This window comes from Passer domesticus, chromosome Z (genome assembly GCF_036417665.1).
Source record: "Passer domesticus isolate bPasDom1 chromosome Z, bPasDom1.hap1, whole genome shotgun sequence".
Lineage (NCBI taxonomy): Eukaryota > Metazoa > Chordata > Aves > Passeriformes > Passeridae > Passer > Passer domesticus.
The window spans coordinates 82618443-82689254 of NC_087512.1; the positions used below are offsets into that span (position 1 = coordinate 82618443).

Here is a 70812-nt window from a genome sequence, read left to right on the forward strand (position 1 = left end):
AACACCTACTTTATGTGTGAGGTAGAGAGTTCTATCTTACAGACTGCCTTAAAATAAGAGATACTGGAACCCCACCAGATCAGATCAATCAAAGCACTCCTAATCTGTTAGTAAGAATTAACAAAGTCTGAACTTATATTTTCTGTCTCAAGACTTTGTATGTACATCCATCCACACAATACCACTGTGATTAACTACACTGACACACAGGTTTGCATAAAGATTATTTTCCCAAATACATTGGAGTATGGTAGAGCAAAAGAAAACCTTGACTGCAGTGTCTAAAGACATTGCATCTGGTTAAATATTCCCTTTCTGTTCACAGCTTTAAATTAAAATTTACACCTTTATAACTAAAGGTACTATAAATAAAGGCACTAGAGGTTCCCATGAACTCCACAGATCTTCCAGAGGTGTTTGAAGGCTAGGTCTGTAGACACAAAAGTGCTTCATCAGCAGGTTTTAAGTTGCAGAGTTTTCTGACTATTTGCCACCTGTCACTTCTGTTTACAGTGTATATAAAATAATTTTCATGCTGAAAATCATTAACAACAACCTTCCATATTTATTCATGGTTAAGCACTCATGCCAGCTCCTATTGAAGTCAAGAGCAGGTTTCTGAAAATAGCACAAATAGGATTAAACCTAAAAGGTCTGCCACTGCTATCACTGAAATATTAATTTGCATGTTTTCTTAATTTTCAACCAAAATATGACCATGGCTTTTAATGTTGGGTTTTTGCAGCGAGTATGCAGATGTAATAATCACAGAACTGAGGTCATTTGATATTACAGAAAGGTTAAAAACTAGGCATGGGATGGTCATAATGAAAATTTTTAACTGACAAAAACTGGTTTGTCCTGAAGCCTTGAACTCATGTCCTTATACCCTTCCCAAAAGAAAACCTAATCACTGAAGATGCATCATCATCCCAAAAACATGTTGAAATTAGGCTCATGATTCCCTCAGAAAGCTAGGAGGTAATATTTTGCTGCAGCCAAAAGGTTATTAGAAAAAAGAATGAAAGTTTTTGGTGCTAGGTGGTGTTAGTTCTGGTTTGCATTTGTTCCAGTTAATTTCTTGGGTGTTGCTGTGAGCTGGAAAAGGGGCAGGGTTGAACACCAGAACAAAAGAGAAGTAGGAGAAGAGGAGAGGGGACAGAAAAGTAGGCTGTCAGGAGAGAATAGAAGTTGCCTAGCACCCAGCCAAAGGGGAAGGGGACAGGGATCACCCAAGGCTGTGAAAAGCAATCAAAAACAGCATTGTGTTGGTGTGTGTGTATGTTCAGCTCTCAGGAGACAGAGATACACAGCCGGCTCAGTTGAATCCTTACTAAGAAGAAGATTCTTGTTTGCTTTAATGACTTTGTCTCCACTTAATGGTAACTAAGAGTTTGTTTATTTCTAACACCTCTCTCCCAGCAGCTCAGAGCAGCATTGCACAGCGCTTGCTGTGCTCCAGAGAGCACAAAGCAGGCTGGCCTGGTGGCCCTGAATATTTCTGCAAAGCACTCTGCATTTCACACCTTTGCTGTGGCTCAGGGCAGAACTGCAGGCCTGCAGGCGCTTCCTGACAGAGCTGTGGGAGGCACTGGCTCCTGCAGATGGGAGCTGCCAAGCTGTCAGTACCTCAGGCTGGCCTGGGTTGCCCTGGCAGAAGTGCCGTGCCTGAAGGACGCTGCCCTGTGCTCCAGCCTGCCCAGCAGCCCGGCTCCCTGCGCCGCTGCCCAGAGTGCTGCACACACTGCTGCCCTTTGCCAGGAGTCACAGGGCAGCCGGCAGAAGAGTAGGAATCCTCAGCCAGGCCAGCGGCCCTGGGCTGCCCCTGGCCTTCCTCTGCTCCTGGGCAGACTCCAGACGGCCAATGCCTCCAGTCTGGGCTGTGCCCAGCACGGCTACGCTTCCCCTCAGGAGCAGCCAGCTGCCAGCTGGGCTCTGAGAGCGGAGGATTCGCCCGCTGCCAGGAAGAGGCACCCAGGGCCCGGCTGCTGCCTCCTGCAGCTCCAAGGGCCTCCTTCCAGCCTGCCTCTGCCCAGGCTCAGGCTGCTCCGGGCTCTGCCAGGCCTCTGCTGGGGCTGCACCCCGGCCAAGGCCGGGCCCGCTCTCACCTCACAGGCGCTGCCAGCTCTGCACCAGAGGAGACCTTTCAGAGCCCCCTCTCTCATCCTTCTGCTTTCTCACTTGAGCAAGGCTCTCCTTCCGCCAAAGAGATTGCACTTGGGGATACAAATCCAAGTGGCAGGAACTCGAATGCTCCTGAGTCTCAGCAGAGAGCCTGTATCCTCATAGAGTATTTGGGCTGCCCCATTCTTCCACGGTTTTTTCATGCAAATGCCATTGCCCTTTCTACCTCAAATAGAGGTACCACAGAGGACCAAAACCAGACAAGTGGGTCATATTCCAAAAGCAGCATGGTCTGGAGAGGATAAATGAAGATGAGCATCCCCCAATTTGACATCATACCAAAGACACTGTAGGGGTGACTTCCACCTTTAAGAAACAACAGACAATTGACAAGGAAATCATGAGCTTATTCACAGAGTAAGAAGGAAGGAAATTACAAGGAGAGTTTTGGTTTGAAATGTTTTATTAATTTCAAATCCTACTCTGCACACCTATTACAAAATCATACCCTAACCCTAACCCCTTAAGACTACTGTAACCCTAACACTAAACCTAAACCTAAACCTAGTCATAACAGTAACTCTAACCGTAACCGCAGTACTAAACCTAGTCCTAAGCCTAACCCTAAGCCCAAGCCTAAGCCTAAAGCTAAGCCTAAACTTACGCCTAAATCTAAGCGTAAATCTAAGCCTAAACCTAAGCCTAAGCCTAAACCTAAGCCTAAATTAAGCCTAAATCTAAGCCTAAGCCTAAATCTAAGCCTAAGCCTAAGCCTAAGCCTAAACCTAAGCCTAAGCCTAAACCTTACCCTTATCCTAACCTACAATCCTGCTCTAAGGTGGTTGATAACTAAGTAGTGCTGTCTTGTCTCCTTCCTCTTCCTCACTGCAACAAGCAGTGGCACCAGGCTGGATGCAGGCTCAGCAGATGTTATAAATGGATGCTGCCCAAAGGAAAAAAGAAAATCAAGGGAAGTCAAATGAACCATGACTTTCCAAACTCAGTGCTTCACAGGATTCACAGGGCTCCTAGAAAGATCCAGAAAGATGGACCATCTGCACCTCAATCATCATGTGCAAGACCTTGCCATCACAGGCAAACCTGGCCCAGAATCCCATTCATCCTTTTATCAAGGTGTTTTCATCTTGCTGGGATTTTTGCACTGACAGTGCTCTAGAAATGGTGCTTTCAGTCCTTAGAGTTTCTTCTTTTCAGGAAACTCCAAAGCCTCACATTGGTCCCTCTCTTTGAACAACAGGCACTGTGCTGATTCCCACAGGGAGACAGAGCAGTGTCTACCTTTCCATGCCCTGCCCCTCCTGTGCTGGATGGCACCTTCCTTCCCAGCAGGGACAGCCCAGTGGCACTGGCTGCTGCACTTCCCTCTCTGCCACACAACCTGGCAGTAACCCTGGGGCAGTTCCTGTCTGCTTGAGTGTGCCAGGCAGCAGATGGGGTTGGGACAAGTCCCTCTCAGCTCTCCCTGTTTGCGTGCCAGAAGCCTCGAAGGGTGGGGTGGGGACACAAACCAGGACCCCTCAGAGGCTCACAGTGAGCCCCCCACAGCCCCTCCTGCTCACAGCCAAATCTCTGACCACTCAGCCAGCCTGGCTTCCTTGGGTTCCTGCACCACCTTTGCATGTCTCTGTACCCTGCATTGTTCTACTTCAATTCTTTTGCCATTGGATAAAATGGAGCACACCACCAAATTACAAAACAGGGCAGCAGAAACAGTCAGAGGACAGAGTACCTCTCCTCTCAGGAAATGTGGAGACAGGTGGAGTTATTCAGTTGTGTGAAAAACAGACCCCAGAGAGCCACTTATTGCCACTTTCCAAAAGTTCAGATTGGCTTTGAAGAAATTGGGGGAAACCTTTTTGAATGGGACAAGTTACAATAGGATGTGGGTGAAAAATGTTAAACACACAGGGGATCAAGTCAGAGTAGGTCGAAGGAAGAAATTGTTTCCTCATGGCATGGTGCCACCCTGGCATGGGTTGCCCCAAGAGCTTGTAGTTGCCCTGTCCCTGGAACCATTCCAGCTCAGGTGGAAAATGGCTCTGAGCAATCTGATCTCTTTAAAGATGTCCCTGCTCATTGCAGGACACTTGCACCTGATGACCTTTACAGGGCCCTGCCAGCCCAGCCCAGTCTAGGACTCCTCACCATTGTCATTTGAAGAGCAGCAAGAGTGGAGGTGAGGAGGAAGGGGGCTCATCTGATGCCTTGGACTTCCATGGAGGAGGAGCCCATCCCTCACACCCTGTTTCACCTGCAGCCCCTTTGCATTTTACCTGCAGGAGCTCCTTGGCAGACCAGCACTGCTCCTCGTCTGCCTGCAGGCAGCAGCTCAGGAAGTCACGCAGCCAAGCCGAGAGGAGCTTGGGATGCAGCAGCTGTGGGGTCCCTATTGAGGCTATCATGAATTTAGCCTGGAGAAAAAGGAAACACCTGCTGCTTTCACATCTGTAACTGCTCTCCCACATCCCACTGTTTAACCCCTGTTCTTCAGTGGCAGTTGCTGCCCTGGCAGAGACCCAGAGATGACTTTCCTTCACCTACAAAAAACCAAACCCCGATGCAGCCACAGCTTTTCCAACATCCCTCAGATCTTGCCATGGCTGCTGATTTCATTGACCTACTCAGTGGGAACGACATCAACAAAAGCACATCTGCTTCTCTGAGGATTCACACCAGCTTGACAGGCTTTTTGGAAGAGGGACTTTACTATCCTAATTCCAAGGATTAGTACATGAACGGCATCACTGCAGTGCTTGTTGGTCCCTTAAGCACAGCTGCCATAGAACAAAACTCATCAAGCATTTTGTCCTGTTCTTGAAAACAATGGTAATTGGAAGGAAAGAAAGGAAATCCATCAGTTATTCCCCAGGTAAGGCAACTAACACCTACAATCTCATATTCCACACAGACACATTAAGATGCCTGCCCAAATGTGTTGGGATGAAAATGCCTGCTTGGGCACACAGGAAACACCTGTAGCTCTGTCTCTCAACTGTCTGAAAATTTCAGCTTCTCTTATGTGGAAAAGAAAAGTTTTCATGGTCAGAAGAAGGAGAGGTGCCATCCCTATGGTCACTCTCTGCTCCTTTGGCTACTCAAGTCAATGCATTAATGGTAGGCCCATCCCAGAAAGTGCCAGGATACACTGGAAGGTTTTGGCAGGCTCTCCACATCACCAGGTTCTGGCTTGGTGACGTGGAGAACGTGGCTTCAACTGTGAGAGAAACATCATCACTGAATGTTTCAGCAGCACCACACAAGAAGCAGAAGAGACTCTGTGGTCTCTACACCCTCCTGCCCAGATTTCAGGCAAGCTTCCCAGCAAGAAGAAACTGCACAGGGGATGCAGTCCCTCTCTGAAAACCACAGTTTTAGAAACTCTGTTTGGTTTGGGTTTCCTTCCTTCATTTCTGGAAGCATAAGAGTAGTTCTAAGATGCTTGTTTCCTGTTACTGGGGCCATCTACACAGACAAGACAACTGGAACCACTTATAACCCAAAGGCAAGTGTTGCCTGAGAATGGAGTTTGTTTGCATGTGGTAAGGCTTGAATTCTCCCACTGATGCAACCAAAAGTACAGCAGATGCTGGTGTGTTGCAGGGACATTTTCAGGAAGGCACTGTGCTGGAAGTAGTCCTAGCAGATGGCAATGGGATTTTGTCCAATGACACACAGAACATGGGACAGGTGAGAAAGACAGCGGGATCAGTGAGGATTTGCTCCTTACCGAGGCAGGACTCTGGTTCCAGTAAGGAGGTTCTTGTTCCACCATTTCAATTCCCACAATTCCAAAAGACCATATGTCCACTTTGAGGCCATATGATTCACGTGTCACCACTTCAGGTGCCACCCACCAAGCAGTCCCTTCTAACATGCTCCGTGTATTCTTCTAAGGGGTGAGTTCAATAGAGAGGCCAAAATCGGCTGAGGAGAAAGCAAAATAACTGTTTCTATTTTAATTCTGTGCAATAGGAAACCAAGCAAAAGAATTCCCCAGTAGAAGTCTGAGAATGTGCTGTTGAATCTCTTGGACAACTGTCCCTACTCTGTTTTCTCAGGTCTTTAGCCAAGGAAATATGACATTGGTGACTTAAAAAATTCCCACAGTTTTTTACACAGCCTCCAGCAGTGGCTGTTGTTCGTTGGAAGTTTTAGACCTGTAGCTCCCTCCCCGTGGAAGAAACACACACAGAGCAACATCACTCTTGGCTGCTTGTTCCTTGTCATGCCTCTGTGCACATTGCAGCCGTGTCACCAGCTCACAGCAGATGTCCCTGCACTGCCACCAGCACCATTTCTGGGGAGCTGGCAGTCACTCCAAGCAGCCCCACACTCACATCCCTGGAATGTTGCACCTGACCAAGAATACACTGACCCAGCTTGACAGAGCCATCGGTTCTGAGAAGGATGTTGCTGCTCTTCACATCTCGGTGGATCACATGGTTGGAGTGAAGAAAATCCAGTCCTTGCAGGCACTGAGAGAGGAAACAGAAACAGGAATGCAAAACTAAGTGATGTGATTTCATCACATAAGAAAGGACACAAAGAATCAAAAAGATTCCCTCTTCGGGGGAATGGGGAGGAATGGAGAACACAGTGCCACTGAGAGGAAGAGCTTGCTGCTGCAACACTTGCAGAGCAGGACCTTTCTAAGGAAAGGCATGTCAGCCTTTGAAAGAGCAACAGCACCTGCTGTTGTAGACTGTCCCCTGCACACCAGCCAGGATGACTGCTGCTGCAGGGGATGTGCTCAGAAGCAAACAGCGCTTTGGCTGCACTCCTATCCTTTTTAGCTGAAGACTGATAGAAACGAGTCTCTCTCTTTTCCTTTGCTGCTCCTTTCAAATCCTGCCACCAGCACCTTTGCTTTTACAGGCAAGGAATGCAGTGAAGACAGGCAAAAGTTTAGAGAGGCAAGATGGAGAAGAGCAAATACAAGAGGCAGAGTGAGAACACAACAGCAGGAGATAAAGAGTACAAGAACTGAGTTCAGTGAGTGCAGGGGCACTGGCAGGCACTTCACTTGAGATGCTTCTACTTGCCCACAGCATAGCAGCAACACACAAACAAAGCTTGGCACATAAAACCTCTCCTGTTCTGAGCCCCTGTTTCCCAGACAATCCTGCCCAAGCCCTCGGCAGCACAGATGGCATTGCTGACCTCCCGACTGATGGCTGCCATCTCCTCTTCAGACAGGTAGCTCTTGCTGATGACATTGCTCAGGGTGCCTCCATCCATGTACTCCATAACCAGCCAGAGTTCCTCACCCAGAAGGTAGCTGAAAGAAGGAAACAAGGGCGTGGAGATAAACATGCATGGCAACGTTGATATTTTCCTTCCAGGTTTCTTGTTTCCAAGTCCCTTTGTGACTAGGACAAAATCAAAGGAATAGACATTCCCTCTAGGCTGTGCATTGTTTGCAGTCTGTGCAGTCTCAAGGAGTAAGGCACAGCTGTGAAAAAGGACATGGCTTAGATGGCCTGCAAGCAAAAAGTGCACTTTAGTAACAGCCCAGATAAAAAACCTGTCAGGCATGGTGCTTCTGGAAATAAGCACCTAGTCTTCCTGGCATGCATAGCAATGGCAAAGAGAGGAAAGGATCTAAGGGAAATCCACTTTAGGATGGATCAGCATTGAAGAAACTTTAAAAAATCAATCCTGAAAAACTGTGGAGGCAGTGAACTTCAAGGGTATTGACTTAGTAAAATACAGCCGATCCAGTTGATGCAGGTTTTGAGTATTTTTGAATAATTTTCAAACTATGTGTGCCTGGGAAGACTCATGCAAACATGATGCCATCTTTTCTCATCCACTGGAGATGAGTAGAGAAATATTAATAAATAATTAACAGCTCTACTTTCTGACACTGACCAAAGTGAGTTTTTGACCTCTCATGTTTGCCGTGTGTAAATGCACATTCGTGGGATAAGACGATGACCTCCCACATGTCTAAATAATTCACAACACCATCCACACCTTTTCTATCATTTCATCTTTTCAGGGTACATGGGATAGAAGAGGAAAAGAAATGAAATGTGACCATGGCAGTGAGTTAATGGGGGGAGTTCTGGGGCACTGATGTGCAATGAACTCCAGATGAAATCAGCACCTTGGGCAGGAGTCCTCCTCAAGCATGAAATGCATCTCCTGGACTACCTGTGGCCTTAGTTTCCCCAGGAAAAGGACAATATCTTGGTACTCTGAAATTCCAGCTGCTGCCTGTATATTTAGACTGTTACAAATCCAATTCCAAATAAAATGGAATATAACTGCACACTTTAAGAGGCACTTTCTCAAGCAAGGAAAAACACCCCTCCGAATAAAAAGAAAAAGATTTCCTGATGAACAAACATCCATCTTTTTCCATGTGGACTGTAAAGCACCAAAGCATGTCAGTGGACACCCTCCATGTGCACAGGTTTGAAGAGAGATCTCTGCCCCCTGAGGCAGACCCACGTGGTGGTTGCACGCAGCGTCCTTGCCTCACACCAGCCAAGCCTCAAACCAGGAGAAAATAGTTCCAAGTGAAGAAAGAAGTGCTTGGGCTGATGACTCTCAGGGATGACAACAGCCAGAGGCAAGAGGGGATGATGGCACAGCATGGCCCACGTGGTGATGGGTCCTGGGCTCTCCAGAGTCATGACAGGGTTCCTCTGGCCCTCGTACCCCACTCTGCAGGGACAGCAACTCCAGCTCCTTCCTGAGATCACTGCCACCAGGGGCCAAAGCCACCCCCAGCTGGCTGGTGTCCCCAGAGCAGGACCAGCCCCAGGAGGAGGCAGGTCCCTCTGTCCAGGGCACCAGCCCCAGACCCTCTGCTCCCACCCACGGCGGGCGCTGCTCACCTGGGCGGCCCCGGCGGGCCCTAAAGAGAAAGGCCCCAGACCCTGAGGAGTCTCCCCACCCCTGCCAGAGGCCCCCCTGCCAGTAGCACCAGCAAGGCTCCTTCAGCCCCTTATTTTAGAGAAAAGAAATTGTTGTTGTTTCCCCCACAGAGTCTCTGGGCTCTGCTTCCTCAGCCTTCCCCTTGTGCCCCACCACGGGTGGCACCCATGTCCTGTGGGGCACAGCCGTAGGCCCAGGGCCATGGGCGCAGCACCTTTTCCCACAGGAAATCCAAGGCTCCAGTCTCTCTGCATCACATCTTGTTGTTGTGATGTGTTTTCATTTTCTTTATTTGGTATATTTTATTGCTCGATTTGTGGTTTTTTTATTCCGTGTTTTTCTCCCCGCCTTTGGAGTAGCACAGGTTCCCCATTTTGTATCTTATGTTGCTAAATTTAGACTCGCTCCCTCATTGTTATTCAGCTTGGTTAACTGTCTTCTTGTTTGTTGCCTGGCCACTCCCTGCCAAATCCTCAATCCCTCTTGTCCCTACTCTTTTCCCCCCAACACCTTCCCTGCTCCTTCCCTCCTCAGATGTCAATCCTTCCCCTAAGCCTGCCTTTTTCTCCAGAACCTTCCTTGTCAGTTCTCTATCCTTTGAAACCCCATTGGTTTACTTAAGCCTTTCCCATCCCTTAAGATCCTCTATTGGTTTACAGATTGTATTTCCCCACCTTGTGTTCCACCCTCAGTCCTCTCGATTGGTTAACAATTGTATTCTCCCCCAAGACCGTCCCTGTTTATGTTATTGCCTGCCCTTGGGTCAGGGTCTTGGGACCTTGGACTTGGGGAGTTTACCATCAAATAAAGCTACGCCTGTTCCGACTCCAGGACTCGTGCTGCTGCCTCTTTTTTCATCTGCGCCGAACCTCTGCTGGCAGCTGGAATTCTGCGGGGTCTGCCAGGGGGATCTGTCACACCCCTGTTTTCTCTGTCGCTGGGCTGGGGACACATAGCCTCTACACCGCAACACTTGTCTCTCAAGAGAGTCAACAGCCCCTCCCAGTTTGAGATCAGCAGCAGCCTTGAATTGGGGCATCCAAATCTTTGAAAAATCCCAACCTTTTCCTCCAGCCGAGCTTCCAGCTGTCCCTCACTCAGTCAGTTCCCATGAGGTGTCCCACAACAGCACAGGGAGGCCCACAAGACCCTGCTGGCAGCCTGGCTGCCCTGATTCAGACACATTTTCCTTTCTTCCCACAGTTCGGCAGCTTGAACAATGGGAAGGGGCCCTTGTTTGGTCAGCAGTGAAGTGTGCGACTGTACCTTGCTGGCACAGTGCCCTTCCCAGGCTTCAGAATTCAGGTGGGGAGGACAACTCAGCACAGGCAGGAGGAGAAAAGTTGAGCTGCACCCCTGGGGCACCATTTGTGTATTTGCAAATTCCCTTTCTTCAGGGGCCTACATGCTGTCCTTGTCACCTCAGGGGTGACAGCTGCCAGCATGGAGGCCTGGCCTTGTCATTGTGCAGATGAAAGAACTGCTGCCAAAACAAAAGGCAGAGAGAATTCCTTCCTGGGTTTGGAGCCCCCTGGACAGGACCCATTCTACTGAGCAAGCAAGGCTGAACAGCCCCACAGCCCTAAACACAGCTGCAAAGTGTCCTTGTGCCCATCACCCTCGATCCAGCAGGGCTGCAGAGAGGACAAACTCTGAGCTTTAAACCAAAAGGGACAAAACCTTGTACAGGGCCTGACCTGGAAGGCCTGGATGTGATGGCCTCTCCCAGGGAGAGAGACCAGAGGCCCTGTGAGTAGAGACCAGGACTGTTCCCAGGAAGCCATGGCAAGGTGTCAGGAGCAGGCATTAGAGACAGGGCCAGGGAGATGTGATGCAGGTGGCTGAGGAAGAGCATCATGGAAATGTAGAAATTGAAACTAGGAAACAGGATTTCCTTTGTTCTCTGACAACATGGGCCTGCACGGAGGGAAGGCCTGCTGTGTCATCACAGTGTTCGAAATGAACTTTTAGATACACTTAAATGGAGAGACAAAGAAGTGGAGGCAAAAGAAATCTGTTTATTAGTAACAATTCACCTGAGTTGCAGGGATGCCTTCTTTCCCTCAAGAGCCAAACACACACACCCTCCAAAAAAGGACTACATTTTATCCCCTTTCTTGGCCAGGGGCAATCCCTGTCCCCTTTCCCATTGCCTGGGTACTTGGGAATTTCTATTCTCTCCTCACCACCTACTTTTCTGTCCGCATTCCTCTGATCCTACTTCCTTTTTGGTCAGGTCTTTAACCTGGCTGCTTTCCCAGCTCACAGCAACACCCAACAAATTAACTGGAGCAAATCCAACCCAGAAGTAACAACACACAGAACCAACAACTTTCATTTTTTTACCTAATAATCTTTTGGGTTCAGCAAAATATTACCTCATCGCTGACAACAGGGTAGAGGACTCTGATGTCACCAAGCTGTGGATGGTGACATCAGGCATTGCTGGATTGTGACCTCACCTTCTCTCCCTGCTTATCTTGGGGTTCCAAGGAGTTTCAATGCCTTTTGTGCTGTCACAGGGGTTGGAGGCTGGTGTCAGAGAGCAGTGGGCTGTGACATCACAGGGGGATGCATTGTGACATTGTGCCCCTCAATTCCAAGGAATACTTTTGAAAACTACCTCCCAAAGTGAATCTTTCTCCAAGCAGATGGACTGGCAAAACCCCTCATGTGATAAGACAGATTTGTACTCTCACAAATTTGTTTTTCCTCCTAAGACCTCTGAAAACCTCTATTTTTTCGGATTTTCTTTCTTCTTTAGAATCTGTGAGCAGAAGACAGGAATATTTTTGCCGGTTGGAAAAATGCCATAGTAATGTGCTGTTGATTAGGCATGCTCTTGTCCTTACCACAAAAAAAAGACACTGAACAAACTGAAGCACCAGGGATTTTGTGAGAGCAGATGGGAGAGACAAAATCTGTTTCATTCTTTAAGTTGTCTGGAATAATTCTGCAAGTTTGCAAAGTGCACAGAGATGCAGTCACTACAATGAGGCCATTACTCTCATCTGGCATCCCTAAGCCTTTGCCTCAGTTTTCAGACAGTTCCTAAGTGAGGGATACATGCAAGATTTATCTAATTAGTAAAGGTAAAGATTCACTTAGAGTTTGATGTGTGGGGATATCTGCCATTCCAGAAGGCATGCTGAGACCAATTTCTTTGGTTTCATTCCCTCACAGAAAAAAAAAAAAAAAAAAAGATGAGGCTCTTTCTGTGCTACGCTGTGGCAACTCTGCCCTCTCAGCCTTTGCCTTGAGCCCTTTGGTTCTTTTCCCTGAGCCTTGATCCCCATCCTCAGCCAAGGGCCCCTGGAGCCCTTTCCAGGGCTGCAGGAAAAGCTCCCTCAGCCATGACCACGGAAGAGCTTCTGGAAGAGTTTATTGTCTCTTGCTGTCTCTTAGTCAGAACTGGTATGGATCAACTTGAAGTTGTAGAGGAACAAGTTTTCAGGGACTATTCCTCTTCAAATTTGTTTTGTTCTAACCCAGAAGGAAGACAAAGAGGAGGTTTTCTGCTGGTGCTAAGTTATGCTTGCAATTAGTGTAATAGTAGTCATTAAGTTGGGGGAAGCAACAAGTGCAGTTCAGCGAGCATTTAACAAAATACAAGTTAGGACCCAGCCCAAAAGATCCCGGAGTTGATGCAGTTTTACAGGTTGGTTTTGCCCAGGAAGTTTGTCTTGTTTGCTGTTTCTAGGAACACCTCTACTTCCCGGCTGAAGATCAGCAGAACCAGTCTGGGAGCAGGACAGCTGCCAGCAGTTTTAAATTGAGATGTGATGATCGTTTTTCACTTAGGCTCTGTCACCTTTGGCTTAGATACAAGAGGCTTTCCTTCCTTTTCATAATGGGTATGTAGTGGGCCAAATTTTCTCTTTCCTTTTTATAGAAACCCTCCTAGAGTTGAGATCGAGCTGGGCGAGAGCCAATGAAATTTTGAATTGCCACCATAGTTGCTTCTATTGACAATTTACTAATGGTGGTGCCTTGTCTGCATTCTCATCACAAGTGACATGTTGAGAGACCAAATATGAGTTAAAGAACTATATTTTATTTTTTTAATGCAAACAAAAAACCCAAACAAGTGGTGTAGGAAAACTCCTATGGATGTCTAATTTTTCTCAACATAAACTTCTACGTATTTGAAATCATGTTAACCTTCCCAGCTTTGCCTTGGGAGGTTTTAGAAGTATTATGATCTGGCTACATTTTTCAGATTTCATAATAAGGAACTAAAGAATCCTAAGAGAAAACAAAAAATGTCCCATGAGGAATGGTTCCCTTCACCTTCCCCAACTCCTTTTTGCCTGCAATGCTGTCACCTCAGCAGCAGTGCCATCGTGGCAGTGAGTCTGAGAGGTGGCAGCTCTCTGGCCCACACGGTGCTGCTGGCAGAGCCGGCTGCTGCCTACTCAAGGCTCAGGCGGGCCCCTGAGCTGCCGAGCTGCACGGCCAGAGCCATCTCGATGCTGCAGTGCAGGCCAGAGGCGCCACTCAGCCGGAAGCTGCAGGACTTGCCGGAGGGCAGCGCCGTGAGCTGGCAGTGGCGCGACTGCGGCAGAAGCGGCCAGGCCGCCAGCACCAACATCTGCATCCAGCGGGTGACTTTCTGCAGGTCCAAGTAGGAGCCCGTGCAGAGGGTGTCCAGCAGGTACCACTCCTGATCCGTGGGCAGCTGGCCACCAGCGGCATGCAGGAAGCACGTGTGCCCCAGCAGCTGCTCCCCGGAGCACAGGCACTCCAGCGCCACACGGATGCACCTGGCTGGCGGCCACTTGGTGCTCTCCGGGCTGAAGGAGTGGCCGGGGGGTGGCCGCAGGATGACCAGTGTGCGGTAGCTGCTGCTGCTCTCCTGGACGCTGCAGGCTGCAGGGCTGGTGTCCGTCCCGGCAGCTGGGTGCAGCTCCGGCATGAAGCTCCTCTTGGAGAGCACTCGGCACACACCAAGGAGCTCGTCCACCAGCTCCTGCAGCACCTTTGTGCTGGGCAGGCCCTGCTGCAGAATCACAGAACAGCTGGGCTTGGCAGTGACCTTTAAGGACTGCCCAGTGTGATCCCACAGCAATGAGCAGGGCCATTCCAATGAGATCGGGTTGCTCACAGCCCCCTCCAGCCTTATCCCAGATGTGCCCATTGGTGATGGCTTGGGCACAGCCAAAATGCTGCCACCCCTGTCTGCACCCTTGTCCTTCTCACGCTCACTCACCTTCTCCTTGCTGCTGAACATCAACCTCACAATATTCGTCTTGCTGCTGGATTCCTCTTGTGTGCTGTGTCTGGCAGAGCCACACTTCCATCTCATGACCAGCCAGAAGGCCAGAGGGAGCAGAGGCAACCACAGCAGCTGCCATAGACAAACAAAAAAGCTTTCCATGATGGAATTGTTTCCATCAATCTCCTGCAGGAGCCGAGTCATTTCCTGCAGCAGATACTCCTCGCGCTCTTGCATCCTTTGAGCTTCATTCTTTTCAATTGCTGGATTCCCCTTCTGCCCAGCTATGGTCAGCCAAGGCAGCCACAGCAGCTGTCGTACAGAAAGGAGCAGATTTTCCATGATGGAATTGTTGTCATCCACCTCCTGCAGGAGTCGAGTCATCTCCTGATGAAGAAATTCCTCGCGCTCCCGGATCCGCCTGACCGCGTCCTTATCGATTTTCATGTCCGTTTTCAACCCACTGGGGGTGAATAACAGGGCCAGGATGAAGGCCAGTGTTGGAGACATGGCCTGGTGGGAGAAAGGGGGCTCAGCATGTCTGGCTGGGAGGGACCAGGGGCTGGTGACACCTGCATTGTCCCCAGAGCCTCTCTGGGCACCTGCCACATTGAGAGCCCCAAGCCCCACTTCCCTCAGCCCTGGGGACAGTGCCCTGCCCTGAGGGTCCCAGCTCTCACTCTGGCTTTAAATCCCCAGGGCATCTTTCCCAGCTCCCATCCAGCCCAGCATTTTCCCTGCATGTGCACTCACTGGCTGCCAGAATCCAACTGCCCAGAGCTGCTCCTGACACAGAGGTCAGCGTGACCTCTCCTCTGTGATGTCACAGCCAGCAGAACCATGTCACTCGGCTGCCAAGCTGGCCGTGCCCCTGCTCACAGCTCCCACTGTGACCCAAGCCCTGGCATGTCCCAGCCCCCAGAGCCCCAGCCTTGGTCCCCACTGCCGGCCTCAATGGCTCCTGGCCATCCTCACCCTGAGTGCAAAGCCAGCCCCAGGAGCCCCCCAGGGCGCTCTGGATCCAGGCTGAGACACCCTCAAGCCATCACTGAAAGGGACATGGATGGGGACTGCAGCTGGATCTTCCAGTGCTCACCACCCCTGACTGTGCTCCAGGTGAACCCAAACCTCAGCAGTTGCACATTGAGCACATTGACCTTTCTTGCCCATCCTGGAACGCGGTGTTCCCACATCATACACGAGCCCTTTGCAGGGAGTGACCAGCTCCCAGCTGATGTGCTACTCTGGCCTTATTTTCTGTTTCCCAGCAATGAACTTAATGGATCCACTCATGAGAATCCAAGCACATCATTTGCTTCTCAGGAGCTATTAAGGAAAAAACCTCCACTCATTACTAGTTTTTGCACTGAGAAGGAGGTGCTGACAAGCATAAGGCACAGAGAGAGTCCTGATATAAGAATTTCTGAGCCATAGGGTTCCACACGTTGCTGTTCCCAGTTGTTTTGCTCATTTTTTTAGCCATTTCTGGATGGGGGTTGCTGCTGACAGGGTAGGAAAATTTGGAGAAACAAGGGTGCAGCAGACAACCAAAACCAAGAGGGAAGACACTTAGAAATACAGAGCACAAGAGAAGAACTTGGAGATGGCTCAATAGAAAATGCCAGCAGCAGTGCCTGGAGCCCAGAGCTGCTCACTGCCACCACAGGGGCTCCTCAGTGCCTTGCTGGTTTGTGTCTGATCCCTGCTGGGATCCCTCTGCCCCTCCAGCAGACACAGCCCTGCCTGCAAAGGGCTCCATGCTCTGGTGTTCTCAGCTTGCTGCAGGCTACATTCTTAGCAGCGCTGAAAGAAGAGGTGAAACAAAGAGCCCTTTTCTGTGCTGCCTGCAGCTTGGAGTGCCCGGAGCCCGGGCCCGTGAAGAGCTGCTCCTGGCGCTGGCTGTGCTCAGCCCGCTGTGCCAAGTGAAATAAATGGGCAGGAGATCTTTCTCCTTTTTTAATGCCTTTATTAAGAAGAATCAGCTCAGGTGGGGAGAAATCAACGGGTTGCGCCCACACCGCCGTTGCTCCCAGGTGTGGCACGGAGAAGGAGGATGATGCAGCTTTGTCCACTGGTCTGCAGACAGAGCTGGGGACTCTGTCCTCACAGGAGAGTTGTGGAGTCCTTACTTGTTTGTTTAACACTCCGGGATGTCTTCTTAATCAGTATCTTTTCAGGTTAGGGTGAGAAGCAAAAAGGTTCAAGCAGGTACGGGACTATGCTCCCATCCTTAGACGTTACTTAAGTCACTTTTTGGCTTGTGATTTTCTTCTTGTAAAAACTGTAAAACTGTAAAAAAGCCAGGGTGCAATGCATTTCTCATTTGCATGTTGGCTCTGGTGTCACTGGCCATTCTCTTTGCCCTGGAGGGTTTCTCTTGGTGTCTTCTTGGCAAGCGGCCAGCATCAGGGAAACAATAGTTAATTACCGGCCATTAACGGGTGATTAAAGACTTTTTCTTTGGCAGCACACCCAAAGAAGTCTGACCTGGTTTGACTTGTTTTTTTTTTTTTAACTCTGAAACTTAAAAAAAATACAACTTTCTATTCATAACACCAAGCAGCCGCGGCCATGGAGACACATGCGGGAGCTCTGCCCGAGGCCGGCAGCGGCCAGGCCCGGCTCGCAGCTGCTAGGACGCCGGCAGCCTGTGCCTGAGCCGAGGCCGTGGCGGGGGGTTTGCGGACAGGGCTTTTGCGAGCCGGCCGGAATGTGCCGCCTCCCGTGTGGGCCCGGCTGCGGCAGAGGCAGCGGGAGCGTGGTGGGGCCGGCAGCGGCGGGCAGAGGCCGCGGAGAGCAGCAGCCCAGCCGGGCCCGCTGCGGACCGGCAGGGAGCTCCCGGGCAGCCCTCGGCCGTGTCTGTGCCCGCCGGGCAGGAGCCACGGCAGGAGCCGGCCATAGCGGCAGCTCGCCGTGCCCGGGGCCGCAGCCGCAGCTCTCCCCGCCCGGCCGCAGCAGCAGCCGCTCGCCTCCGAGGCTCCGGCGCTTCCCGAAGAGGACGGGCCCGGCCCCCAGGACGCGCTGGAGCCCCGCAGCGAGAGGAGCCGCCGGCGCCGCAAACGGCAGCGCAGATGGCGCGGCCTGAGGAGGAGCAGATGAGGCTCTTGCTGGGCCACGCTGTGGCAGCTCTGCCCTCTCGCCTTCGCCTTGAGCCCTTTGCTGCTTTTCCCTGAGCCCTGATCCCCGTCCTTGGCCAAGGCCCCCGGAGCCCTTTCCTGGTCTCCAGGGAAAGCTCCCTCAGTCACAGAATCACAGAATCACTGGGCTGGAAGACACTTGCAAGATCATGGAGTCCAACCCATGCCCTAACAGCTCAACTAAACCACGGCACCTAGTGCCACATCCAGTCTTGTCTTAAACACTTGCAGGGATGGTGACTCCACCAGCTGCCTGGAGGGGTCTGTCCCAGGAAGAACCAAGATAGCACTGGGGCCTTCTACTCCCTGGTGCTTGGAGCTCTGGAAGTTTGTCTTTCTGCTTAGGGAAAGGCCATGGAGAAGTACTGGGAAAACTACTCACTAATAGAATAGGCTATAGAGCTACAAATATATGTGCAAAGAATACAGAAAACATAGAAAAGAAAAATTACAAAACCCAAACAGCATCAGCGAGGTCTTGGGCATGAACACATAGATTCAGATGGTCTTCTCAGCCCTATTTCTGTGTATTTATAAGAACCAAAGGAATCCTGCTGGAGCCTGTGGGGAGATGGGTTTGGGAGGTACAAGTTCATTCCATTTTTTCTCCTTGGGGCAGCTCCTGTTGCTAACGTCAGCCGAGCCTGTCTCCAGCCTGATGCCTCTGATGGTTGCAGCCAAACAATTCATGGCAGGCAGAAGACACTGATACTTCCAGGGACATTACTTTCTCCAGTGCTAGCTGTGAGTGGGAGTCAGAATAAAAACTCCAGAAACCACAACACCACTGGAAAATTCCCTTATTTTTCATTCTGTAAATAAGCTCTGTATCCACTTCTGAATTGTCAGTTGTTTGTTAAGGATGGGAATTTCTCGTTTATGATTTTTTTAATGTGGTGTGGAATTGATAAAGGTCTCCTTCCTTCACAAACTCCAGATCAAACTGCCTTTGGAATATGGCCCACTGGCGGTTCTTGCCATGGAACTTGTGGATAAGAAAGCAAGGAAAATGGTATTTGCAGCCAAAAGCCAACAAAGCCTGGGACAGCCAAAGCATCCTGTGGAGATGCAGGCCTCCAGCTGTTACTAGAAATCAGCAGAGTTCCAGCCAAATGGTTCTGTGTCACTAAATGCAATCTCTTTGCCTGGATCAGAGCCTTGCTCAACAGAAAAAGCAGAAAGATCAACAAGAATGCTCCCAAAGGCCCATGACATTGTTTCTACTTTGCTCATCTTTTTTAAGTTTGCAATAAACATTGTGCTGATGACAGGGGGGAAAAAAAAAGAAAAGAGGTTTATGACAGGTCCATGACATTCCACAAGAGGAATCACTGGTGTGCATTTCATAGACCTGTCTCAATCCTATTAAAGAATTGTAGCCCTGATTTAAAACAGACAGGTATGAAACAACCTTTGAGAGACAGAAGCTAAAATGGCTTGTGGGTTTTTTTTAAGAATGCAGAAAATTACCCAAAGGGTGTTGTTTTGTGACATTTTAAAATACACTACATAAAAATTACCAACTGCAATAAATTAAGAGTTAAAAAAGAAGTACTTTGGTATATGAATAATTAGAAACACAAAACTATGGAGATGAGAATGCATGTTTTCATAAAAACAATGAAATTACAGACAAAAAAACACAGGACTGTTGACTTTTACCTCTCCTCCTGTGGTATTGTTGAGTGCTCTAACCACATCTCCAAAAGACCTAGAAACAAAACAGAGGCAGAGAAAGGAGAAGCTGTTTAGCTCTTGGAGTGAAAGCCAGCCCACACAGCAGATGTCTCCTGTAAATGCCCAAAACCTGCAGGATGCAGGAGGGCTCTGCCAGAAGGCAGATGATGCATTTTCCTCTCAAGTGCACGGGCACTGGGCCTGTTCCTGAAGCACTGGGGTTCACTGCCTCAGCTCCTAAAGGGAGGTTGTTCTTTCATCTTGGGTTTCAGTTCCTAAACTGTGTGGTTCCTCTCCTGACCACAGAGTATTTCCTTCCGCAAACCATCTGGAAGAAATGTTCCTGAGAACTGTTACCTGACAGCTTTCATAGCGAGTAGGTTGCTCTTTCAGGCAAGCAAGATTATTCTTTCTTAATTAGTGTGTCGGTATGATTTTCAGACATACAAAAATGCTAAAGAAATTAATACAGAGCTGTCCCACACTTGAGAGACAAGGAGATCTTCCAGGTTCTGTTCCTTGATGCAGGCAAGACCTCGGCAGCATGGAGATCTCTCTGACAAAGCCTTCTGAGCATACTCCCAAATTCTGAGCAGCACTGAGAGATGGGACAATCTATCCCCAGGGTGTGAACATATTTCCATCTGGCCTGACTTCATGCTGGATAGACATTCCACCAGAAAAACTCCTGGCCCATGGCTGTGCAGAAGTAACTGCGGTTGGACTCACCCGCTGCCAATGTGTTCCAGTTCTGTGTATTTCATTACGGGACTTTCCACATTCATCATTCTCCCTGAGGGAAACAAAATGCAAGATGCTCACTTTAAAGCAGAGATGCCAGCTTCCAGGAGATACAGAAGGCAGCCCCACTGCCTGGGGCTCTGAGTCCTTTGTGGTCAGCTGGGTAACAATAATAATGACCACAATAGCAAAAAACACCAAACCAAACCAAACTAAAAAAATCACTAAAAATAAGCAAAATAAAACAACAACAAACCTTCCCCCACCCCCCGCCAAAAAAAAAAAAATCCTCAACCAAAAAAACAAAACTTCAAAACCAGTGAATTTGTGTGAGGTTTATTTGCTCTGATGTCTAGTTGGAAGTCAGGAGTCTACGGAGAATCTAGGAAGCTAAAGATTCTGTTCTGTTTGGCCACTGGCACACAGGACTTGTCCAGATGATTTGCTAGCTCACAGACTTCATCTGGTTCAAGAACAATCGCTGCTTCAGCCTTCAGCAGAGAGGGAAGCTCAGGCAAAGCCAAGTCAGTCCAAGCTGCCCTCAGAGGCAGCAGGAACACCCAGAGCGCTCTCTTAATGCCTCGGAGCACAGCACTTCCTCTGGGGAGTCCTGAATGTCCCCAGTGGGACACCAAAGTCAGGAGGAGCATTTGGTACAGCTCTGCTGACACCTGCACAGAGTGCACTGTCCCTCAGGCAAGAAATACACCAGACATACCCACAATCTCCAGGTACCCCTTCTCAATCTCTGGTTTTGGAGCAGCCATGCTGCTGTCAGAACTGGTGATGAACGAACCGTTGGAACTTGACTTCCAAGATTCAACAGTATATCTTCCTCCAGGTAATGCTGCTGCAGCAGCAGGTTTAATGCCAAAGCCCATGGTGTGCTGAACCTGTCGCACTTCTGGTGGGGACAGTTCCTGTGCCTCACACCAACCTTGGGGCCCTTCATTGCCCATTGTTTGCTGGAAGTCTTTGCAGGCTGCCAGGTGAGATGTCGACACTTGCACCTCAAGTCAAAGAGAACAAAGCAGTCAGAGACTACAGCTTGTCCCTGTCAGCCAAGAGTCATTGACTGTGAGGAAAGGGAAAGAACCGATTTACAAGGGATACAGACAGGGATTCAGTCCTCCATCTGGGTCACCATGTACCACTGTAAAGAAACAGGGAGAGCAGGAACAGGCCAGCAGGAATCAATTTGGATGACTGCTGGCCAGAAGGCCACAGGACAAGTCCCACTGTCCAGGGCAACAGCTGAGATTCAGCACAGCAGGAAATGTCCTTCAGAGAGACTGTGATCCACACTAGAGCAGGATGGCACTGAGAGGCACGGCCCCACTCCCTGTTGCTCTGCAGTGGAAAGGCAAGAAGGGCAGAAAGCACCAGTTTGGTGACTGCAGTGGCTGTCCTCCCTCACTCACTTGATTTTGTAGAGCCTGAAGGAGGGGATTAACTTCCTCTCTGACAATTTTCATTTCTTCCTCCAGCCTCCTCACCCTTGCCTTGTTCCTATCCTCAGATTCCTGCAGCTCTGCCTGCACATCTTCCTTGATGGTCTGTAAACAACAATGCATGGGAAGTTTCATGAGTGGAGTGGCTGCCACTCTTCCACTTACATGTTTTTGTTGATCGCCCCTGTGCTGGTGGAGATGAATCTCCTCTTGAATTCTTCTCATGTCTTCCTTCTTCCTCCTCTTCACTGCCATGATGGCACTCTGAGCTTCGGGCAGCTCTGCTTCTGGCTCTGCCTTGATGTTCTGTACACACAAATGCACAGCAAGTGACTGCGAGCTGCCATCAGGCTCAGCTTTTTCCTCTTGCAGCTTCAAAAGCACATCTATTCAGCCACTTCTTTCTGCTTCCCTACCCACCTCTGCTTCTACTGCAAACCTCCTGTCCCTGTGCTGATCTCTGCAGATTCCAAGGCTCTGTGCTTTCAGTGCCTGTGGGACTCCTGGCCTCCTCAGGCCCAAGAGCTCTGTTTTATGCCCCTCTTCCTGCCCTTCCCTCTGTCACCTGGCCAGTCAGGCTTACCTGGCCATTCTGCTGTGGCTCTTCCACCCGCTTCCTGAGCTGCTCTTCCTGGTCTCGAGCTGGGAACAGCTCTCCCTGAGCCTGGCATGGCATCTCTGATAAAGCCATCTGCTCCTGCTTTTTCTCTACAGGAACTTGCAGAGAAAGCAAGACAAGATGGTTTCGACTTGCCATACGATATTTGAGGGCCAAGACTCAAAGGCTGATGGGCTCATGCAGCGGCGGCGGCTGACTTCCTCAAATTATCAAAGTCCCGGCTAGCTCGGCCAGCACCGCCAGCAGCACTGGGGGCACTCTCCCACAGGAACAGCTTCTTCCTGAGGAGAGCGCCTAAGGCTTTTGCCTTGGGGACAGAGGATCCGCAGAGCAAAGGTGTTGTAGAATGGCTGCAACCCGCAGCAGGAAGAAAAGACGGAGCCTCGACGGTGGTGTAAACGGGGTAGGTTTATTCAGGGAGGGCAACCGCCGAGGATCTCGAATAACCCGAGACCGACAGGAGAGTATATACTAGGGACAAGGACCAATCGTAGGTAAGAACAGGGGAGGAGCAACACAATTGACAACAATGGGAATCCAATGGGGGAAGAACTGGGGTGGAGCCCTGGCCTCTGATCCAATCCCTCGATGGCCTTTACTGAAAGTTCTGGAAGAAAAGGGGTGGCCACCGGGTGACGGACAGGGGACCAGGGAGGGGCTAACAATGATACAACTGAGAACTGGGAGGGGAACAGGGTGACTGGAGGGGAGATCAACACTGCAGGAGAGAGAGAGGTAGGAGACCCGAGCAAAACCATGGGGAAAATACATACAGAAAATTACAATAAAAATTTAGAAAAATTAACACACTACTACAGGCTCACACATTCCCAAAGCTCTGTGCTTATCTCCTGGGTCACTCTCTGCCCATGGGGAGGCACAGATTCCAAAGTGACCCCGGCACTACAATCAGGGGCCATCTGGCACTGAAGCTCCAACAGCCTGTCAGGCAGCTGACAGGGAAGGTGTGGCATTCCTCAAGGCTCTGGTGAGGGCCTCCCTCTGCTCCTGCCATGTCCTCTTTGTCTTTCAGTAGTGACTGACACCCAGCCCTGTCCCACAGCTCCATCCTGGCTCTGCAGGTGGCTTCCTGGCTGAGCTCACCCTTTGGGAGAGACACTTCTGCAGTTCGCGTTCTCCTCAGGCCTGCACCAGCATTCCTGCCTTTCTGACATCTACACTCTTGTTAGAAATCCTGGTCATTCAGGAGATAAGAATGCCTGCAAAGATCCTCTGATGGAGGTCACAGAGCCTCTATGGCCACCTCAGTATTTGGAAGAGGACCAAGGTGTTTCTTCTCCCTCTTTTGTCAGCTGAGAATTGTGACCAGCAGTAACAGAGACTCTCATAAGGCCCCATTAACAAATGCACTTACACACCCCTGGGGATGCCAGTGAAGGAAACCGTGTGTCATGTAATGCATGTATGAGCAGAGTCACCAAACACCCCTGAACCATGGAATTGTTCCACCTCTCTACGACAGGCAGAAATTTCAAGATTTAACTGGGGACTTCTGGGCCGAAGAGGCCAGAGGAGGTGAACAGCTCTGAGGGGAAAAAAACCACCGTATCCGGAGGGGGAAACATCTCTGCCTGATCGGAATTGGTCAAGAGAACATGTCACTAATCCTCTCCTGAAAGGGATGCTTTAGGTGAGCTTTGCACCTCCAACTCCTTTGTGCCAGAGCTGGGAAAATTCAGTTATGTAAATGTTACATAGATAGACAGATAGACAGACAGAAACATAGACATATAGATCTCACTGATACAATCTCTCTTTACTCTCCTCTCTGCTGCTGCACACATCAACACTTGGTAGCCAGTGCCCTGCTCAGCAGCAATCCTGAGATTGCTGTCCTGTTGCTTCAATAAACCACACTCTTGGGGAATCTGGAGTGCGTACGTCCTTATGGAAAGTGATCTGATCCAGAGCATTGCACTGGGAACTGCACTCTTTGCGCATCTGTGCTGGAGCAAGTTCTTCTCTTGGACTCGACCACACTGACAACTCTAAAGTGGCTGTAATAAGACATAAAGCCCAGCCCCTTCCAGCTCCTCTGATCTCTCAGGACCAGCAAAATACAAAGGTATTGATATCCTGCTAAATTCCCAAACACAACACACACTGATTCACTGGGCTGCAAAAAGGCACAGGCACTGATAACCTCAAACTGGTCTGTAATGCCATACTGTCTACCCTGGAACCACAACAGCTTCTTCTGCACCAAGGTGCCTGCACCGAAGGATGAGTTCACAAGCAAAAACATTCCATTGTCCAAAAGTGACACCTAGGGAATCAGAATTCTAGCAGATCCAGTCCAAGTACCATAAAAGGGCAAGAAATAATGAGGAAATGTGCCTCAGAAAGGAGGAAAAGAAAGTGTGACTGGACTTGCACTCCAAGCACAACAAAAATCAGAAATTAAAAAAAATAAAAAAGGCAAAAAGTCACACCTGAAAGTGACTAAAACATTTGGAAGCATTGATGAAAAGCTGAAGGTTCCTCATGAGACTCCCCTTGTCCAGGCTAAAGCTCCCTCAGCACCTCCTCCCTGGCCTTATGCTCCACACCCTTGCCCACCTCCCGTCTTCTTCTGTGCACACGCTCCAGCCCCTCAAGGACTTGCTGCTTCACAGGGCCCACAACTGCACACAGCACTCACTGCAGCTGCGGCCGCAGCGCTGCCCAGCACAGCCCGACGCTCACTGCCCTGCTCCTGCTGCCCCTCTGCTGCTGACACAGCCCACCATGCCCTTGGCCTTCTTGGCCGCCTGCCCACACGCTGCCTCACGTGCAGCTGCTCTTCACCACCAGCAGCCCTGCCTCCTTTTATCCCACGCAGCTCACCAGACACACTCTTGCCCATCTGACTTCAAATACTGCATCCTCCATTTCAACATCTCCTTCCTCTTCTCTACAAGGCAAGACAGCACTCAAGGACTTCCAGCTTCACCCCCACTCCAGGCTCCAGTGCACTTGCCAAAGCTGCAGACTTCACCGCAAAAGGGAGCCACAGAAACTCCCCGCTTCTGCCTTTTGCCTCACAAGAAGCCTTCGCAACTACACGCTTCCTTTCCTTGGCCACACGGCACAAGAATGGCCCCTCACAGCTTCACACACAGCACACTCATCGCCTTGCAGCTTATCCAAAGCCGACAGACAGCTGGGCCAAAAGAGTCTGCACGAGTAAAGAATTCCTCAAGAAAATTGCAGAACACTTCCACAAGCCAAACACACCTTTCCACAAGGGAAAATCAAAGGAACAAAGCCCTGGGACTGCCAGCACCACCACCTGTGCCCTTGGCCAGTGCACTGCAGAAGCCCAGACATAGAGCTGCACTCAGCCAGGCAGCCAAAAGCTCACCCAGAGCCCCCAGCTCTTCGGTGCCTCAACATGACAGGCCAAAGGCCAATTGCCAGCTGGCACTGCCTGCAGGAAATGGCTGCGTCCTGCAGCACTCCAGCACTCTGCCTCCTCGGCCAGCAACAGCAAGTGCTGGCTGCTCAGCAGCTTGCACCTCTGCCTTGCACTAAAGACAGCACCACCCACAACTGGCACTTACTCTCTTGGGATGATCAGGCTGGGCTGTGACCACGGCTGGGCGCATGTGGTTGTCCTGCTTATTTTGCTCCTTTTTGGCATCTTCTCCAGGAGCAGAGGGAGCCAGGGGAGAGATGGCTGTTGCTTTTGTCACCTGTGGCAAGAGAGAAGCATGAGGGACAGGCCGTTATCTACCATTTCTAACCTCATTTCTCCTGGCATTTACAACTACATCTTGTAAGGAGAACTCGTCAACTGTGTTAGCAGTGGGATTCTCAGTCACTCCAACCCCATTAAAATTGGCCAATTCAACAGAACACTATATAGCTACAAATTTGATTTTCCTTCTTGTCTGCTATCAGCAAGCAACCTTGTCTCTGCAAAACGGAGCGTTTATTTCTTGCAAGGTGTCTGCAGTGGATGTCCATCTTTCACTCACTTGCTTTTGTAGAGCCCAAGGGAGGCGGTTAAGTTTCTCTCTGATGATTTTCATTTCTTCCTCCAGCCTCCTCACCCTTTCCTTGTTCCTATCCTCAGATTCCTGCAGCTCCGCCTGCACATCTTCCTTGATGGTCTGTAACCAAGAATAAACACGCTGTTTCATGGGTGGAGTGGCTGCCACTCTTTCACTTACATGTTTTTGTTGATCGCCCCTGTGCTGGTGGAGATGAATCTCCTCTTGAATTCTTCTCATGTCTTCCTTCTTCCTCCTCTCCACTGCCATGATGGCACTCTGAGCTTCGGGCAGCTCTGCTTCTGGCTCTGCCTTGATGTTCTATACACACAAATGCACAGCAAGTGACTGGGAGCTGCCATCAGGCTCAGCTTTTTCCTCTTGCAGCTTCAAAAGCACATCTATTCAGCCACTTCTTTCTGCTTCCCTACCCACCTCTGCTTCCACTGCAACCCTCCTGTCCCAGTGCTGATCTCTGCAGATTCCAAGGCTCTGTGCTTTCAGTGCCTGGTGGGACTCCTGGCCTTCTCAGGCCCAAGAGCTCTGTTTTATGCCCCTCTTCCTGCCTTTCCCTCTGGCACCTGGCCAGTCAGGCTTACCTGGCCATTCTGCTCTGGCCCTTCCACCTGCTGCCTGAGCTGCTCTTCCTGCTCTCGGGCTGGGAACAGCTCTCCCTGAGCCTGGCATGGTATCTCTGATAAAGCAATCTGCTCTGGCTCTTTCTCTACAAGGACCTGCACAGAAAGCAAGAGAAGATGGGTTTTGACTTGCCATACGATATTTGAGGGCCAAGACTCAAAGGCTGATGGGCTCACACATTCCCAAAGCTCTGTGCTGCTGCTCTCCTGGGTCACTCTCTGCCCAAGGGGAGGCACAGATTCCAAAGTGAGCCTGGCACTACAATCAGGGGCCATCTGGCACTGAAGCTCCAACAGCCTGTCAGGCAGCTGACAGGGAAGGTGTGGCATTCCTCAAGGCTTTGGTGAGGGCCTTCCTCTGCTCCTGCCATGTCCTCTTTGTCTTTCAGTAGTGACTGACACCCAGCCCTGTCCCACAGCTCCATCCTGGCTCTGCAGGTGGCTTCCTGGCTGAGCTCACCTTTGGGAGAGACACTTCTGCAGTTCACGTTCTCCTCAGGCCTGCACCAGCATTCCTGCCTTTCTGACATCTACACTCTTGTTAGAAATCCTGGTCTTTCGGGAGATAAGAATGCCTGCAAAGATCCTCTGATGGCGGTCACAGAGCCTCTATGGCCACCTCAGTATTTGGAAGAGGACCAAGGTGTTTCTTCTCCCTCTTTTGTCAGCTGAGAATTGTGACCAGCAGTAACAGAGACTCTCATAAGGCCCCATTAACAAATGCACTTACACACCCCTGGGGATGCCAGTGAAGGAAACCGTGTGTCATGTAATGCATGTATGAGCAGAGTCACCAAACACCCCTGAACCATGGAATTGTTCCACCTCTCTACGACAGGCAGAAATTTCAAGATTTAACTGGGGACTTCTGGGCCGAAGAGGCCAGAGGAGGTGAACAGCTCTGAGGGGAAAAAAACCACCGTATCCGGAGGGGGAAACATCTCTGCCTGATCGGAATTGGTCAAGAGAACATGTCACTAATCCTCTCCTGAAAGGGATGCTTTAGGTGAGCTTTGCACCTCCAACTCCTTTGTGCCAGAGCTGGGAAAATTCAGTTATGTAAATGTTACATAGATAGACAGATAGACAGACAGAAACATAGACATATAGATCTCACTGATACAATCTCTCTTTACTCTCCTCTCTGCTGCTGCACACATCAACACTTGGTAGCCAGTGCCCTGCTCAGCAGCAATCCTGAGATTGCTGTCCTGTTGCTTCAATAAACCACACTCTTGGGGAATCTGGAGTGCGTACGTCCTTATGGAAAGTGATCTGATCCAGAGCATTGCACTGGGAACTGCACTCTTTGCGCATCTGTGCTGGAGCAAGTTCTTCTCTTGGACTCGACCACACTGACAACTCTAAAGTGGCTGTAATAAGACATAAAGCCCAGCCCCTTCCAGCTCCTCTGATCTCTCAGGACCAGCAAAATACAAAGGTATTGATATCCTGCTAAATTCCCAAACACAACACACACTGATTCACTGGGCTGCAAAAAGGCACAGGCACTGATAACCTCAAACTGGTCTGTAATGCCATACTGTCTACCCTGGAACCACAACAGCTTCTTCTGCACCAAGGTGCCTGCACCGAAGGATGAGTTCACAAGCAAAAACGTTCCATTGTCCAAAAGTGACACCTAGGGAATCAGAATTCTAGCAGATCCAGTCCAAGTACCATAAAAGGGCAAGAAATAATGAGGAAATGTGCCTCAGAAAGGAGGAAAAGAAAGTGTGACTGGACTTGCACTCCAAGCACAACAAAAATCAGAAATTAAAAAAAATAAAAAAGGCAAAAAGTCACACCTGAAAGTGACTAAAACATTTGGAAGCATTGATGAAAAGCTGAAGGTTCCTCATGAGACTCCCCTTGTCCAGGCTAAAGCTCCCTCAGCACCTCCTCCCTGGCCTTATGCTCCACACCCTTGCCCACCTCCCATCTTCTTCTGTGCACACGCTCCAGCCCCTCAAGGACTTGCTGCTTCACAGGGCCCACAACTGCACACAGCACTCACTGCAGCTGCGGCCGCAGCGCTGCCCAGCACAGCCCGACGCTCACTGCCCTGCTCCTGCTGCCCCTCTGCTGCTGACACAGCCCACCATGCCCTTGGCCTTCTTGGCCACCTGCCCACAGGCTGGCTCTTGCTCAGCTGCTCTGGACCAGCAGCAGCCCTGCCTCCTTTTGGCCCATGCAGCTCCCCAGCCACAGAGTTGTCCATTTGACTTCAAATACAGCATCTTCCATTTCCAGATGTCCTTCCTCTTTGGAGCGACACAATACAGCTCTCAAGGACTTCCAGCTTCACCCCCACTCCAGGCTCCAGTGCACTTTCCAAATCTGAAGACTTCACCGCAAAAGGGAGCCACAGAAATTCGCCCATTCTGCCTTTTGACTCAGCAGAAGGCTTCACAACTACGCGCTTCCTTCCTTTGGCCATACAGGACAAGAATGGCCCCCCACTGCTCCATGGGCAGCACAATCATCTCCTTGCAGCTTAGCAAAAGCCGACAGACAGCTGGGCCAAAAGAGTCTGCACGAGTAAAGAATTCCTCAAGAAAATTGCAGAACACTTCCACAAGCCAAACACACCTTTCCACGAGGGAAAATCAAAGGAACAAAGCCCTGGGACTGCCAGCACCACCACCTGTGCCCTTGGCCAATGCACTGCAGAAGCCCAGACATAGAGCTGCACTCAGCCAGGCAGCCAAAAGCTCACCCAGAGCCCCCAGCTCTTCGGTGCCTCAACATGACAGGCCAAAGGCCAATTGCCAGCTGGCACTGCCTGCAGGAAATGGCTGCGTCCTGCAGCACTCCAGCACTCCGCCTCCTCGGCCAGCAACAGCAAGTGCTGGCTGCTCAGCAGCTTGCACCTCTGCCTTGCCCTAAAGACAGCGCCACCCACAACTGGCACTTACTCTCTTGGGATGATCAGGCTGGGCTGTGACCACGGCTGGGCGCATGTGGTTATCCTGCTCATTTTGCTCCTTTTTGGCATCTTCTCCAGGAGCAGAGGGAGCCAGGGGAGAGATGGCTGTTGCTTTTGTCACCTGTGGCAAGAGAGAAGCATGAGGGACAGGCCGTTATCTACCATTTCTAACCTCATTTCTCCTGGCATTTACAACTACATCTTGTAAGGAGAACTCGTCAACTGTGTTAGCAGTGGGATTCTCAGTCACTCCAACCCCATTAAAATTGGCCAATTCAACAGAACACTATATAGCTACAAATTTGATTTTCCTTCTTGTCTGCTATCAGCAAGCAACCTTGTCTCTGCAAAACGGAGCGTTTATTTCTTGCAAGGTGTCTGCAGTGGATGTCCATCTTTCACTCACTTGCTTTTGTAGAGCCCAAGGGAGGTGGTTAAGTTTCTCTCTGATGATTTTCATTTCTTCCTCCAGCCTCCTCACCCTTTCCTTGTTCCTATCCTCAGATTCCTGCAGCTCCGCCTGCACATCTTCCTTGATGGTCTGTAACCAAGAATAAACACGCTGTTTCATGGGTGGAGTGGCTGCCACTCTTTCACTTACATGTTTTTGTTGATCGCCCCTGTGCTGGTGGAGATGAATCTCCTCTTGAATTCTTCTCATGTCTTCCTTCTTCCTCCTCTCCACTGCCATGATGGCACTCTTGAGCTTTGAGCAGCTCTGCTTCTGGCTCTGCCTTGATGTTCTATACACACAAATGCACAGCGACTGGGAGCTGCCATCAGGCTCAGCTTTTTCCTCTTGCAGCTTCAAAAGCACATCTATTCAGCCACTTCTTTCTGCTTCCCTACCCACCTCTGCTTCCACTGCAACCCTCCTGTCCCAGTGCTGATCTCTGCAGATTCCAAGGCTCTGTGCTTTCAGTGCCTGGTGGGACTCCTGGCCTTCTCAGGCCCAAGAGCTCTGTTTTACACCCCTCTTCCTGCCTTTCCCTCTGGCACCTGGCCAGTCAGGCTTACCTGGCCATTCTGCTCTGGCCCTTCCACCTGCTGCCTGAGCTGCTCTTCCTGCTCTCGGGCTGGGAACAGCTCTCCCTGAGCCTGGCATGGTATCTCTGATAAAGCAATCTGCTCCTGCTCTTTCTCTACAAGGACCTGCAGAGAAAGCAAAAGAAGATGGGTTTTGACTTGCCATACGATATTTGAGGGCCAAGACTCAAAGGCTGATGGGCTCACACATTCCCAAAGCTCTGTGCTGATCTCCTGGGTCACTCTCTGCCCATGGGGAGGCACAGATTCCAAAGTGAGCCTGGCACTACAATCAGGGGCCATCTGGCACTGAAGCTCCAACAGCCTGTCAGGCAGCTGACAGGGAAGGTGTGGCATTCCTCAAGGCTTTGGTGAGAGCCTCCCTCTGCTCCTGCCATGTCCTCTTTGTCTTTCAGTAGTGACTGACACCCAGCCCTGTCCCACAGCTCCATCCTGGCTCTGCAGGTGGCTTCCTGGCTGAGCTCAGCCCTTGGGAGAGACACTTCTGCAGTTCACGTTCTCCTCAGGCCTGCACCAGCATTCCTGCCTTTCTGACATCTACACTCTTGTTAGAAATCCTGGTCATTCAGGAGATAAGGATGCATGCAAAGATCCTCTGACATCAGAGAACATTTATGGTTCTCTGAGCCTCAGTATATGGAAGAGGACCAAGGTGTTTCTTCTCCTGTCTTTTGTCAGCTGAGAATTGTGACCAGCAGTAACAGAGACTCTCATAAGACCCCATTAATGAATGCATTTACACACCCCTGGGGATGCCAGTGAAGGAAACCATGTTGTTAAAAATCCAACAAGGCCAATTTTCAGAAAGTGGTTGAAAAAGGCTCTCGTTTATTAAAACAAGCCAGAGAGGACAGAGGACCTGAGATAAGCTCAGAATCCACACACAACAGCTCAAAATCTAGAACAACATCTTAAGCACACGTTGGGTTCTTCCGCAAACAAACCGCACACCAACAGGAATAAACCCGAAAGCACCCCGAAGAACTCAAAGCCCCCCTTTTCATAACAGTCCCTGGTCCAGGATTGGTGGGTTTTGGATCCGCGCACCGATTGGTGGAATTTGGGCGCTTTGATTGGTCCTTACTGATGTTCATTTTGGACCAATCATTTCCCCAGGGCACCGAGTGATTGGTCAGTGCCCTGGTCCAATCACTTTCCACCTCCAGCCCCCACCAAGTCCTGGACACTTCCCTTCCCCCACAATGAGCAAACCCCCCATTCTTCCCCAACTTTATTAAAATGAAACTCATACCAATGTGTCATGTAATGCCTGTATGAGCAAAGTCACCAAACACCACCGAACCATGGAAGTGTTCCACTTTCCTAGGACAGGCAGAAATTTAAACTGCGGACTTCAGGACAGAAGAGGCTGGAGGAGAAAAACAGCTCTGAGGGGAAAAAAACCCATGTCTGAAGGGGGAAACATCTCTGCCTGCTCAGAATCAGTTGACAGAACATGTCACTAATCCTCTCCTGGAAGGGATGCTTTAGGTGAGCTTTTCACCTCCAACATCATTGGACCAGATCCAGGAAGATTCAATTATGTAAATGTTACAAAGACAGACAGACAGGCAGACTGACAGATAGATAGATAGATACATCTACTATAATCTGTCTTTACTGTTCTCTCTGTTGCTACACACATCAGCACTTGGTAGCCAGTGCCCCCAGTCAGCAGCAATCCTGAGATTGCTGTCTTGTTGCTTCAATAAACCAGACTCTTGGGGAATCTGGAGTGTGTAGGTCCTTACAGAAAGTGATCTGGCCCAGAGCATTGCACTGGAAACCTCCCTCTTTGTGCATCTGTGCTGGAGCAAGTTCTTCTCTTGGACTCAACCCCACTGACACTGCTAAAGTGGTTGTGATCAGAAATGCTGCCTACCCCCTCCCAGCTCCTCTGATCTCTGACCATCATAACATCACCCTAGGACATTCCACCCCTTATCCCCATATCGTCAACTTACTACCAAACCTCATGCATTTTATTCAAGTAAAAACTTCCATCTGCTTCCCCCAAAACATTACAAGCAATCCCCGTCGTGCCCCTGTCATGTAACCACACCGGAGCACTCAATCCAGGTCCCAGACTACAGAGCTGCAGGATTCCTCACTTCCATTTTGCTGACTCAAAACTCCATCTTTCACTTGCTCGGACCCTTGACAATTACACGTTTTTTTCTGTTTCACATCTCTATGGTTTAATGTACAGACAATGGCAGTAACATCCAGCAAACAGTGATATTTACATATGATTTTCACCCCACAATCAGATCTCCCTGAGGTACACATTGTGTTGTTCCATCTCTCTGCATTATCCACCATGTGCAACCTGGTCCCTGATCAAAGACAATCCCGCAAATGGGTTTGTCTACTTGAGGCAGAATTGATCCACACCGTCTTCCCTAACAAATCTCTGACATTTACCACTGGGACTTCATCTGTTATATCCAGGGACTCAGACTGGGCAGGACCTGCTCAGTTGTTGGAACCTCGGATATTAACTAACCAGGTGACCTTTGCTAAATGCTGCTCCCAGTTTTTGAAAGATCCCCCACCCAAGGCTTTCCACTGGGTTTTTATAGTCCATTGTACCTCTCCACTTTGCCTGCAGCTGGTGCAAGGCAGGGGATATGGTACACTCACTCAGTGCCATGTTCCCTAGCCCAAGTGTTAATAAGACTGTTCTTGAAATGAGTCCCATTGTCTGACTCAATCCTCTCAGGGGTACCATGCCTCCACAGGACCTGCTTTTCAAGGCCCAGGATGGTGTTACGGGCAGTAGCGTGAGACACAGGGTATTCTTCCAACCATCCCGTGGTGGCTTCTACCATTGTGAGCACTTGCCTTGGTGTGCCTGGGGCAGTGTGATGTGGTCAATCTGCCAGGCCTCCCCATACTTATACTTGGACCACCGCCCACCATACCACAGGGGCTTCACTCGCTTGCCCTGTTTGATGGCAGCACACGTCACACAGTCGTGGATAACCTGAGACATAACTGTCCATGGTTAAATCCACCCCTCAGTCTCGTGCCCACTTACAGGTGACATCTCTACCCTGATGGCCTGAGGCATCATGGGCCCATCAAGCTAGGAATAACTCTCCCTTGTGTTCCCAATCTAGGTCTGTCTTGGACACCCCTATCTTTGCAGCCTGGTCTACCTGCTCATTGTTTTTGTGCTCCTCATTAGCTCTACTCTTGGGGACGTGGGCTGTCGGAACCCAGAGCATCTCTCTGCATGCCCTGGATGTCTCAAAGCCCTGGCAGGGGCTCGGAGACCCTGGCAGGAAGCCAAAGACACCTGAATGTGAGGAAATGAGAGAATTTCAGGCCTGAATGGTGAGGGGATGATATTCACTTGATAAAACTTGAATTATAATGCACTGTACCGGGGGGTTTTATATGTTGTACAGGGGGTTTGGAATTCTGTACATGGGTCGGGAGTCCCAAGATGGAGGAATTTGGGCGTGCCCTGTCCTTCTTCTTTCTTCTCCTTGGCATCTATGTTCAGGATGATGTTGGCATGTGTGGATTGCTTAATAGGGAAAGTGCACTTGCCAACAAGGGCGAAAAGTGTTGGAAATTAAAGGTAAATATCTTATACGAAGTTTTTACTATAAAAGAGACAACGGCCCTGTGGGCGGGAGAGAGTGCCCTTGGCTGTCTTGCTGATCAGACCTCAGCTGGACAGACAGAAAAACTTTGTAGATAAGGAACAATAAACTCAACTGAAGACCAAAAGCAAGAGTCCAGACTCCTTCTTTGAGAGCACGGCCTGCCCAGAACCACCTTTTCCCGTGCTGGGGCAGAGACAACTGACAGGTGACCCCAGCAATGGGCATCTACCTGATGAACTTTCACAGGTAGCCTCCCTACCCTGGTAGCAATGTCTTTCCACTCTTCAGCAGCCCAAACTGGTTTTCCTCTATGCTGCCAGTTAGCCTCCTTCCACCTCTCCAGCCATCCTCATGGAGCATTGGCTACCATCCATGAATCACTGTAGAGATAGAGCTTTGGCCACTTCTCTGTTTCTGCAATGTCCAGGGCCAGTTGAACAGCTTTAAGTTCAGCAAGTTGGCTTGATCGACCTTCTCCTTTAGTGGCCTCTGCGACCTGTGGTGTGGGGCTCCATACAGCTGCTTTCCACTTCTGATTCATTCCTATGACGCGACAGGAACCGTCAGTGAAAAGAGCATAGCGTGTTTCCTCTGCTGGCAGTTGGTTGTATGGTGCAGCTTCTTAAGGCCGTGTCACTGGTTCTCTTTCTTCATCTGTGACACCAAAATTTTCACCTTTGGGCCAATTTGTACTTACTTCCAGCATGATTCAGTTTACCAATTTGGGCGCACTGTGTGATAAGAACAATCCACTTGCTCCATGTAGCACTGGTGGCATGGTGGGTGGATATAACCTTGCCTTTGAACATCCACCCCAGCACCAGTAGTCGGGGTGCCAGGAGGAGTTGTGCTTCGGTACCAATCACCTCTGAGGTGGCCTGGACTCTTTCATAGGCAGCCAAGATTTCTTTCTCTATTGGGGTGTAGTTTGCTTCAAACCTTGCTTCAACTCCAAAATCCTAGTGGTCAAGCCCGAGTCTCCCCAAGCACCTTCTGCCAAAGGCTCCAGAAGAAGCCACGGTTCCCAGCTGCAGAATAGAATATGTTCTTCTCATCCCGTCCTGTCCTGGGCCAAGACTGGGCCAAGACTGGGCCAAGGGCTACCACATGAGCGTTCTCCTGCTTAATCTGGGCAAAAGCTTGTTGCTGCTCAGGGCCCCAGTGGAAGTCATTCTTCTTGCAGGTTACCAGGTAAAGAGCGCTCACGATCTGACTGTACTCAGGAATGTGCATTCTCCAAAAGCCCATGGCACCTAGGAAAGCTTGTGTTTCCCTCTTCTTGGTTGGTGGAGACATAGCTGTGATCTTGTTGACAACATCCACAGGAATCTGACACCTTGCCATTTTACGCCTAGGAAGTGAATCTCACAAGCTGGTCCCTTAAATTTGATCTTTTGGTGGTAAAACCAGCTTCCAGAAGCATTTGGATGATTTTCTCTCCTTTCTCAAACACTTCTGCGGCTGTGTTCCCTCACACAATGATGCCATCAGTATACTGTAGGTGTTCTGGAGCCTCACTCTTTTTTAGTGCAGTCTGGATCAGTCCATGGCAGATGGTAGGACTGTGCTTCCACCCCTGGGGCAGTCGCTTCCAGGTGTACTGCACTCCCCTCCATGTGAAGGCAAACTGAGGCCTGCATTCTGCTGCCAGAGGAATGGAGAAAAATGCATTGGCAATATCGATAGTGGCATACCACTTCGCTGCCTTGGGCTCAAGCTCGTACTGCAGCTCTAACATGTCTGGCACGGCAGTGTTCAGTGGTGGAGTCACTTCATTCAATGCACAGTAGTCCACCGTCAGTCTCCATCCTCCTTCAGATTTACGCACAGGACAGATGGGGCTGTTGAAGGGCGAGTGGGTTTTGCTGACCGCCCCTTGGCTCTCCAGCTCTCGAATCATTTTATGGATGGGAACCACAGCACCTCGAGTGGTTCTGTACTGTCGGTGATACACTGTTGAAGTGGCGCTTGGTACCTGTTGCTCTTCTCCCTTCAGAAGTCCTATTGCAGATGAATTCTCAGACAGTCAAGGCAGGGGGTTCAATTGCTGGATGCCCTGTGTCACTACAGCCACTATCCTGAATGCCCCTGAGTCCATTTGGGTCTTTGAAATACCCACTTTGCAGGTAATCTATGCCCAACATACATGGGGCCTCTGGGCCAGTCACAATAGTCACATTCTTCCACTCATTTCCAGTCAGGCTCACATCAGCTTCCACCAAAGTAAAATCCTGTGATTCCCCTGTCACGCCAGAAATGGAGACAGATTCTATCCCCACATGTCTTGATGGGATTAACGTGCACTGCGCACTAGTGTCAACCAAAGCTTTATATTCTTGTGGTTCGGATGTGCCAGGCCAATGGAATCCATACAGTCCAAAAATCACGTTTTTCTCTAGCCCCTACCTGGCTAGAGGAGGGCCCCTTTAAGCCTGGTTATCCTTCTTTCCTTGGGCATATATCTTGGAGGTTCCTTCAAGGGGATTGGACATGTCATCATCATCATACCTGGCAGTTCAGCTATGGGCAACTGGAGCTGCTTTCCTTTTGGTGGAACTTCCTCTTGGAGTCTTGCCTTCCTTGAATTCACACACCTGTTGAGCCAGAGCAGCAGGAGATTTTGCATCCCATCTCCTCATGTTTTCTCCACAATCACGTAGGAAGAACCACAGCTCAGCTCATGGGGTGTACCTTCTCTCCCTCATCTAGGGAACATCTGTATACCAGAACCTCTGATCTGTACTGCCCAGATTTGGAGAAGGTCTTCCTTAATCTCCTCCCTGAGTTTCTTACTATTCTTCTCTATCTTGCCCTCTAATTTCTGCAGATGTGTTTCCACTGCTGCGATTCTGGCATGTGTTGGACCCTGTACAGCATCTGCATATGCTCAGAGCTTCTTTGCCATATCAAGCACAGTCTCATCACTGTCATCCCACTTCATTACTGCTAAAGCAGAAACATATTTGTGTGGCCCAAGTCGTACAAGTTTTCGCCACATCACAGATGTACATGGTACCTACCAGGTCTGGATTCCTAGTTGATATGTCATCTGAGAAGACAATCTCTGCCACTGCCTTTCTCTCAGGTGTTGGATCCCTTGTTCTATGGTCTTCCACTGGGTTTGCTACTTCCAGAGATCATCTGCACACAGGTATCTTTGTGCTACACTGTCCAAGAAATGTGCTCAGAGGCTGTGAGGGTTAGCCGCCCTCATCATTCCTTGGTTAATGACAGGATCCTGTGACAGGGATCCCAAATGCCTCGCTTCAGTGCCATCCAGAATTGTAGCCTCGCCTGCAGCATCTCAAAGACGGACTAACCAGCTAATTATGGATTCATCAGATCGTTGGGTGTAATCCTTCCTTAGGCCACAAAGGTCCTTCAGGGAAAAGGACTCAATATTGGCTTCTGATCTTGCGCCTGATTTTATGTCAGGAAGTGTTGAGGGTCCTTCTCCTGCATCATCATCATCACCATCCTCATCATCATCATCCACTGGTCGATCAGCCTTGTCTGTGCACTTTCCAGTTCTAGTGCTAGTAGCAGCAGCCATTGGTTGAGGCTTATTGTGTGGTTTAACTGCTGGCTTTGAGCCTGGGGTGTTGGCTGCAGCCTGAGTGACTGGGATAGCTGCTGATTTATCTCCCTGCTCCCCTTCCTCTGTCTGCTGCCCTAGAGCATCTAGCAGTGTGCGATCAGCATATGCCGGGGCCCAGCTCACTGCAATGATCCTACTGGTACAGGAAGGATTCCTTGGAGAGAAGTGGAAAGAACCTGTTTATTTAACAGGCAAAACACCCCCAGCACACAAATTGAACAATATCGGATGACAGCATTCTTTCACCGATCTGAAAAGGATGACAAATTCAGAGTCTCTCCTGGGAGTGGTCGCTCTGTTATCCTCCCCCCTCCATTTTCTCCACAGAATGAAAGAACACCACAGATTTCCACCCTGTCACCATCTCTCACATCATCAACTTTCAGTCCATCATCACCCCTCAAATAATCAACCCTCAAATCCATCAGGGAGAGAGGAGTCCCCCCTTGCACCATAGGCTTCCCCCAGAAACACAATTGAAACCTCTTGTGTTTCCGTGTCACTCGTGGCACTGTTCAGAGAACATCTGCCCTCGTGATTTCTCCCCCCCCCCATGTCCAGTGCTCTCACCACTGCACGTATTACCACCAGCGACTATCGTGCTCCCTATCGGCTCAGACTTACTGGACCCATTTTCTTTGATTCCCAGGATTGGTACATCGTGCGACCTGACCCTGAACTTCTTCCTCAAATCCATCAAGCGGAGACTCGACGGAGCGCGACTTGGTTAAACTGCAAGTACCTCGTTGTCGCGGACACCAAATATGCTCCCCTCGAGCTTGAAGTGATCCCTGCAATTTTACTACCTGAGCAGGATCACTTCACTCTCTGGGTGCGCTGTGTCCATCCCCCCCTCTTCCTTCCGGAGAACCAGATCGTCGCTCAGGCAATTCCCATCCCTCAGTTCGTGGGCGATGATCTGGATCTCTTCATTTATTACACCGAGTTGTTGGGAGAGGAGAAGCCCCTCGTGTGGTGTGGCCTTAAGAGCGAGGGGCACTCGATACAACTCCAAGGGATGATGGACACAGGGGCGGACGTTACGGTCATTCCGTCACACAAATGGCCGTCACAGTGGGAGCTGCAAAACGTGAGCAGCTCAGTCCTAGGTGTTGGGGGTTCACAATTAGCGCGACGTTCAAAGAGCATAGTGCAAATTACGGGGCCAAATGGACAATTAGCTTCTGTACGTCCATTTGTTTTGAACTCAAGGTTTACCCTATGGGGAAGAGATGCCATGTCCCAATGGGGGGCGAAATTGGATATACCCGCTCCTCAGAATTTTTAGGTGCGGCCACTGAAGAGCGCCCTACCATCAGACTTAATTGGCTCACGGATACACCAGTCTGGGTAGAGCAGTGGCCGCTGAGTAAACAAAAATTAAGTGCGCTCACTCAGCTCGTTGAGGAAGAATTGGCCAAAGGCCACATTGTTGAGACCAACAGCCCTTGGAACTCCCCTGTTTTTGTCATCAGCAAGCGGGGAGGAGACAAGTGGCGCCTCCTCCACGATCTGAGGAAAATAAACGACGTCATCGAGGACATGGGGTCCCTTCAACCGGGGATGCCTTCCCCATCTATGCTCCCCCAAAATTGGCAATTGGCTGTGATTGATATCAAAGATTGTTTTTTCCATATTCCCCTTCACCCAGCTGATGCGCCACGTTTCGCCTTCTCTGTTCCCTCCATCAACAGAGAAGCTCCCATGAAGCGCTACCACTGGCGTGTTCTCCCGCAAGGGATGAAGAACAGTCCTACCATCTGCCAGTGGTATGTCGCAAGCGTTCTGTCCCCAGTGCGCCAGAGGGAGAGCAATTGCATCATCTATCATTATATGGATGATGTCCTTGTCTGTGCCCCCGACAGCGACGTGCTTGCACGCGCTCTAGAGGACACTATTATGACTTTATCGGCGGCTGGATTTGAGCTTCAAAAGGATAAAGTACAACACCTGCGGCCTTGGAAGTATCTGGGACTCGAAATTAATAACAGGACCATTGTGCCCCAGAAAATCCTTATTAACGACAATCCTAAAACCCTGAGAGAACTGCATCAGCTGTGCGGGTCCTTAAACTGGATCAGGCCCTGGCTGGGGCTCACCACGAGGGATCTGTCTCCTCTTTTCAACTTGTTAAAGGGGGGAGAGGAGCTGGATTCCCCGAGGGCCCTGACCCAGGAGGCCAAGTCAGCCCTTGAGAAGGTTCAACATGCCATCTCAACACGACAAGCCCACCGATGTCGTGAGAACCTCCCCTTCAAGTTCATCATCTTGAGTAAGTTGCCGCACCTCCATGGGCTCATTTTCCAATGGGACAGGAGCCAACGGGATCCCCTCTTGATAATAGAGTGGGTATTCCTTGGTCATCAATTGTCCAAGAGTATTACAAAGCCACAAGAGTTGATGGCCCAGTTGATCATGCGGGCCAGAGCACGCCTGCGAACGCTCGCAGGGTGTGACTTCACATGCATCCATCTTCCCATCAGGACATCCACGGGGAAGATGACGAAAGAGACTGTTGAGCACCTCCTTAGAGAGAATGAAAACCTGCAGTTTGCCTTGGACAGTTACACCGGGCAAATTTCCGTGAACCATCCTGGCCACAAATTATTTATCACAGAATTCAATTTGATCCCAAAAGAAATACAAAGTCGACGTCCCCTCAAAGCTCTGACCATTTTTACCGACGCGTCCGGAGGGTCCCACAAGTCAGTAGTGACTTGGAAAGATCCTCAAGCCCTGCGGTGGGAAACCGATGTTAAGGCTGTGGAAGGTTCTCCACAGATTGCAGAACTGGATGCAGTCGTCAGAGCTTTCGAAAGATTCCCACAACCCTTTAATCTAATAACCGATTCGGCGTATGTAGCAGGTGTAGTGTCCAGGGCAGAAAATGCTGTGCTCAAAGAAGTCTCCAATCCCATCCTGTTTCGCTTGCTTTCGAAGTTAATACATTTGGTTTCCCACCGAGAGCAACCGTTTTTCGTTATGCATGTGAGGTCGCACACCGATCTCCCTGGCTTTATTGCCGAAGGCAATCGCAGAGCGGACGCACTGGCCGCACCCTTACAACTGGCTGGCCAACCTGACATCTTCCAGCAGGCCAAATTAAGCCATCAACAATTCCACCAGAATGCCCCAGGCTTGGTTCGCCAGTTCAACCTTCGGCGTGACCAAGCCAGAGCAATTGTGGCCACATGTCCAAACTGCCAGAAAGCAGCACTACCATCGCTAGCCTCTGGGGTAAACCCCAGAGGTCTCCGCAGTTGCGAGGTGTGGCAAACTGATGTTACACACATACCCGAGTTCGGGAGGTTCAGGTATGTCCACGTCACAGTGGATACCTTCTCGGGAGCCGTCTTCGCCTCGGCCCACACGGGAGAAAAAGCAGCTGATGCACAAAAACATCTTATCCATGCGTTTGCGGTCCTGGGAATTCCATCTTCCATTAAAACCGACAACGGCCCAGCCTATACCTCCAAGGCGTTCGGTGAGTTTTTACAAAGTTGGGGAATCCAACACAAAACTGGCATTCCGCACTCCCCCACCGGTCAAGCCGTAATAGAGAGAACCCATCAGACTTTAAAACAGGTCCTCCTCCGCCAGCGCGGAGACGTTCAGGTTCAGACCCCGCACCTCCGGCTCTGCAAGGCACTCTTTACTATCAACTTCCTTAATTGCTCCTTTGACAGGCCGGAGCCGCCAGTCCTAAGGCATTTTGTCCAACACCCCCAACTTAAGATCATGGAAGAGCCTGAGGTTCTTATCCGGGACCCAGACTCTGGGGAAATCCAAGGGCCGGTCCGTCTGATCACCTGGGGACGTGGATACGCCTGCGTGTCCACTTCCTCAGGAGTCAGATGGATCCCCAGGAAATGGGTCAAGCCCTATACACCGTCCACTGAGCCTCCAACATTTCAACCCACTGTCCCCTGCGGCCAAAAGGACCCAAACAATGGTGCTTTTGTGCACAACCGGAAGCGCCGCAAAGGAAGGAAAAACCCAATACCCTCCACCTGAGGGGCGTCCCCTTCAGAAACTTTAAGTTACTCCCCATACTTATGTTACGTTTTGTTTTTCTTTAGGCATCCACCATGGTCCCCATTGCCATCATCGTCACCTGGCAACTTCTTCTTCAAGCCTTGGACCAGTCCCTGGTAACCGCGTGGATTGTCCCACAGCCCCGCAAGAACGTGTGGGTAACCCTGGCCCATGCCCTCAATCAGAACCATCTTTGTCTATCTACGTCAGCAGCAGACAACCCTATGTCGACATGTCTGGTGAGGATTCCTTCCAAACTGATGGATTTTCCCAGCTCCCTTTTAAACATCCAAGGCCAACTGAATGAGAATAATCCGCCAGGTCAGTGGGTGGAGATTTTTCGGTACTGGGGGGTAGTAAATTATGCAAAAACACCCGTAACCAACCCCCTAGAACTGTGGCGCAAGTGGGTATTTGACCTGCCCTACGCCGAGGCCGAGCCCCAGGAATTCGAGCTACTGGGCTCGGCCAAAGCAGACCTCTGTGTGCACTTCGATTTTACACCATCGTCTCGAGTTAAGTCCTACGAGAATGTCAAGCAGCACAAGCTAGAATTCCAGCAGCTGCATGGTGCACACAGGTGGACAAGATAAGCGCCCCATCCACTGACGATGGGTACCCCAGAAAATTAGATAAAGGTGTCTTCTTGATCTGTGGAGACAGGGCGTACCCAGGAATCCCGTCTCGTCTCCTAGGAGGCCCGTGCACCCTGGGGCGACTGTCACTGGCGTCACCCAACATGACGCAAATTCCGATTCGGCACACCAAAAAGAATATAAAAATTGTAAAAAGGGGTGCAAAACAATTTGACGAGCATTGTGATAGTGAAATTTATCATTGGGCCAAATCCAAGAGGATCGCCGTCTCCGTCTTTTTACCCTGGGTAGCGGCGGCCAAGTCTCTTAGTGAACTTGGCAACCTCGAATGTTGGGTAACACGCCAAGCGAATTTGACCTCGCAGGCCCTAAGTGACCTCCTAGCAGACGAGGAGATCACCAGACGCGCGACCCTGCAGAACAGGGCCGCCATCGACTTTCTGCTGCTGGCACACGGGCATGGTTGCCAAGAGTTCGAGGGGCTGTGCTGCTTTAATTTAACATCTCGAAGCAAATCAGTCCACGCGTCGATCCAGGAAATGAGAGACCTCGTCGGTACCGTCAAGCAAGAGAACGAGGACTGGTTCAAGGACTTGTTCAGGAACTGGGGACTTTCAGGTTGGATGCTCTCCCTTATAAAAGACATCAGTTATTTCGTTGTCATTCTCCTTCTAGTTGCTTTAAGTTTTGGGATCATCAAAAGAATCATTGCCGCCTCTCTATCCAACCCTTCCTCAAAATCGAAGGTTGTGATTGCAGCTGCAGCCACACATGAAGACAGCTGGTGGGAAAACCCCACATCAAGAGACACTCAAGTCTAAGATCCCGGAAGCTTCGTTTTTCCAAAACCCACACTCTCTCTCTTTTTTAAACAAAAAAGGGGGAGGCCAGGACTGCTTTTAGGGTTCCCCATTTAAGGATGCCCCACCCAGTTCCAAAAAAGCAGCAGTCTCTCAACTTCAGGACACCAATCCCCCCCAAATTTCACCCCCCGGGCCCAGGAGCCTCGTGAACAGAGATCTTCCTCTCCACGGAGACAGAGGGCATCCCACACCCTCCTCGGCCGTCTCTGTTCACGCCACTGCTTCACTCTTGACTCCAAGGTATTGCCTCCCCCTAAATACAGTCTCTGGGTCACAGGAAAAAACATGGGTCTGTCCATGGTCATACAAGAAAGAGTCCAGCTCAAGGCCACTCCATTATCTCTTCCCACTTAGGATTCTTCTCACCTCTTCCAAATTTCCTCACACTTGCCCATTTCGTCAGTCCATCATCTCTCTCTCCTCATTCTGATTCAGGAGGATCAGTATTTGTAAGGTTTCCATTATTCTACCAAGGGGTTAAAATCTTCGCTTCTGTCTGCCCAGAACTCCCACAGCTCCCTGGCACCTTGTCTCGCCACATCCCCCACTTCTGGCCGGCTGTGCTGCCAGCACAGTCTCTATCACTCTCTTCTGAGGGGGCTGCCCAACATCCCAGATCTCCTCCACCCCTGCACCTTGCAGGGCTCCTCCACCCTCCCTCCCCACAGGCCACATGGCCTCCCCCTCCCCCACCCAGACGCAGCTGGGCAGGCGAGAGGTCAGACTCCACTCACCGCCAGATCCAAATAAGGAAGTTCTCTGGGAATCTTCTGCTTTGAACCCCTGTGTGTTCTCAGAGGCGTATCCAAATCCTCAGTGGCCACCACAGGTGCAAATTTCAAATCTGGCCACTGATTAGTTTGACCACAACTTTTCCAGAAACACACTTCCTGGCCAAACCATGACGCCACTGCAGAGCAGCAGGGAGTGGGGCCGTGCCTCTGAGTGCCATCCTGCTCTAGTGTGGATCACAGTCACTCTGAAGGACATTTCCTGCTGTGCTGAATCTCAGCTGCTGCCCTGGACAGTGGGACTTGTCCTTTGGCCTTTTGGCCAGCAGTCATCCAAATTGATTCCTGCTGGCCTGTTGCTGCTCTCCCTGTTTCTTTACAGTGGAACATGGTGACCCAGATGGAGGATTGAATCCCTATCTGTGTCCCTTGAAAATCAGTTCTTTCCCTTTCTTCACAGTCAATGACTCTTGGCTGACAGGGACAAGCTGTAGTCTCTGACTGCTTTGTTCTCTTTGACTTCAGGTGCAAGTGTCGACATCTCACCTGGCAGCCTGCAAAGACTTCCAGCAAACAATGGGCAATGAAGGGCCCCGAGGTTGGTGTGAGGCACAGGAACTGTCCCCACCAGAAGTGCGACAGGTTCAGCACATCATGGGCTCTGGCATTAAACCTGCTGCTGCAGCAGCATTACCTGGAGGAAGATATACTGTTGAATCTTGGAAGTCAAGTTCCAACGGTTCGTTCATCACCAGTTCTGACAGCAGCATGGCTGCTCCAAAACCAGAGATTGAGAAGGGGTACCTGGAGATTGTGGGTATGTCTGGTGTATTTCTTGCCTGAGGGACAGGGCACTCTGTGCAGGTGTCAGCAGAGCTGTACCAAATGCTCCTCCTGACTTTGGTGTCCCACTGGGGACATTCAGGACTCCCCAGAGGAAGTGCTGTGCTCCGAGGCATTAAGAGAGCACTCTGGGTGTTCCTGCTGCCTCTGAGGGCAGCTTGGACTGACTTGGCTTTGCCTGAGCTTCCCTCTCTGCTGAAGGCTGAAGCAGCGATTGTTCTTGAACCAGATGAAGTCTGTGAGCTAGCAAATCATCTGGATAAGTACTGTGTGCCAGTGGCCAAACAGAACAGAATCTTTAGCTTCCTAGATTCTCCGTAGACTCCTGACTTCCAACTAGCCATCAGAGCAAATAAACCTCACACAAATTCACTGGTTTTGAAGTTTTGTTTTTTTTGGTTGAGGATTTTTTTTTTTTTTTGGCAGGGGGTGGGGGAAGGTTTGTTGTTGTTTTATTTTGCTTATTTTTAGTGATTTTTTTAGTTTGGTTTGGTTTGGTGTTTTTTGCTATTGTGGTCATTATTATTGTTACCCAGCTGACCACAAAGGACTCAGAGCCCCAGACAGTGGGGCTGCCTTCTGTATCTCCTGGAAGCTGGCATCTCTGCTTTAAAGTGAGCATCTTGCATTTTGTTTCCCTCAGGGAGAACGGTGAATGTGGAAAATCCCGTAATGAAATACACAGAACTGGAACACATTGGCAGCGGGTGAGTCCAACTGCAGTTACTTCTGCACAGCCATGGGCCAGGAGTTTTTCTGGTGGAATGTCTATCCAGCATGAAGTCAGGCCAGATGGAAATATGTTCACACCCTGGGGATAGATTGTCCCATCTCTCAGTGCTGCTCAGAATTTGGGAGTGTGCTCAGAAGGCTTTGTCAGAGAGATCTCCATGCTGCCGAGGTCTTGCCTGCATCAAGGAACAGAACCTGGAAGATCTCCTTGTCTCTCAAGTGTGGGACAGCTCTGTATTAATTTCTTTAGCATTTTTGTATGTCTGAAAATCATACCGACACACTAATTAAGAAAGAATAATCTTGCTTGCCTGAAAGAGCAACCTACTCGCTATGAAAGCTGTCAGGTAACAGTTCTCAGGAACATTTCTTCCAGATGGGTTGTGGAAGGAAATACTCTGTGGTCAGGAGAGGAACCACACAGTTTAGAAACTGAAACCCAAGATGAAAGAACAACCTCCCTTTAGGAGCTGAGGCAGTGAACCCCAGTGCTTCAGGAACAGGCCCAGTGCCCATGCACTTGAGAGGAAAATGCATCATCTGCCTTCTGGCAGAGCCCTCCTGCATCCTGCAGGTTTTGGGCATTTACAGGAGACATCTGCTGTGTGGGCTGGCTTTCACTCCAAGAGCTAAACAGCTTCTCCTTTCTCTGCCTCTGTTTTGTTTCTAGGTCTTTTGGAGATGTGGTTAGAGCACTCAACAATACCACAGGAGGAGAGGTAAAAGTCAACAGTCCTGTGTTTTTTTTGTCTGTAATTTCATTGTTTTTATGAAAACATGCATTCTCATCTCCATAATTTTGTGTTTCTAATTATTCATATACCAAAGTACTTCTTTTTTAACTCTTAATTTATTGCAGTTGGTAATTTTTATGTAGTGTATTTTAAAATGTCACAAAACAACACCCTTTGGGTAATTTTCTGCATTCTTAAAAAAAACCCACAAGCCATTTTAGCTTCTGTCTCTCAAAGGTTGTTTCATACCTGTCTGTTTTAAATCAGGGCTACAATTCTTTAATAGGATTGAGACAGGTCTATGAAATGCACACCAGTGATTCCTCTTGTGGAATGTCATGGACCTGTCATAAACCTCCTTTCTTTTTTTTTCCCCCCTGTCATCAGCACAATGTTTATTGCAAACTTAAACAAGATGAGCAAAGTAAAAACAATGTCATGGGCCTTTGGGAGCATCCTTGTTGATCTTTCTGCTTTTTCTGTTGAGCAAGGCTCTGATCCAGGCAAAGAGATTGCACTTAGTGACACAGAACCATTTGGCTGGAACTCTGCTGATTTCTAGTAACAGCTGGAGGCCTGCATCTCCACAGGATGCTTTGGCTGTCCCAGGCTTTGTTGGCTTTTGGCTGCAAATACCATTTTCCTTGCTTTCTCATCCAGAAGTACCATGGCTGTGCAAAAACTGCCAGTGGGCCATATTTCAAAGGCAACTTGGGCTGGAGTTTGTGAAGGAAGGAGACGCTTACCCAATTCCACACCACATTAAAAAATAATAAACGAGAACTTCCCATCCTTAACAAACAACTGACAATTCAGAAGTGGATACAGAGCTTTTTTACAGAATGAAAAATAGGGAATTTTCCAGTGGTGTTGTGATTTCTGGAGTTTTTATTCTGACTCACAGCTAGCACTGGAGAAAGTCATGTCCCTGGAAGTGTCATTGTCTTCTGCCTGCAACCATCAGAGGCATCAGACTGGAGACAGGCTCAGCTGACGTTAGCAACAGGAGCTGCCCCAAGGAGAAAAAATGGAATGAACTTGTACCTCCCAAACCCATCTCCCCACAGGCTCCAGCAGGATTCCTTTGGTTCTTATAAATACACAGAAATAGGGCTGAGAAGACCATGTGGAACTATGTGTTCATGCCCAAGACCTCGCTGATGCTGTTTGGGTTTTGTAATTTTTCTTTTCTATGTTTTCTGTATTCTTTGCACATATATTTGTAGCTCTATAGCCTATTCTATTAGTGAGTAGTTTTCCCAGTACTTCCCCATGGCCTTTCCCTAAGCAGAAAGACAAACTTCCAGAGCTCCAAGCACCAGGGAGTAGAAGGCCCCAGTGCTATCTTGGTTCTTCCTGGGACAGACCCCTCCAGGCAGCTGGTGGAGTCACCATCCCTGCAAGTGTTTAAGACAAGACTGGATGTGGCACCAGGTGCCGTGGTTTAGTTGAGCTGTTAGGGCATGGGTTGGACTCCATGATCTTGCAAGTGTCTTCCAGCCCAGTGATTCTGTGATTCTGTGACTGAGGGAGCTTTCCCTGGAGACCAGGAAAGGTCTCCGGGGGCCTTGGCCAAGGACGGGGATCAGGGCTCAGGGAAAAGCAGCAAAGGGCTCAAGGTGAAGGCGAGAGAGCAGAGCTGCCACAGCGTGGCCCAGCAAGAGCCTCATCTGCTCCTCCTCAGGCCGCGCCATCCGCGCTGCCGTTTGCGGCGCCGGCGGCTCCTCTCGCTGCGGGGCTCCAGCGCGTCCCGGGGGCCGGGCCCGTCCTCTTCGGGAAGCGCCGGAGCCTCGGAGGCGAGCGGCTGCTGCTGCGGCCTGGCGGGGAGAGCTGCGGCCACGGCCCCGGGCACGGCGAGCTGCCGCTATGGCCGGCTCCTGCCGCGGCTCCTGCCCGGCGGGCACAGACACGGCCGAGGGCTGCCCGGGAGCTCCCTGCCGGTCCGCAGCGGGCCCGGCCGGGCTGCTGCTCTCCACGGCCTCTGCCCACCGCTGCCGGCCCCACCGCGCTCCCGCTGCCTCTGCCGCAGCCGGGCCCACACGGGAGACGGCACATTCCGGCCGGCTCGCAAAAGCCCTGCCCGCAAACCCCCCGCCACGGCCTCGGCTCAGGCACAGGCTGCCGGCGTCCTCGCAGCTGCGAGCCGGGCCTGGCCGCTGCCGGCCTCAGGCAGAGCTCCCGCCTGTGTCTCCATGGCCGCGGCTGCTTGGTGTTATGAATAGAAAGTTGTATTTTTTTTAAGTTTCAGAGTTAAAAAAAAAAAACAAGTCAAACCAGGTCAGACTTCTTTGGGTGTGCTGGTAAAGAAAAAGTCTTTAATCACCCGTTAATGGCCGGTAATTAACTATTGTTTCCCTGATGCTGGCCGCTTGCCAAGAAGACACCAAGAGAAACCCTCCAGGGCAAAGAGAATGGCCAGTGACACCAGAGCCAACATGCAAATGAGAAACGCATTGCACCCTGGCTTTTTTACAGTTTTACAGTTTTTACAAGAAGAACCCCTAAAATCACAAGCCAAAAAGTGACTTAAGTAACGTCTAAGGATGGGAGCATAGTCCCGTACCTGCTTGAACCTTTTTGCTTCTCACCCTAACCTGAAAAGATACTGATTAAGAAGACATCCCGGAGTGTTAAACAAACAAGTAAGGACTCCACAACTCTCCTGTGAGGACAGAGTCCCCAGCTCTGTCTGCAGACCAGTGGACAAAGCTGCATCATCCTCCTTCTCCGTGCCACGCCTGGGAGCAACGGCGGTGTGGGCGCAACCCGTCGATTTCTCCCCACCTGAGCTGATTCTTCTTAATAAAGGCATTAAAAAAGGAGAAAGATCTCCTGCCCATTTATTTCACTTGGCACAGCGGGCTGAGCACAGCCAGCGCCAGGAGCAGCTCTTCATGGGCCCGGGCTCCGGGCACTCCAAGCTGCAGGCAGCACAGAAAAGGGCTCTTTGTTTCACCTCTTCTTTCAGTGCTGCTAAGAATGTAGCCTGCAGCAAGCTGAGAACACCAGAGCACGGAGCCCTTTGCAGGCAGGGCTGCGTCTGCTGGAGGGGCAGAGGGAGCCCAGCAGGGATCAGACACAAACCAGCAAGGCACTGAGGAGCCCCTGTGGTGGCAGTGAGCAGCTCTGGGCTACAGGCACTGCTGCTGGCATTTTCTATTGAGCCATCTCCAAGTTCTTCTCTTGTGCTCTGTATTTCTAAGTGTCTTCCCTCTTGGTTTTGGTTGTCTGCTGCACCCTCGTTTCTCCAAATTTTCCTACCCTGTCAGCAGCAACCCCCATCCAGAAATGGCTAAAAAAAATGAGCAAAACAGCTGGGAACAGCAACGTGTGGAACCCTATGGCTCAGAAATTCTTATATCAGGACTCTCTCTGTGCCTTATGCTTGTCAGCACCTCCTTCTCAGTGCAAAAACTAGTAATGAGTGGAGGTTTTTTCCTTAATAGCTCCTGAGAAGCAAATGATGTGCTTGGATTCTCATGAGTGGATCCATTAAGTTCATTGCTGGGAAACAGAAAGTAAGGCCAGAGTAGCACATCAGCTGGGAGCTGGTCACTCCCTGCAAAGGGCTCGTGTATAATGTGGGAACACCGCATTCCAGGATGGGCAAGAAAGGTCAATGTGCTCAATGTGCAGCTGCTGAGGTTTGAGTTCACCTGGAGCACAGTCAGGGGTGGTGAGCACTGGAAGATCCAGCTGCAGTCCCCATCCATGTCCCTTTCAGTGATGGCTTGAGGGTGTCTCAGCCTGGATCCAGAGCACCCTGGGGGGGCTCCTGGGGCTGGCTTTGCACTCAGGGTGAGGATGGCCAGGAGCCACTGAGGCCGGCAGTGGGGACCAAGGCTGGGGCTCGTGGCCTGGCAGGTGTGGCTCTGGGGGCTGGGACATGCCAGGGCTTGGGTCACAGTGGGAGCTGTGAGCAGGGGCACGGCCAGCTTGGCAGCTGAGTGACATGGTTCTGCTGGCTGTGACATCACAGAGGAGAGGTCACGCTGACCTCTGTGTCAGGAGCAGCTCTGGGCAGTTGGATTCTGGCAGCCAGTGAGTGCACATGCAGGGAAAATGCTGGGCTGGATGGGAGCTGGGAAAGATGCCCTGGGGATTTAAAGCCAGAGTGAGAGCTGGGACCCTCAGGGCAGGGCACTGTCCCCAGGGCTGAGGGAGGTGGATCTTGGGGCTCTCAATGTGGCAGGTGCCCAGAGAGGCTCTGGGGACATTGCAGGTGTCACCAGCCTCCTGGTCCCTCCCAGCCAGACATGCTGAGCCCCCTTTCTGCCACCAGGCCATGTCTCCAACACTGGCCTTCATCCTGGCCCTGTTATTCACCCCGTGTGGGTTGAAAGCGGACATGAAAATCGATAAGGACGCGGTCAGGCGGATCCGGGAGCGCGAGGAATTTCTTCATCAGGAGATGACTCGACTCCTGCAGGAGGTGGATGACAACAATTCCATCATGGAAAATCTGCTCCTTTCTGTACGACAGCTGCTGTGGCTGCCTTGGATGACCATAGCTGGGCAGAAGGGGAATCCAGAAATTGAAAAGAATGAAGCTCAAAGGATGCAAGAGCGCGAGGAGTATCTGCTGCAGGAAATGACTCGGCTCCTGCAGGAGATTGATGGAAACAATTCCATCATGGAAAGCTTTTTCCGTTGTCTATGGCAGCTGCTGTGGTTGCCTCTGCTCCCTCTGGCCTTCTGACTGGTCATGAGATGGAAGTGTGGCTCTGCCAGACACAGCACGCAGGAGGAATCCAGCAGCAAGACGAATATTGTGAGGTTGATGTTCAGCAGCAAGGAGAAGGTGAGTGAGCATGAGAAGGACAAGGGTACAGACAGGGGTGGCAGCATTTTGGCTGTGCCCAAGCCATCACCAATAGGCACATCTGGGATAAGGCTGGAGGGGGCTGTGAGCAACCTGATGTCATTGGAATGTCCCTGCTCATGGCTGTGGGATCACACTGGGTAGTCCCTAAAGGTCACTGCCAAGCCCAGCTGTTCTGTGATTCTGCAGCAGGGCCTGCCCAGCACGAAGGTGCTGCAGGAGCTGGTGGACGAGCTCCTCGGTGTGTGCCGAGTGCTCTCCCGGAGGAGCTTCATGCCGGAGCTGCACCCAGCTGCCAAGACAGACAACAGCCCTGCAGCCTGCAGCGTCCAGGAGAGCAGCAGCAGCTACCGCACGCTGGTCATCCTGCGGCCACCCCCCAGCCACTCCTTCAGCCCGGAGAGCACCAAGCGGCCGCCAGCCAGGCGCATCCGTGTGGCGCTGGAGTGCCTGTGCTCCGGGGAGCAGCTGCTGGGGCACACGTGCTTCCTGCACGCCGCTGGTGGCCAGCTGCCCACGGATCAGGAGTGGTACCTGCTGGACACCCTCTGCACAGGCTCCTACTTGGACCTGCAGAAAGTCACCCGCTGGGTGCAGATGTTGGTGCTGGCGGCCTGGCCGCTTCTGCCGCAGTCGCGCCACTGCCAGCTCACGGCGCTGCCCTCTGGCAAGTCCTGCAGCTTCCGGCTGAGCAGCGCCTCTGGCCTGCACTGCAGCATCGAGATGGCTCTGGCCGTGCAGCTCAGCAGCTCAGGGGCCCGCCTGAGCCTTGAGTAGGCAGCAGCCGGCTCTGCCAGCAGCATCGTGTGGGCCAGAGAGCTGCCACCTCTCAGACTCACTGCAGCGATGGCACTGCTGCTGCGGTGACAGCATTGCAGGCAAAAAGGAGTTGGGGAAGGTGAAGGGAACCATTCCTCATGGGACATTTTTTGTTTTCTCTTAGGATTCTTTAGTTCCTTATTATGAAATCTGAAAAATGTAGCCAGATCATAATACTTCTAAAACCTCCCAAGGCAAAGCTGGGAAGGTTAACATGATTTCAAATACGTAGAAGTTTATGTTGAGAAAAATTAGACATCCATAGGAGTTTTCCTACACCACTTCTTTGGGTTTTTTTTGCATTAAAAAAATAAAATATAGTTCTTTGACTCATATTTGGTCTCTCAACATGTCACTTGTGATGAGAATGCAGACAAGGCACCACCATTAGTAAATTGTCAATAGAAGCAACTATGGTGGCAATTCAAAATTTCATTGGCTCTCGCCCAGCTCCATCTCAACTCTAGGAAGGTTTCTATAAAAAGGAAAGAGAAAATTTGGCCCACTACATACCCATTATGAAAAGGAAGGAAAGCCTCTTGTATCTAAGCCAAAGGTGACAGAGCCTAAGTGAAAAACGATCATCACATCTCAATTTAAAACTGCTGGCAGCTGTCCTGCTCCCAGACTGGTTCTGCTGATCTTCAGCCGGGAAGTAGAGGTGTTCCTAGAAACAGCAAACAAGACAAACTTCCTGGGCAAAACCAACCTGTGAAACTGCATCAACTCCGGGATCTTTTGGGCTCGGTCCTAACTTGTATTTTGTTAAATGCTCGCTGAACGGCACTTGGTGCTTCCCCCAACTTAATGACTACTATTACACTAATTGCAAGCATAACTTAGCACCAGCAGAGAACCTCCTCTTTGTCTTCCTTCTGGGTTAGAACAAAACAAATTTGAAGAGGAGTAGTCCCTGAAAATTTGTTCCTCTCCAACTTCAAGTTGATCCATACCAGTTCTGACTAAGAGACAGCAAGAGACAATAAACTCTTCCAGAAGCTCTTCTGTGGTCATGGCTGAGGGAGCTTTTCCTGCAGCCCTGGAAAGGGCTCCAGGGGCCCTTGGCTGAGGATGGGGATCAAGGCTCAGGGAAAAGAACCAAAGGGCTCAAGGCAAAGGCTGAGAGGGCAGAGTTGCCACAGCGTGGCACAGAAAGAGCCTCATCTTTTTTTTTTTTTTTTTTTTTTTTCTGTGAGGGAATGAAACCAAAGAAATTGGTCTCAGCATGCCTTCTGGAATGGCAGATATCCCCACACATCAAACTCTAAGTGAATCTTTACCTTTACTAATTAGACAAATCTTGCATGTATCCCTCACTTAGGAACTGTCTGAAAACTGAGGCAAAGGCTTAGGGATGCCAGATGAGAGTAATGGCCTCATTCTAGTGACTGCATCTCTGTGCACTTTGCAAACTTGCAGAATTATTCCAGACAACTTAAAGAATGAAACAGATTTTGTCTCTCCTATCTGCTCTCACAAAATCCCTGGTGCTTCAGTTTGTTCAGTGTCTTTTTTTTGTGGTAAGGACAAGAGCATGCCTAATCAACAGCACATTACTATGGCATTTTTCCAACCGGCAAAAATATTCCTGTCTTCTGCTCACAGATTCTAAAGAAGAAAGAAAATCCGAAAAAATAGAGGTTTTCAGAGGTCTTAGGAGGAAAAACAAATTTGTGAGAGTACAAATCTGTCTTATCACATGAGGGGTTTTGCCAGTCCATCTGCTTGGAGAAAGATTCACTTTGGGAGGTAGTTTTCAAAAGTATTCCTTGGAATTGAGGGGCACAATGTCACAATGCATCCCCCTGTGATGTCACAGCCCACTGCTCTCTGACACCAGCCTCCAACCCTTGTGACAGCACAAAAGGCATTGAAACTCCTTGGAACCCCAAGATAAGCAGGGAGAGAAGGTGAGGTCACAATCCAGCAATGCCTGATGTCACCATCCACAGAGTCCTCTACCCTGTTGTCAGCGATGAGGTAATATTTTGCTGAACCCAAAAGGTTATTAGGTAAAAAAATGAAAGTTGTTCGTTCTGTGTGTTGTCATTTCTGGTTTGGATTTGCTCCAGTTAATTTGTTGGGTGTTGCTGTGAGCTGGGAAAGCAGCCAGGTTAAAGACCTGACCAAAAAGGAAGTAGGATCAGAGTAATGCGGACAGAAAAGTAGGTGGTGAGGAAAGAATAGAAATTCCCAAGTACCCAGGCAATGGGAAAGGGGACAGGGATTGCCCCTGGCCAAGAAAGGGGATAAAATGTAGTCCTTTTTTGGAGAGTGTGTGTGTTTGGCTCTTGAGGGAAAGAAGGCATACCTGCAACTCAGGTGAATTGTTACTAATAAACAGATTTCTTTTGCCTCCACTTCTTTGTCTCTCCATTTAATGGTATCTAAAAGTTCATTTCTAACACTGTGATGACACAGCAGGCCTTACATCCGTGCAGGCCCATGTTGTCAGAGAACAAAGGAAATCCTGTTTCCTAGTTTCAATTTCTACATTTCCATGGTGCTCTTCCTCAGCCACCTGCATCACATCTCCCTGGCCCTGTCTCTAATGCCTGCTCCTGACACCTTGCCATGGCTTCCTGGGAACAGTCCTGGTCTCTACTGACAAGGCCTCTGGTCTCTCTCCCTGGGAGAGGCCATCACATCCAGGCCTTCCAGGTCAGGCCCTGTACAAGGTTTTGTCCCTTTTGGTTTAAAGCTCAGAGTTTGTCCTCTCTGCAGCCCTGCTGGATCGAGGGTGATGGGCACAAGGACACTTTGCACCTGTGTTTAGGGCTGTGGGGCTGTTCAGCCTTGCTTGCTCAGTAGAATGGGTCCTGTCCAGGGGGCTCCAAACCCAGGAAGGAATTCTCTCTGCCTTTTGTTTTGGCAGCAGTTCTTTCATCTGCACAATGACAAGGCCAGGCCTCCATGCTGGCAGCTGTCACCCCTGAGGTGACAAGGACAGCATGTAGGCCCCTGAAGAAAGGGAATTTGCAAATACACAAATGGTGCCCCAGGGGTGCAGCTCAACTTTTCTCCTCCTGCCTGTGCTGAGTTGTCCTCCCCACCTGAATTCTGAAGCCTGGGAAGGGCACTGTGCCAGCAAGGTACAGTCGCACACTTCACTGCTGACCAAACAAGGGCCCCTTCCCATTGTTCAAGCTGCCGAACTGTGGGAAGAAAGGAAAATGTGTCTGAATCAGGGTAGCCAGGCTGCCAGCAGGGTCTTGTGGGCCTCCCTGTGTTGTTGTGGGACACCTCATGGGAACTGACCAAGTGAGGGACAGCTGGAAGCTCGGCTGGAGGAAAAGGTTGGGATTTTTCAAAGATTTGGATGCCCCAATTCAAGGCTGCTGCTGATCTCAAACTGGGAGGGGCTGTTGACTCTCTTGAGAGACAAGATGTTGCGGTGTAGAGGCTATGTGTCCCCGGCCCAGCGACAGAGAAAACAGGGGTGTGACAGATCCCCCTGGCAGACCCCGCAGAATTCCAGCTGCCAGCAGAGGTTCGGCGCAGATGAAAAAAGAGGCAGCAGCACGAGTCCTGGAGTCGGAACAGGCGTAGCTTTATTTGATGGTAAACTCCCCAAGTCCAAGGTCCCAAGACCCTGACCCAAGGGCAGGCAATAACATAAACAGGGATGGTCTTGGGGGAGAATACAATTGTTAACCAATCGAGAGGACTGAGGGTGGAACACAAGGTGGGGAAATACAATCTGTAAACCAATAGAGGATCTTAAGGGATGGGAAAGGCTTAAGTAAACCAATGGGGTTTCAAAGGATAGAGAACTGACAAGGAAGGTTCTGGAGAAAAAGGCAGGCTTAGGGAAGGATTGACATCTGAGGAGGGAAGGAGCAGGGAAGGTGTTGGGGGAAAAAGAGTAGGGACAAGAGGGATTGAGGATTTGGCAGGGAGTGGCCAGGCAACAAACAAGAAGACAGTTAACCAAGCTGAATAACAATGAGGGAGCGAGTCTAAATTTAGCAACATAAGATACAAAATGGGGAACCTGTGCTACTCCAAAGGCGGGGAGAAAAACACAGAGGGATTAAAAAACCACAAATCAAGCAATAAAATATAGCAAATAAAGAAAATGAAAACACACCACAACAACAAGATGCGATGCAGAGAGATGCAGAGAGATTGGAGCCTTGGATTTCCTGTGGGAAAAGGTGCTGCCCCCATGGCCCTGGGCCTAAGGCTGTGCCCCACAGGACATGGGTGCCACCCGTGGTGGGGCACAAGGGGAAGGCTGAGGAAGCAGAGCCCAGAGACTCTGTGGGGGAAACAACAACAATTTCTTTCTTTGCTCTAAAATAAGGGGTTGAAGGAGCCTTGCTGGTGCTACTGGCAGGGGTGGGGAGACTCCTCAGGGTCTGGGGCCTTTCTCTTTAGGGACCGCCGGGGCTGCCCAGGTGAGCAGCGCCCGCCGTGGGTGGGAGCAGAGGGTCTGGGGCTGGTGCCCTGGACAGAGGGACCTGCCTCCTCCTGGGGCTGGTCCTGCTCTGGGGACACCGGCACAGCTGGGGGTGGCTTTGGCCCCTGGTGGCAGTGATCTCAGGAAGGAGCTGGAGTTGCTGTCCCTGCAGTGGGGTACGAGGGCCAGAGGAACCCTGTCATGACTCTGGAGAGCCCAGGACCCATCACCACGTGGGCCATGCTGTGCCATCATCCCCTCTTGCCTCTGGCTGTTGTCATCCCTGAGAGTCATCAGCCCAAGCAGTTCTTTCTTCACTTGGAACTAATTTCTCCTGGTTTGAGGCTTGGCTGGTGCGGGGCAAGGACGCTGCGTGCAACCACCACGTGGGTCTGCCTCAGGGGGCAGAGATCTCTCTTCAAACCTGTGCACAGGGAGGGTGTCCACTGACATACTTTGGTGCTTTACAGTCCTCATGGAAAAAGATGGATGTTTGTTCATCAGGAAATCTTTTTCTTTTTATTGGGAGGGGTGTTTTTCCTTGCTTGAGAAAGTGCCTCTTAAAGTGTGCAGTTATATTCCATTTTATTTGGAATTGGATTTGTAACAGTCTAAATATACAGGCAGCAGCTGGAATTTCAGAGTACCAAGATATTGTCCTTTTCCTGGGGAAACTAAGGCCACAGGTAGTCCAGGAGATGCATTTCATGCTTGAGGAGGACTCCTGCCCAAGGTGCTGATTTCATCTGGAGTTCATTGCACATCAGTGCCCCAGAACTACCCCATTAACTCACTCCCATGGTCACATTTCATTTCTTTTCCTCTTCTATCCCATGTACCCTGAAATGATGAAATGATAGAAAAGGTGGGGATGGTATTGTGAATTATTTAGACATGTGGGAGGTCATCGTCTTATCCCACGAATGTGCATTTACACACGGCAAACATGAGAGGTTAAAAACTCACTTTGGTCAGTGTCAGAAAGTAGAGCTGTTAATTATTTATTAATATTTCTCTACTCATCTCCAGTGGATGAGAAGAGATGGCATCATGTTTGCATGAGTCTTCCCAGGCACACGTAGTTTGAAAATTATTCAAAAATATTCAAAACCTGCATCAGCTGGATCGGCTGTATTTTACTAAGTCAATACCCTTGAAGTTCACTGCCTCCACAGTTTTTCAGGATTGATTTTTTAAAGTTTCTTCAATGCTGATCCATCCTAAAGTGGATTTCCCTTAGATCCTTTCCCCTCTTTGCCATTGCTATGCATGCCAGGAAGACTAGGTGCTTATTTCCAGAAGCACCATGCCTGACAGGTTTTTTGCCTGAGCTGTTACTAAACTGCACTTTTTGCTTGCAGGCCATCTAAGCCATGTCCTTTTTCACAGCTGTGCCTTACTCCTTGAGACTGCACAGACTGCAAACAATGCACAGCCTAGAGGGAATGTCTATTCCTTTGATTCTGTCCTAGTCACAAAGGGACTTGGAAACAAGAAACCTGGAAGGAAAATATCAACGTAGCCATGCATGTTTATCCCCATGTCCTTGTCTCCTTCTTTCAGCTACCTTCTGGGTGAGGAACTCTGGCTGGTTATGGAGTACATGGATGGAGGCACCCTGAGCGATGTCATCAGCAAGAGCTACCTGTCTGAAGAGGAGATTGCAGCCATCAGTCAGGAGGTCAGCAATCCCATCTGTGCTGCTGAGGGCTTGGGCAGGATTGTCTGGGAAACAGGGGCTCAGAACAGGAGAGGTTTTATGTGCCAAGCTTTGTTTGTGTGTTGCTGCTATGCTGTGGGCAAGTAGAAACATCTCAAGTGAAATGCCTGCCAGCGCCCCTGCACTCACTGAACTCAGTTCTTGTACTCTTATCTCCTGCTGTTGTGTTCTCGCTCTGCCTCTTGTATTTGCTCTTCTCCATCTTGCTTTCTAAACTTTTGCCTGTCTTCACTGCATTCCTTGCCTGTAAAAGCAAAGGTGCTGGTGGCAGGATTTGAAAGGAACAACAAAGGAAAAGAGAGAGACTCGTTTCTCTCAGTCCTCAGCTAAAAAGGATAGGAGTGCAGCCAAAGCGCTGTTTGCTTCTGAGCACATCCCCTGCAGCAGCAGTCACCCTGGCTGGTTTGCAGGGGACAGTCTACAAGAGCAGGTGCTGTTGCTCTTTCAAAGGCTGACACGCCTTTTCTTAGAAAGGTTCTGCTCTGCAAGTGTTGCAGCAGCAAGCTCTTCCTCTCAAAGAAAGCTGTGTTCTGCCATTACTCCCCATTCCCCTGGAGAGGGAATCTTTTTGAATCTTTGTGCCCTTTCTTATGTGATGAAATCACATCACTTAGTTTTGCCCTCCTGTTTCTGTTTCCTCTCTCAGTGCCTGCAAGGACTGGATTTTCTTCACTCCAACCATATGATCCACCGAGATGTGAAGAGCTGCAACATCCTTCTCAGAACCGACGGCTCTGTCAAGCTGGGTCAGTGTATTCTTGGTCAGGTGCAACATTCCAAGGGATGTGGGTGTGGGGCTGCTTGAAGTGACTGCCAGCTCCCCAGAAATGGTGCTGGTGGCAGTGCAGGGACACTCCCTGTGAGCTGGTGACATGGCTGCAATGTGCACAGAGGCATGACAAGGAACAAGCAGCCAAGAGTGGTGTTGCTCTGTGTATCCCTTCCAGGGGGAGGGAGCTACAGGTCTAAAGCTTCCAAAGAACAAAAGCCACTGCTGGAGGCAGTGTAAAAAGATGATGGGTTGTTTTTTTTTTAAGTTGCCAATGCCATATTTCCTTGGCTAAAGTCCTGAGAAAACAGAACAGGGACAGTTGTCCAGGACATTGAACAGCACATTCTCAAACTTCTACTGAGAAATTCTTTTGCTTGGTTTCCTAATTGCACAGAATAAAATAAAAACAGTTACTTTGCTTTCTCCTCAGCCGATTTTGGCCTCTCTACTCAACTCACCCCTGAGAAGAATACACGGAGCGTGTTAGCAGGGACTGCTTGGTGGATGGCGCCTGAAGTGGTGACGTGTCAACCATATGGCCCCAAAGTGGACATATGGTCTTTTGGAATTGTGGGAATTGAAATGGTGGAAGAAGAACCTCCTTACTGGAACCAGAGTCCTGCCTTGGTAAGGAGCAAATCCTCACTGATCCTGCTGTCTTTCTCACCTGTCCCATGTTCTGTGTGCCATTGGACAAAATCCCATTGCCATCTGCTAGGACTACTTCCAGCACAGTGCCTTCCTGAAAATGTCCCTGCAACACATCAGCATCTGCTGTAGTTTTGGTTGCATCAGTGGGGGAACTCAAGCCTTACCACATGCAAACAAACTCCATTCTCAGGCAACACTTGCCTTTGGGTTATAAGTGGTTCCAGTTGTCTTGTCTGTGTAGATGGCCCCAGTAACAGGAAACAAGCATCTTAGAACTACTCTTATGCTTCCAGAAATGAAGGAAGGAAACCCAAACCAAACAGAGTTTCTAAAACTGTGGTTTTCAGAGAGGGACTGCATCCCCTGTGCAGTTTCTTCTTGCTGGGAAGCTTGCCTGAAATCTGGGCAGGAGGGTGTAGAGACCACAGAGTCTCTTCTGCTTCTTGTGTGGTGCTGCTGAAACATTCAGTGATGATGTTTCTCTCACAGTTGAAGCCACGTTCTCCACGTCACCAAGCCAGAACCTGGTGATGTGGAGAGCCTGCCAAAACCTTCCAGTGTATCCTGGCACTTTCTGGGATGGGCCTACCATTAATGCATTGACTTGAGTATCCAAATGAGCAGAGAGTGACCATAGGGGTGGCACCTCTCCTTCTTCTGACCATGAAAAGCTTTTCTTTTCCACATAAGAGAAGCTGAAATTTTCAGACAGTTGAGAGACAGAGCTGCAGGTGTTTCCTGTGTGCCCAAGCAGGCATTTTCATCCCAACACATTTCTGCAGGCATCTTAATGTGTCTGTGTGGAATATGAGATTGTAGGTGTTAGTTGCCTTACCTGGGGAATAACTGATGGATTTCCTTTCTTTCCTTCCAATTACCATTGTTTTCAAGAACAGGAGAAAAAGCTTGATGAGTTTTGTTCTATGCCAGCTGTGCTTAAGGGACCAACAAGCACTGCAGTGATGCCGTTCATGTACTAATCCTTGGAATTAGTATAGTAAAGTCCCTCTTCCAAAAAGCCTGTCAAGCAGGTGTGAATCCTCAGAGAAGCAAACGTGCTTTTGTTGATGTCGTTCCCACTGAGTAGGTCAATGAAATCAGCAGCCATGGCAAGATCTGAGGGATGTTGGAAAAGCTGTGGCTGCGTCGGGGTTTGGGTTTTTTGTAGGTGAAGGAAAGTCATCTCTGGGTCTCTGCCAGGGCAGAAACTGCCACTGAAGAACAGGATTTAAACAGTGGAATGTGGGAGAGCAGTTACAGATGGGGAAAGCAGCAGGTGTTTCCTTTTTCTCCAGGCTAAATTCATGATAGCCTCAATAGGGACCCCGCAGCTGCTGCATCCCAAGCTCCTCTCGGCTTGGCTGCGTGACTTCCTGAGCTGCTGCCTGCAGGCAGACGAGGAGCGGTGCTGGTCTGCCAAGGAGCTCCTGCAGGTAAAATGCAAAGGGGCTGCAGGTGAAACAGGGTGTGAGGGATGGGCTCCTCCTCCATGGAAGTCCAAGGCATCAGATGAGCCCCCTTCCTCCTCAACTCCACTCTTGGTGCTCTTCAAATGAAAAGGGTGAGGAGTCCTAGACTGGGCTGGGCTGGCAGGGCCCTGTAAAGGTCATCAGGTGCAAGTGTCCTGCAATGAGCAGGGACGTCTTTAAAGAGATCACATTGCTCAGAGCCATTTTCCACCTGACCTGGAATGCTTCCAGGGACAGGTCACCTACAAGCTCTTGGGGACCCATGCCAGGGTGGCACCATGCCATGAGGAAACAATTTCTTCCTTCCACCTACTCTGACTTGATCCCCTGTGTGTTTAAAATTTTTCACCCACATCCTATTGTAACTTGTCCCGTTCAAAAATGTGTCCCCCAATTTCTTCAAAGCCAATCTGAACTTTTGGAAAGTGGCAATAAGTGGCTCTCTGGGGCCTGTTTTTCACACAACTGAATAACTCCACCTCTCTCCACATTTCCTGAGAGGACAGGTACTCTGTCCTCTGATTGTTTCTGCTGCCCTGTTTTGTAATTTGGTGGTGTGCTCCATTTTATCCAATGGCAAAATAATTGAAGTAGAGCAATGCAGGGTACAGAGACATGAAAAGGTGGTGCAGGAACCCAAGGAAGCCAGGCTGGCTGAGTGGTCAGAGATTTGGCTGTGGGCAGGAGGGGCTGTGGGGGGCTCACTGTGAGCCTCTGAGGGGCCCTGGTTTGTGTCCCCACCCCACCCTTCGAGGTTTCTGGCTGGCAAACAGGGAGAGCTGAGAGGGACTTGTCCCAGCCCCATCTACTGCCTGGCACGCTCAAGCAGACAGGAACTGCCCCAGGGTTACTGCCAGCTCGTGTGGCAGAGAGGGAAGTGCAGCAGCCAGTGCCACTGGGCTGTCCCTGCTGGGAAGGAAGGTGCCATCCAGCACAGGAGGGGCAGGGCATGGAAAGGTAGGCACTGCTCTGTCTCCCTGTGGGAATCAGCACAGTGCCTGTTGGTCAAAGACAAGGACCAATGTGAGGCTTTGGAGTTTCCTGAAAAGAAGAAACTCCAAGGACTGAAAGCAGCATTTCTAGAGCACTGTCAGTGCAAAAATCCCAGCAAGATGAAAACACCTTGATAAAAGGATGAGTGGGATTCTGGGCCAGGTTTGGCTGTGATGGCAAGGTCTTGCACATGATGATTGAGGTGCAGATGGTCCATCTTTCTGGATCTTTCTAGGAGCCCTGTGAATCCTGTGAAGCACTGAGTTTGGAAAGTCATGGTTCATTTGACTTCTCTTGATTTTCTTTTTTCCATTGTGCAGCATCCATTTATAACATCTGCTGAGCCTGCATCCAGCCTGGTGCCACTGATTGTTGCAGTGAGGAAGAGGAAGGAGACAGGACAGCACCACTTAGTTATCAACCACCTTAGAGCAGGATTGTAGGTTAGGATAAGGGTAAGGTTTAGGGTTAGGGTTATGCTTAGGCTTAGATTTAGGCTTAGATTTAGGCGTAAGTTTAGGCTTAGGTTTAGGCTTAGGCTTAGGTTTAGGCTTAGGACTAGGTTTAGTGCTGCGGTTACGGTTAGAGTTACTGTTATGACTAGGTTTAGGTTTAGGTTTAGTGTTAGGGTTACAACTAGTCTTAAGGGGTTAGGGTTAGGGTATGATTTTGTAATAGGTGTGCAGAGTAGGATTTGAAATTAATAAAACCTTTCAAACCAAAACTCTCCTTGTAATTTCCTTCCTTCTTACTCTGTGAATAAGCTCATGATTTCCTTGTCAATTGTCTGTTGTTTCTTAAATGTGGAAGTCACCCCTACAGTGTCTTTGGCATGTTGTGAAATTGGGAAATGCTCATCTTCATTTATCCTCTCCAGACCATGCTGCTTTTGGAATATGACCCACTTGTCTGGTTTTGGTCAGCTGTGGTACCTCTATTTGAGGTAGAAAGGGCAATGGCATTTGCATGAAAAAACAAAGGAGGAATGGGACAACCCAAATACTCTATGTGGATACAGGCTCTCTGCTGTGACTCAGGAGCATACGAGTTCCTGCCACTTGGATTTGTATCCCCAAGTGCAATCTCTTTGGCGGAAGGAGAGCCTTGCTCAAGTGAGAAAGCAGAAGGATCAGAGCGGGGGCTCTGAAAGGTCTCCTCTGGTGCAGAGCTGGCAGCGCCTGTGAGGTGAGAGCGGGCCCGGCCTTGGCCGGGGTGCAGCCCCAGCAGAGGCCTGGCAGAGCCCGGAGCAGCCTGAGCCTGGGCAGAGGCAGGCTGGAAGGAGGCCCTTGGAGCTGCAGGAGGCAGCAGCCGGGCCCTGGGTGCCTCTTCCTGGCAGCGGGCGAATCCTCCGCTCTCAGAGCCCAGGTGGCAGCTGGCTGCTCCCGAGGGGAAGCGTAGCCGTGCTGGGCACAGCCCAGACTGGAGGCATTGGCCGTCTGGAGTCTGCCCAGGAGCAGAGAAAGGCCAGGGGCAGCCCAGGGCCGGTGGCCTGGCTGAGGATTCCTACTCTTGTGCCGGCTGCCCTGTGACTCCTGGCAAAGGGCAGCAGTGTGTGCAGCACTCTGGGCAGCGGCGCAGGGAGCCGGGCTGCTGGGCAGGCTGGAGCACAGGGCAGCGTCCTTCAGGCACGGCACTTCTGCCAGGGCAAGCCAGGCCAGCCTGAGGCACTGACAGCTTGGCAGCTCCCATCTGCAGGAGCCAGTGCCTCCCACAGCTCTGCCAGGAAGCGCCTGCAGGCCTGCAGTTCTGCCCTGAGCCACAGCAAAGGTGTGAAATGCAGAGTGCTTTGCAGAAATATTCAGGGCCACCAGGCCAGCCTGCTTTGTGCTCTCTGGAGCACAGCAAGCGCTGTGCAATGCTGCTCTGAGCTGCTGGGAGAGAGGTGTTAGAAATAAACAAACTCTTAGTTACCATTAAATGGAGACAAAGTCATTAAAGCAAACGAGAACCTTCTTCTTAACAACGATTCAACTGAGTCGGCTGTGTATCTCTGTCTCCTGAGAGCTGAACATACACACACACCAACACAATGCTGTTTTTCATTGCTTTTCACAGCCTTGGGTGATCCCTGTCCCCTTCCCCTTTGGCTGGGTGCTAGGCAACTTATGTTCTCTCCTGACAGCCTACTTTTCTGTTCCCTCTCCACTTTTCCTACTTCTCTTTTGTTCTGGTGTTCACCCCTGCCCCTTTTCCAGCTCACAGCAACACCCAAGAAATTAACTGGAACAAATGCAAACCAGAACTAACACCACCTAGCACCAACAGCTTTCATTCTTTTTTCTAATAACCTTTTGGCTGCAGCAAAATATTACCTCCTATTTCCCTGAGGGATTCACGAGCCTAAATTCAACATGTTTTTGGGATGATGATGCATCTTCAATGAATAGGTTTTCTTTTGGGAAGGGTATAAGGACATGAGTTCAAGGCTGCAGGACAAACCAGTTTTTGTTAGTTAGTAATTTTCGTTATGACCTTCCCATGCATAGTTTTTAACCTTTCGTAATCTCAAATGACATCAGTACTGTGATTATTGCATCTCCATACTATCTGCAAAAACCCAACATTAAAAGCCATGGTCATATTTTGGTTGAAAAATAAGAAAACATGCAAATTAATATTTCAGTGATAGCAGTGGCAGACCTTTTAGGTTTAATCCTATTTGTGCTATTTTCAGAAACCTGCTCTTGACTTCAACAGGAGCTGGCATGAGTGCTTAACCATGAATAAATATGGAAGGTAGTTGTTAGTGATTTTCAGCATGAAAATTATTTTATATACACTGTAAACAGAAGTGACAGGTGGCAAATAGCCAGAAAACTCTGCAACTTAAAACCTGCTGATGAAGCACTTTTGTGTCTACAGACCTAGCCTTCAACCACCTCTGGAAGATCTGTGGAGTTCATGGGAACCTCTAGTGCCTTTATTTATAGTACCTTTATTTATAAAGGTGTAAATTTTAATTTAAAGCTGTGAACAGAAAGGGAATATTTAACCACGTGCAATGTCTTTATACACTGCAATCAAGGTTTTCTTTTGCTCTACCACTCTCCAATGTATTTGGGAAAATAATCTTTATGCAAACCTGTGTGTCAGTGTATAGTTAATCACAGTGGTATTGTGTGGATGGATGTACATACAAAGTCTTGAGACAGAAAATATAAGTTCAGACTTTGTTAATTCTTATTAATAGATTAGGAGTGCTTTGGTTGATCTGATTTGGTGGGGTTCCAGTATCTCTTATTTTAAGGCAGTCTGTAAGATATAACTCTCTACCTCACACATAAAGTAGGTGTTCTGTCAAACAAACAAAACAAAACAAAACAGCTTGAGACAATTCTAAGTTTTTTGAGAATTATAGCTCATGCCTTGTTTGTGTATAGTGACTGTTTAGTGAATTAGCACTCCCAAAAGGCAGATTTGGATGCAGCAGTGGGGAACAAAGTGACACAGACCGCCTCATGCACCAAAGGAGATCCCTTTATTGTAAACATGGCACAGTTTTTATGCCTTTAATCTCAACCTGACATAACTGAAACCAAACCGAGACCTAACAGAACTGAAGAGAAAGAAGGCACCCATTGGCTGGTGCTTCCAAATGTCAGAGACGAGCTTGCTGCCAAGCCCAGGGATTGACTGCCAGGGGCTTCCCCCAGTCAGATCTCTTAGGAAGCTGCAAGCATTTCAGCGGCCAGATGCCGAGGGGGTGTGGAGTTCAGACCAATGAGAATATGCAGACCAGGTCTTTCAAATGCTCTGTATGAGGGGTAGGCTGGGAAATAAACCCTCTCTGTGCCACACAAACCTCGGGGCTGAGTGATCTCTGTCTCCTGCACCCACAACCCCCAGACGTGACCTAACACGTGGTGAACCCCAGAGTGATAAGAACTCAGAAGCACAGAGCAAAGGAGACACACGGCGTTAGAGCTGGAAATCGGTGTACAACCGGATTACAAGCAGCGTAAGAGGTGGTAAATGGTGTGGGAACCAGATTACAAGAGCAACAGGCTTAAATTGGTGTTTGGAACTGGAGAAATACAGCCTGGGAGCTGGGAATGGTGACAGAGCTGATATGCTGAAAACCTGGGACTTTGCTAAGTAGCATAAAGTGCTGCGAGGTTTCTAGCCCTGTATTTGTGGACTGGAATCACTTAGGAGACCATGGGAGCTTGGATGTCAGGACCAGAAAACTCTGTAAGGAAGGTACTGATTTTCTTCCTTCAAAGAAGAGAAATAAAACATGATGAGCGAGCTCTACAAGCTTTATTCACATGTGCTAAAACCATGAGCTGCACGTATCAAAAGGGGATGCTTTAGATTTGTCCTTTTGGGAGAGGGCTGGACAAAATATATTTGAGGCAGTCTCATTTGGCGATGATGCAGCCATCGGTATTATAAAACCATGGACACTTGTTCTGGACTTATTAAAGAACTGGATTATGGAAGGCAAAGGGGGAAGGGCAGCAGAGCAGCCGCCTCTTCCTTCCACCCTGTGTGCGAGCTGGCATTGCCGCGGGAGCCGGCAGGCCCCGGCCGCTATGAAAACGTGCTCTGCTACTGGGACTGTGGCTGACCAATGTGGAGCATGTGTGGGAACCAGCACAGCCCCAGGGAGTGGGGGAATCCCGGAAAACGGAGACCATCCGGGGGCTGCCCGAGCCAAGGACACCGATGTCGTCCAGTGGTGCCGATTGCACAATCCAGACACGTGGAGAGACAGCGGCCGCCACAGCCCCGGCAGCCGACCCGGGCGGGCACACCACGCCGCCCTGCCCTGGGGGAGCAGACCATGTGGGGAACGCTTCTGCTCCCCCCCGGGGACACCATGCCATGCAGCCGCTCTGAGCCCTCCCAGGTTACAGGGGAATTCCACAGCCATTACACCGTGCCACGTGGCCACTGAGATCGCCCCCCACCATTCGCACCGGGGCCGCCGCAATTCCCATCACCACAGAAACCGAGTGGGCTGGCTCCAAAATCACCCCTCCCTGGAGCCCAGTGTGTCTGCATCGGGAGTGGCCCTGCCCCAAGCCTGCCTCCAAGGTCGGATCTGAGAAGAGCTGCAGATACCAAAACCAGAAGCAGAGTGTGGGAAAAGCCCCTGCGGGGGCCCAACCAACAAAATAGAGTGGAAAGAAGCGTGTGAGGGTGTGTGGCTGTGTCAGCAATAGCAAGCAAGCCATCCTGAAAAGATGCTGCTGGCCACATGCCACGGCCATTTCACAGCAGCTGAGAGAGGGCCACTTTCTCACCAAGTCCAACAGAAAGCCAACATTGCCCTACAAAGCTTTTCAAATCAAGGCTGTCATGTTTCAAAAACTCTAATAAACACACTGAAGGGTTATCACACAAAAGTTAGAAAAATGTACAACTGTTTGTAAAATATGCCTTAGAGTTCATAGTACAATACTCATTATGACTGTTTGCGATTGTTAGGACCAAAATCAATAGGCCTATGATTGGGAAAATGTGCTATTTCTTCTTCAGGCAATAACTGCTGTGCATCAAGGAAGCCTTAGTGTGTCTATTAATATGTGTTTTCCTAGTACTCCTACTAATTATTATTGCCTTGTTTCAAGAAGGATGGTTAAGCTCCAAGGGATATCCACTAAAATAGTCATTTAAAAAAAAAAAAATCAATTTGTCATAACCAAATTACTGTTGCAAAGTTCTTTCACTGAAGTTCTACCACTTGTCATCATTTCGTCCTAGACTGCAAGGAAATGTGTGTATTCTATTTGCCATCTGTTAGAGGTGTGGCTCTGTTATCTTCTCTTAATTGGGCAGTTTTCTTTATCTCTTCCATGACCAATCCTCCCTCTGGGGACACATCTGCTGTTAATGGGCCATTGAGTGCCACAGCATGACTGATAAAACTACATCATCCCACATTGTGAGAAGCTCTGCCCAGAGAGAGGAGCCAAGCATTCCTAACTGGATATCATCTGAGATTTTGGACACCAGGACAGCCTTTTCCACTGGATTCCCAGAGGAGCAGCTGCCTTTTCCACTGGATTCCCAGAGGAAGACCAGGTCCATGTACACCACCACTGGATCTTCAGAGGATGACTACACCTTTCTCCAGGATCACTGCTTCAACAGAACCACACCTGACACTCCAGGAGGATGGCAGCCAGCATTCCAATTGGACTGCTACCAACCCCCTGACCAACAGGTGTCTGTTGGAATGTTGGAGGACACAAGGCAGATGATGACTTTGGACCTGGTTAACATAAGAGATTTGATAACAGGATGCCTTGGCAAAAGCAAACGGAACTTTGAAAGTTAGACTTAGATTGCAAGAAGATTAAATCAAAGAGGTTTACCAGAAAAAGAAATTCCCATTAAACTCTGCAAGCAAGAGATGTTGTTATATGCATACGTTTGTCTCTGTGATTTTAACCTAATCATTGTAGTACACATTACTAGCCTCCTTGAAATAGTATATAATATATAACTGTTTGTATCCCACAATAAAATTGGATTCTGATCACCAAGTCAGTCTTCCCCGTCTCTCTCCATCGCTGACAAGTGTCAGGTTGTATTCTGACTCTGGCAGTGTTGTTTTGTATTACTGCATTGTTTATTTGACTTTTATTTTCTTCTCTAATAAAGAACTGTTATTCCTGCTCCCATATCTTTGCCTGAGAGGCCCCCTAAATTTCAAAACTATAACAATTTGTAAGGAGGGGTTTTACATTTTCCATTTCAGGGGCGGTTTCTGCCTTCCTCAGCAGACACCTGTCTTTTCAAACCAAGACACATTTTAAAAATTAAAAGTCATCTACTAAATCACTAACAAATTGTATAACTTTTAACAAGGGGAGAAGGGTGGATTGCTTGCACTGTTATTCATGTCTGAAGTTTTTGTGCACTAGATATTAGTAAAAGTTTGTTTTTAAAGTATAAATACAAAAAATCTCCCACAACCAAGCTCATGATCCTGATCAAGCCATGAACTTGGCTGGTAAAGAAAAATATATTATTAAACCTAGGTGCTTTTTTTCCAATGAGAGAAATGAAAAAAGCCTCATTCAGAAGAGGGTTTTTTTCAAGTTCTCATAGTGAAAAAGAGACCCAGGCAGAGCTCAAAACCCATGTTTTGTCCTTATTTTTGTTTATTATACAAAGAAAAAGGGGGGAAAAGGGGTGTTGTGAAGGTACATCTTTGACTCTTAAGTAAATAATATAACAGTATAATAACCCTATGATATTCAGCTGCCTAAAATACACTTCAGTGGAAACCACAGACAAGCATCCTGAAGTCTACTTACCTCATGGACAGTTCATATAAGAACTTGATTTGTTTACAATCTATTCCTTAAAATATTAGACCACATCCTATTGTAACTGGTCCTGTTAAAAAAGTCTCTCACTTTCTTCAAAGCCACCCTGAAGTTTTGGGAAGTGGAGCTAAAGTCTTCCTGGGGCCTGTTCTTCACAAAGCTGAATAACTCCATGTCCCTCCACATTTCCTGAGAGGAGAGCATTGCTGGCCAGGGGTCTGTGTACAATCCATGAACTGGACAGGAATGCTGAGGAACATGCCTCGAGCTGTTTGTTTTCCAGCTGTTTGGTTTCCACTCTCATTACATGGTTATGACAATGGGAAGATGCCAGCAGCTCACATCCCCGGCAGCACACAAAGAACTTAATGTTACCTTACCTTAAAAAAGTAAACTTTTTTGACCAATCCCACAAAGCAAAAGCATGTTGACAGTAGTTCTATCCAACCCCTAGAAGCACAGGTACCTTTGGTTAAAACAATGCTTGCTTATTTGGAATACAATACCTGTTTTCAAGCCTTAAGATACAATGCACAGAGCTCCATTATTAAGCTTAGAAGTTCCTAATATCTCACTAGATATACTTTTCTGTAACTTAGAGTGTTATTCTAGCCAAGCGTTACTACAAAGACCATTGTTCTATTTACCCTTACTTTTTTACGTCTTATGTAATTTTGCTGCTGACTTATCTTATGGCTGCTGCTTAGCTCTAATCGCAGTTCTGATGTCTTTGAGCCCTGCCTTTTGCAGCTTTCCCAAAACCTTCTGATTTTAAGGATTCCCACAATTCTCCCTCTCAGTTTGACTAAAAAAAACCCTTCATAACTGTGTCATTTATTAACTACCTTGTGTATCATAGCTTTACTATAGTATATCTGCTTATGACTTGCTTAAAAAATCCTTTTTGCTCACCTTAAGCCTTGCTATTTTACAGCACAGCAATTTTAATGTTGTGAAAGTCCAGTCAGTTCAAAGGGCATAAGTCATGTCTGATAGCAATTACGAGTCATTGTCAGAAGAAGTCTCACCTGTTCCAAGGTCTTAATTCAAAACCTTCTTCTATGTCTATACCTTCAGCCACCATCTCTGTGAGATTTTGAGAACTCTCTGTGAATCCATTTCCTACCTATGTCTCTTATATGCTAAACACTTCTTTGATAGTTTTGTCCATCATTTGTGGCACACACTGAGGTATGCAAGGTATTACTAGAGTATCACTGCCAAAATACCCAACACATATAGACCTATCTTCCAAAGTTCCTTTAGCCAAGGTGCAAAGCTCCATCCTTGGAACAAATCATCTAACCAGGACCCACCATCTTCTTTAACTGGAGCTGTCAAATCTTTCAGCTTTTGTATACTTTTGGGGATGGATTCAGAATGATCAGACAGGTTCATGCAACACAATCCACAAATTCCTCACAACCATGTCCATGTGCCAGGAAAAAAATCAACAGCTGCTCTATTTCAAAAGGTAGCATGCCCAACACTGTTAACATCTGTTTAACAGTGATATTGGCATTAGTTTATTAAATTGTTAAACAATTAAAACCAACCAACATCAGTTCAATTTTGCTCCATTCTTTTCGTCAGCTAATTTTTGGCAAAAGATCCTCCCATATCTTCCTCAACTTAAAAACTTTGCTTTTGACC

At 49.4% G+C, this 70812-nt stretch overlaps 1 protein-coding gene and 1 long non-coding RNA gene across 5 annotated transcripts; both read right to left on the reverse strand.

The window, feature by feature from the left end:
- Positions 1-16288: 16288 nt before the first annotated feature.
- On the reverse strand, positions 16289-29680 carry LOC135290637 (chromosome partition protein Smc-like). 4 transcript variants are annotated; one of them, XM_064404563.1, is made up of 9 exons: positions 29422-29680; positions 26465-26599; positions 25851-26186; positions 25434-25565; positions 21222-21356; positions 20738-20810; positions 19789-19852; positions 19045-19093; positions 16289-16629 (listed from the first exon to the last, which is right to left on the reverse strand). In XM_064404563.1, the coding sequence occupies exons 1-9, from the start codon at positions 29464-29466 to the stop codon at positions 16588-16590; spliced, it is 1011 nt and encodes a 336-aa protein (XP_064260633.1). In that variant the 5' UTR covers positions 29467-29680; the 3' UTR covers positions 16289-16587. The 4 variants fall into 4 exon arrangements, with proteins under 4 accessions (XP_064260633.1, XP_064260632.1, XP_064260631.1 ...); XM_064404562.1 differs by having other exon boundaries at positions 16289-16632; XM_064404561.1 differs by lacking the exons at positions 16289-16629; positions 19045-19093; positions 19789-19852 and having other exon boundaries at positions 20160-20810.
- A 207-nt stretch (positions 29681-29887) lies between these two features.
- Positions 29888-31636, reverse strand: LOC135291148 (uncharacterized). The gene is made up of 3 exons (XR_010354019.1): positions 31224-31636; positions 30450-30584; positions 29888-29973 (listed from the first exon to the last, which is right to left on the reverse strand). It is a non-coding gene; the product is annotated as an uncharacterized LOC135291148 (long non-coding RNA).
- Positions 31637-70812: the final 39176 nt, after the last annotated feature.

Coding starts and splice junctions, on each gene's coding strand:
- LOC135290637 (XM_064404561.1), bottom strand. CDS start 29,466: ATGCGCCCAGCCGTGGTCACAGCCCAGCCTGATCATCCCAAGAGA. Junction 26,600..29,421: donor AGCCTGATCATCCCAAGAGA/GTAAGTGCCAGT, acceptor CTTTCTGTGCAG/GTCCTTGTAGAGAAAGAGCC. Junction 25,566..25,850: donor CTTGGGCTCTACAAAAGCAA/GTGAGTGAAAGA, acceptor CTCTTGCCACAG/GTGACAAAAGCAACAGCCAT.